General features: G+C 41.9%; 2 protein-coding genes across 4 annotated transcripts; both read left to right on the top strand.

The window, feature by feature from the left end:
• Nucleotides 1–14,203: 14,203 nt before the first annotated feature.
• Nucleotides 14,204–37,005, top strand: spty2d1 (SPT2 chromatin protein domain containing 1). The gene is made up of 6 exons (XM_029668822.2): nucleotides 14,204–14,758; nucleotides 15,294–15,408; nucleotides 15,533–17,203; nucleotides 20,372–20,534; nucleotides 20,888–20,965; nucleotides 35,996–37,005. The coding sequence occupies exons 1-6, from the start codon at nucleotides 14,699–14,701 to the stop codon at nucleotides 36,093–36,095; spliced, it is 2,187 nt and encodes a 728-aa protein (XP_029524682.2). The 5' UTR covers nucleotides 14,204–14,698; the 3' UTR covers nucleotides 36,096–37,005.
• Nucleotides 37,006–37,546: 541 nt separating this feature from the next.
• On the top strand, nucleotides 37,547–56,986 carry uevld (UEV and lactate/malate dehyrogenase domains). Of its 3 annotated transcripts, none has more exons than XM_029668825.2 (12): nucleotides 37,547–37,779; nucleotides 38,092–38,176; nucleotides 38,285–38,350; nucleotides 38,628–38,791; nucleotides 42,181–42,322; nucleotides 48,952–49,046; nucleotides 49,493–49,598; nucleotides 51,747–51,917; nucleotides 52,105–52,269; nucleotides 53,182–53,272; nucleotides 55,454–55,577; nucleotides 56,077–56,241. In XM_029668825.2, exons 1-12 carry the CDS (start codon nucleotides 37,738–37,740, stop codon nucleotides 56,134–56,136), a joined length of 1,311 nt encoding a protein of 436 aa, XP_029524685.1. In that variant the 5' UTR covers nucleotides 37,547–37,737; the 3' UTR covers nucleotides 56,137–56,241. The 3 variants fall into 3 exon arrangements, with proteins under 3 accessions (XP_029524685.1, XP_029524684.1, XP_029524683.1); XM_029668823.2 differs by lacking the exon at nucleotides 56,077–56,241 and adding an exon at nucleotides 56,248–56,986 and having other exon boundaries at nucleotides 37,588–37,779; XM_029668824.2 differs by lacking the exons at nucleotides 38,092–38,176; nucleotides 56,077–56,241 and adding an exon at nucleotides 56,248–56,986 and having other exon boundaries at nucleotides 37,587–37,779.
• The last annotated feature ends 355 nt before the right edge of the window (nucleotides 56,987–57,341 follow it).

Below are 57,341 nucleotides of genomic sequence, written 5' to 3'. Positions count from 1 at the left end.
CCAGGGATTTATGGGGAAAACAGGAGACACCTGGAGGTGGGTGGAGACAATCACCAAGACTGGTGAAACAGATCACGGCGTGACATTCAGTGATTAGTATTCATTAGCCCTACACAAGTCTTATAACCTTAACTGATGCGTACACTGCTGTCTGGGTGCGTCTCGCCACTCATCTTTGCCTTGGCAAATTTTCAGTGTTATCATCAAACCATACTGCAGTTTGGAGCATATTCCACAAGTTTTCAATTCTTTTCGCAAAATTTGTTTGTGGTAGTGATAATGTGTAACAGCCTATAGTTTTCTTGGAATCTGTGTTTTAATTATTGTGATAGGTTCATGTTGATGGTTTGGATTGGATTGGTTGAGGGAACATTGGTTGAGGGAACATTGGTTGAGGGAACATTGGTTGAGGGAACATTGGTTGAGGGAACATTGGTTGAGGGAACATAGGTCTGAGGGAACATACAGTGCATTCGGAAAGTAGGTGGTGCCCCGTTTACTGTAGAATATAGATAAATCCATTGTTTATTTCACAATTAATTCCACAATTAATTAGACATTTTCATAACTTTAGCCCACTCCGCCACAGATGGCCATATTGCCTTTACTGTTACTAGCAAAGTCAAAAATAGCTAGCAATGCTACTGTAGACATTGTCTGTTTTAGCTAGCTAACATTAGCATTGCTAGCTATTATTGACTTTGCTAGTAACAGTAATGGCAACATTGCCATCTACTGTATAGCGGAGTGGCCTAAAGGTATGATCATGTCTATCATTGGGTAATTAATTATGGAATATAAACTATGGATGTATCTATATTCTACAGTAAACGGGGAACCACCTATCACTTAAGGCGATAGGAAACGTTCTTAGCAAGTAGGGATAAACCTTACTTATCACAATTATATAATCTGATTGGTCTGTAGAGTTCTTTTAATGACTAGTCAGATTCAAAATCTCAGAGACAATGATCAAATTTAAGAAAACAAAGATTAATTACAAAAACATGGTGTCGTGACTTGACTTTAACATTCATCTGAAGACTGTTATTTATCTAATTACAGTACCTAACTATGTTACTCAATTCAATTAATCAATTAATCAACAACTAACTCTTTAGTATCTGGGGCACCACGAGAGCGGTTCTTTAATTAAACTATTAAAGGTCTTTACCTATCACATCTATAAACAGTCAACTTATTAATCGTAACCTCGTATCATGTCATCATTCTGAACAGTCGTTCGTGCAAAAACGTGAGCCTTACTTATGATTCAGTATTACTCTAATTGTTTAATTATTTATTTACTAGCTAATTAAATGGGAACACAGGATAAACACACACACTTTGCATCGGTTATCAACTGGAAATCTAATACGCTGAAAACAGTCCCCTAGCGGAATGGCAACAACATTAAGGCTTGTTAAAGAAGAGATGGAGAAAGGGACAGAGACACTTAACATTGTTACATTTAGAAACTACTCTCACTTACAGTAACCATATACGTTGCACACGAACCACTGCCCTCTTTGAGCAAAAAAAATCATGAATGTATTTACATGAAATGCCTGGGTTCGCCATTTATCTCTCTCGGAAGGGGGCTTGGGCATTTTCGTGACACACTTGTAAGGTTCTGATTGTCCAAAATAGTTCCAACAAGTCTTATACTGTTGTCCTTCTTTGTAGTTGTTCGGTATCTGGTGACTTGTCGTGTAGTCCTGAATAGAACTACAGAGTTTATTTTCCTTTCATTCGCTCTTGAAGATGCTTCTAGCCAGCTGTATCGATGGTTTGAGCAGAGTAACAGAATGATTCTACTTAAATTTGCTTTCGAAGATACTTTACTTAGGACAGCTAATATTTTTTTGTTATTTTTATTTAAATGTTTTACTTATATATTTTTTACTTAAGACTTATTTTTCTTAACTGGTTGGTTAAGGGCTTATAAACAATTCACTGTAAAGTCTAAACCTGTTTTATTCAGCGCATGTGACAAATAAAATTTGATTTGATTTTTAACCAGCCATACCAGTGATTGTCCGGGAGGTGAGTTTATCGTCTCTACCTTGTGTTGAGATTCAAAGTTCAAACCACTAAATGTGCAGCTGCATCTTCACACTTTTCTGATCTGGTATGTTAATTTCTTAACTCATCATTTATAAGGTTGTTTTTTATTTATTTTTTATTTTTTATTATTATTTTTATCAGGGGAGAACAGTTTGTTCGAAATGTGCAGTTCTGTCAGGCTGACACGCCCTCTGACCTCACTCTGGGGCGTGACTTGTCATTATCATTTATGTAAAACAATTACCTCTTATAGCTTCTCAAATTTTACAACCCTCTCTTTAACAAAAACAGTTTCATAATTTTTCATGTTACAATTACAAGACATAGTATGGAAACTTTTTATATGTAGTGGGTATACATTCCAAGTTACGGTATTTCCTCAGTGTTCTATAGATTGCCTCTGACCATTCCTCACGTTCTATGATAGAAATATTGTTCCAGGGTCTCCCGAGTGGCGCAACGGTCTAAGGCACTGCATCGCAGTGCTAGCTGTGTCACTACAGATCCTTGTTCAATTCCAGGCTGTGTCGCAGCCGGCCGCAACCGGGAGAACCATGAAGCGTCGCACAATTGGGTTAGGTGAGGGTTTGTTCGGCCGGGATGCCGTTATCCCGTCACGCTCTCTGTGGCGAGCCGGGCGCATGCATGCTGACACAGTCGACAGGTGTACGGTGTTTCCTCCGACATGTTGGTGCGGCTGGCTTCCGGGTTAAGCGGGCATTGTGTCAAGAAGCAGTGTGGCTTGGCGGGGTAGGGTTTTGGAGGACGCAAGGCTCTCGACTGCCTCTCCTGAGTCTGTACAAGAGTTGCAGCGATGGGACAAGACTGTAACTACCAACTGGATACCACGAAATTGGGGAGAAATATATATATTTTTTATAGTAAAAAACAAATAAATAAAATTGTTCAGCTTTTCACTTTTGAACGTGCTAGAGTTTCAGCGGGAAAAGTCTATTGAAACAAAGGACACTCCTTTGGTGAATCTGGGAGAGGGAGAAATGAATCTTCTTCCATTGATTTACAACAGGACGTGAGTTGTTAATCCCCACTAGTTATTTCCTCCCACCCCTCTGTGGGTGAGAGGGGGTCTGAATAAAGTTATTCATTGCAAACCTGATCTGATCTATTTGGATTCTCGTGGACAGTCATGACAGTCCCTTTCTGGTGGGTTCAATCTTTGAAGGATTCTGCAAGTTGCAACCCATCACAAGAATGACCAAGGTATGTCCTGGTTTGTGGATTATTCTAACAGTCCTCTTCTGATAGTTTAACCTGGTAGGATTTCTGCAAGCTGCAGATCCCCACAAGAATGGCCATGGGATGTCCTGGTTGTGGATCGTTGTTCCGTACCCTTCGTTCGGTTGTTCAGGCTGGTGGATTTAGAAAGACGTTAATAGCGCATCACACTCACGCAATACATCATTACGTTTCTTCCCCAATGAGCAGCATTGTTGCCCTAACTGGTGATTGTATGGCAGTATATCTTCCTTAGTGTCAAAGAAAATGAAATAAAAATTAAGAATAAAAACAAACAAAAATATACACAAAATATATATGTCCACAATCTTGGCTAAGTGACTATCATGGCATTTTGTCTAATGTCATATCTAGGGCGATCCTACTTAGCAGTGTGTTGCTTAGGGCACTATCCTACATTGATAACTACATGATAAAGCTACAGCTGTAAGGCACTAGCTTCGGACAGTCGACTGGGATGACCTATGGACCGCTGTGGAGAAACTGGTGACTATAGTAATTGATTTTGCACACATACAATTTGTCACATTTTCATATATTCACAGAATCCATATAGAACGTTAGAGATTTTAGGTGCTCACATCCAACACTCCATGTGCATTTTGTCCCATGATATTCTATGATGGGCAGTGATGGACGGAACCCCAAGACAAGGTTATATCAACACTTATTATCCAAATTTAAGAGTAATACTTATTTCTACCCTCACACAATACCGTATCACATTCACAGAAACATATATAAGGAACACACAGGGGAATGAGACAAACAAGGAAAACCAGTTGGCGCTGTTTTTAGATTTCAAACTCCTGTCTATGTAAACAGGGAAACCCATAACATTGTGCTTCACACAGAACCCACAGTCACCCTGACCCCTCGCCCCTACAGACCGCACAAATCCCCACTGTGATCAATTCAGTGTCAGAACGGCTCTAAGTCGCCAGCAACCGACCAGTGGCAGAGTATCTTTGAGTTCTACAAATTCTCAGATTACTCTCCTCTGAATCGGCCCTGCTTACGTCTCTACGGTGTCCCCTCACACAGGACCACACTCAGAGCCTACATTTTTTAAACTATGTGAGGGATGTGGTAACCAATCGGCTCACTTCCTCTCAGATCTTAGGCGGGTCCATCTGATCTGTTCCCGAAGTGTGTTCTCCCTGAGATCCCAAGTTTGAGGAATCCCTCGTGCACGATTTACCCAGGTCGTCAGGAGAGGTCACCAAGTGAAGACTCACATTCCGTCCTCGTCGCCAAATGTGGTGGTTCATTTCTGTATTCTCAAATTAGGAAAGACAAAGTCAGAGTTATACTTAAACTGAATCTTTATTAGTGAGAGCTCTACAATTACAATGGCTGGCCGACAATCCAACCTCAGATGATTCGTTGAGAGCACCAACACAAAGGATATAAAGATCTTTTATAGCAAAGATACACCTCCTTAGTCTACATGACAAACAATAGATGTGTGGAATATGTTACAAGGTGAGACTTGATAAATGAGAAAGGAGTATCACCCAGCCAGATAGTATTTGCTAAGAAGACTGTTCTTATTGTACAGAGTTTGGCCCCTAAAACAAGGCTCTGATCTCGTCCCTGATTCTTCATAGTATAGAAACACCAACTCATTCTATGGCATAAATCAATTGTCAACTCCAGATACCCCTATCTCAAGTAAAACCCATGTCCTTGACCACACGCCTAGACGTGGATTAGGCAAAGGAGGGGTTGAGGTCAGGAGGTCAGGTCAGTTCCCCCGAAGAGAGAAATAATGGTTTATTATTCTGTTACCCTCTTCCTGTGGAACCATAAGATGTAAGGATTGGAGAGAAGGAGGAGTACCTAAAGTGGAGTATATGTACTTGTGATGGTGGGAACATGTTTTTGTCTGAATACAGCTGTGTCGAACTTTTTGGAAGAATTAAGCTTGGTTAAGCTTCTCTAGTGTCCGTGAGTTATTTACTCTGAAAAATTAGAACCCAACAGGTGCAACATCAGAGAGGATGTACAATGATTCCATACACTACCCCAGACGTCCTGTCTCAGACCTTATCTCCCCAAAGCCGAAGGAGGAATTGATTGGGCACAGACATTGTGGAGACAAGTAATTGGTTCCCCACTAATCACGCCATCCCTTAACATGGTTTGTAATAGGTAAAGATGCATATTCACATATGAAGACAATGTTCCCTCCTGTCCTCTTGTCTTTCTGATATTCTGCATTGCAACAGGGACATGTGATAGACAAGCCTGGCTTCTCCCCTCTCTGGGCCCCGGGTGACTGAGGCCCATATGAGGGAGGAAGTGCAACTGCCAACACCAGAGTCCGATGGGATATATATACTCTAATAACAAGAGTTCAACAGTTTCAATCATATAAGCCTATTAAGCAGATAAGACATCTGAATTATCTATGTTACCGAGCTAATTCTGATTCTCCCGCCACATACATTTGAGAGCCCATTTGTGAAACATAATTGATTATGTGTTGCTTATTACATTTGATAATCCAATTGTGAAACATAATTAATTATTTGTTACCTATTTTCTACTAGTTGCATATAATTATTTTCTATTAGTTGCATATAATGTCCAGGGCATAACCTAGCCTGGTGGAACCAGCCTAATCGCTGGGTTCACCATTCTATTCCAAATTTTATGATATCTGAAATGAAATATAAAGGAGAATGCAGCCATCAGGTTGGTTCCACCAAGCAAATTATAATTGCCATTGATAATGTAATCAGTGCTTTCTCTCTCTCTCTTTGTCTCTTTGTCTCTGTGTGTGTGACAGACCAGTGTCTTTGATGAGGGGCCAGGCGCTGATATCACCTCCATCCTCAACTCTTGCCTGCTCACCAACAGTCGTCGATGGAGAGAACAGAATTAGGTAGGTTTAGTCTGACCTGTTTAAACATCAACATGGTACCTGTTTGTGGGTCAGATATTACCTATCCAAACTGCCATTGGTAATAGAACAGTGACTATGTGTGTGTGTGTTCACAGAAACATGTATGGAGATAGCACATGGAGGCTTGCTAGAAGATGTGATAAAGTCCAGACTGACAGACGGGCATGATACTGATGTCTCTGAATGGACAGACACAACTTTTACTTGTATTGTCTTTTTTTATGATTTGAGTGATATTAGTCAAAATGGGGAGGGAGAACCCCTTTGTATTCTTCACCGGGATCAGGGACCTCCTGTTGTATACGCAACACCCCACAGGAAGGTACGACCACTCTGACATGTTTTCCAAGGTAGCCCCATTACCACCAGACAAAATCCCGACAGACACAGTATCTGTTTTGACTGAGAATGACAATGAAAGATAAAATGTGCACATTGTTACATTAGCAGAACACTGCTTCTTATGGTATTAGGTAAATGATTATTTATTCTGCATGGAGCTGTTAATTCATTTGAAAGTTATCAAAACACTAAGTTTGGAATATAAAAAAAAAACTGCAATTGAATTCTTCTAATATTACTCTGTAGGCTACTGACCTATTCAAAGGTTCCTCCTGCATGTCACCATACATCTGCCTAGTTACTGAACTCAACCTGCGGGTTTGTTTGCTGTGATTGAGTGGGGGGAAATAGCTGCAGCCAAAGTTCTACAGATGGATTTGTAAGGACACACCCAAGAAACACCCACATCAAACCAACCCCGAAGCCAACTCACATTTGGCTTTTGTCATGGGCGCCAGCATTTCTTAAGGAGAAAGCCAAAAACTAGGCCAAATCAGCGCGTGCAGATCTCATTTAAGAGATACAAAATTAGCAGCAACGACCCTGAGAGTGTAAATTTAGTAACTCAATCCCATAATGGTTTGAAACGGACACTAGATTGGGTAGTTTATTAATTTAACTCACATTGGAAACATTTTCAGATGTAAATAGTGTATGTTCTAAACTCTTAAATACTAAACTCTTAACTGATATGTCTTATGTTCAGAACCTTTGATTGTGTATTCATACTCTTCAGTGCAATATGTTCAGCACCAGTCAAAAGTTTGCACACACCTACTCATTCAAGGGTTTTTCTTTATTTTGACTATTTTCTACATTATAGAATAATAGTGAAGACATCAAAACTATGAAATAACACATATGGAATCATGTAGTAACTAAAAAAGTGTCCATTGCTTGTGTTTTTTTGGCACAAGTAAGTCTCTTCTTATTATTGGTGTCCTTTAGTAGTGATTTCTTTGCATCAATTCAACCGTGAAGACCTGATTCACTCAGTCTCCTCTGAACAGTTGGTGTTGAGATGTGTCTGTTACTTGAACTCTGTGAAGCATTTATTTGGGCTGCAATTTCTGAGGCTGGTAACTCTAATGAACGTATCCTCTGCAGCAGAGGTAACTCTGGGTCTTCCATTCCTGTGGCGGTCCTCATGAGAGCCAGTTTCATCATAGCGCTTGATGTTTTTTTTGCGACTGCACTTGAAGAAACTTTCAAAGTTCTTGACATTTTCCCGATTGACTGACCTTCATGTCTTAAAGCAATGATGGACTGTCGTTTCTATTTGCTTATTTGAGCTGTTCTTGCCATAACATGGGCCTGGTCTTTTACCAAATAGGGCTATCTTCTGTATACCACCCCTACCTTGTCACAATACAACTGATTGTCCCAAACGCATTAAGAAGGAAAGAAATTCCACAAATTCACTTTTAACAAGGCACACTTGTTAATTGAAATGCACCTCATGAAGCTCGTTGAGAGAATGCCAATAGTGTGCAAAGCTGTAAAGGCAAAGGGTGGCTACTTTGAAGAATCTCAAATATAAAATATATTTTGATTTGTTTAACACTTTTTTGGTTACTACATGATTCCATATGTATTATTTCAGAGTTTTGATGTCGTCACTATTGTTCTACAATGACATTTAAAAAAAAATAAAGAATAACACTTTTATTTATTTTTTGATTTTGTATTTAACTAGGCAAGTCAGTTAATAAGAACAAATTCTTATTTACAATGACGGCCTACCAAAAGGCCTCCTGTGGGGACGGGGGTTTGGATTAAAAAAATAATAATAATAATACAGGACAAAACATACATCACGACAAGAGAGACAACACAACACTACATGAAGAGAGACCTAAGACAACATCATGACATAGCATCAACACATGACAACACAGCATGGTAGCAACTCAACAGGACAACAACATGGTTGCAACACAACATGGCAGCAGCACAACACGGTAGCAGCATAAAATTTGGTAGAAACATTATTGGGCACAGACAACAGCACAAAGGGCATGAAGGTAGAGACAACAATACATCACGCAAAGCAGCCACAACTGTCAGTAAGAGTGTCCATGATCGAATCTTTGAATGAAGATATTAAGATAAAACTGTCCAGTTTGACAGTTTGCTGCAGCTCGTTCCAGTCGCTAACTGCAGCGAACTGAAAAGACGAGCGACCCAGGGATGTGTGTGCTTTGGGGACCTTTAACAGAATGTGACGGGCAGAACGGGTGTTGTATGTGGAGGATGAGGGCTGCAGTAAATATCTCAGATAGGGGGGAGTGAGGCCTAACAGGGTTTTATAAATAAGCATCAACCAGTGGGTCTTGCGACTGGTATACAGAGATGACCAGTTTACAGAGGAGTATAGAGTGCAGTGATGTGTCCTATAGGAGGAGGAGCATTGGTGGCAAATTTGATGGCCGAATGATAAAGAACATCTAGCCCCTTGAGAGCACCCTTACCTGCTGATCTATAAATTATGTCTCTGTAATCTAGCATGGGTAGGATGGTCATCTGAATCAGGGTTAGTTTGGCAGCTGGGGTGAAAAACGAGCGATTACAGTAGAGGAAACCAAATCTAGATTTAACTTTAGTCTGCAGCTTTGATATGTGCTGAGAGGACAGTGTACAGTCGATCTATACTCCCAAGTACTTGTATGAGGTGACTACCTCAAGCTCTAAACCCTCAGAGGTCGTAATCACACTTGTGGGGAGAGGGGGCATTCTTCTTACCAAAACACATGACCTTTGCTTTGGAGGTGTTCAGAACAAGGTTAAGGGCAGAGAAAGCTTGTTGGACACTAAGGAAGCTTCGTTGTAGAGCATTTAACACAAAATCCAGGGAGGGGACAGCTGAGTATAAGACTCTGCATATAAATGGATGAGAGCACTTCCTACTGCCTGAGCTATGTTGTTGATATAAATTGTGTGGGGCCTACGATTGAGTCTTGGGGTACTTCTTCCATGACAGGAAGTGGCTGAGACAGCAGATGTTCTGACTTTATACACTGCACTCTTTGAGAGAGGTAGTTAGCAAACCAGGCCAAGGACCCCTCAGAGACACCAATACTCCTTACCCGACTCACAATAATGGAATGGTCTACCATAACAAAAGCTTTGGCCAAGTCAATAAAAACAGCAGCACAACATTGCTTAGACTCAAGGGCAAGTCCCTTGAATGAGTACGTGTGTCCAAACTTTTGAATGGTACTATATGTCTAATATGAAAAACGTACTGCATTTACGCTGATTGACCACTCTTTTTAAGGGCAGCAAAATGAGCAGGGGTGCTCCTCTGGGTGTAAACTCTGTGGATTTCCTCCTGAGTAGAATGGAACCCCCTTTTACTGTGACACAACGTACATTCAATTATGTATTGTGCAATATGTGAAGAAAAGAAAACAATTGGATTTAAGCTGATTGGACAATCCATAATGGCCGCCAAACAAGGAGCTACGCTCCTCTGGGTGTAAACTGTGGATTTGGAAACTAGAAGTGGTCCTGTGACATAACATACAGCCAATGATGTAAGGTTCATTAAATGATACGAGTACACATACACAACATGTTGACCATGTAGGCTGAAAATAAATCCATACACTACCGTTCAAAAGTTTGGGGTCACGTAGAAATGTCCTTGTTTTTGAAAGAAAAGCACATTTCTTGTCAATTAAAATAACATAAAATGAATTAGAAATACAGTGTAGACACTGTTAATGCCGTAAATGACTATTGTAGCTGGGAACGGCTGATGTTTAATGGAATATTTACATAGGCATACAGAGGCCCAGCAACCATCACTCCTGTGTTCCAATGGCACGTTGTGTTAGCTAATCCAAGTTTATAATTTTAAAAGGCTATAGTGAAGAGACAATTCCGGGATGCTGGCCTTCTAGGCAGAGTTGCAAAGAAAAAGTAATATCTCGTACTGACCAATAAAAATAAAAGATTAAGATGGGCAAAAGAACACAGACACTGGACAGAGGAACTCTGCCTAGAAGGCCAGCATACCGGAGTTGCCTCTTCACTGTTGACGTTGTTTTGCGGGTACTATTTAATGAAGCTGCCAGTTGAGGACTTGCGAGGCGTCTGTTTTTCAAACTAGACACTCTAATGTACTTGTCTTCTTGCTCAGTTGTGCACCGGGGCCTCTCACTCCTCTTTCTATTCTGGTTAGAGCCAGTTTGTGCTGTTCTGTGAAGGGAGTAGTACACAGCGGTGTACATGATCTACAGTTTCTTGGCAATTTCTCGCATGAAATAGCCTTCATTTCTCAGAACAAGAATAGACATTTACATTTACATTTAAGTCATTTAGCAGACGCTCTTATCCAGAGCGACTTACAAATTGGTGCGTTCACCTTAAGACATCCAGTGGAACAGCCACTTTACAATAGTGCATCTAAATCTTTCAAGGGGGGGTGAGAAGGATTACTTTATCCTATCCTAGGTATTCCTGAAAGAGGTGGGGTTTCAGGTGTCTCCGGAAGGTGGTGATTGACTCCGCTGTCCTGGCGTTGTGAGGGAGTTTGTTCCACCATTGGGGGGCCAGAGCAGCGAACAGTTTTGACTGGGCTGCGCGGGAACTGTACTTCCTCAGTGGTAGGGAGGCGAGCAGGCCAGAGGTGGATGAACGCAGTGCCCTTGTTTGGGTGTAGGGCCTGATCAGAGCCTGGAGGTACTGAGGTGCCGTTCCCCTCACAGCTCCGTAGGCAAGCACCATGGTCTTGTAGCGGATGCGAGCTTCAACTGGAAGCCAGTGGAGAGAGCGGAGGAGCGGGGTGACGTGAGAGAACTTGGGAAGGTTGAACACCAGACGGGCTGCGGCGTTCTGGATGAGTTGTAGGGGTTTAATGGCACAGGCAGGGAGCCCAGCCAACAGCGAGTTGCAGTAATCCAGACGGGAGATGACAAGTGCCTGGATTAGGACCTGCGCTGCTTCCTGTGTGAGGCAGGGTCGTACTCTGCGGATGTTGTAGAGCATGAACCTACAAGAACGGGCCACCGCCTTGATGTTAGTTGAGAACGACAGGGTGTTGTCCAGGATCACGCCAAGGTTCTTAGCGCTCTGGGAGGAGGACACAATGGAGTTGTCAACCGTGATGGCGAGATCATGGAACGGGCAGTCCTTCCCCGGGAGGAAGAGCAGCTCCGTCTTGCCGAGGTTGAGCTTGAGGTGGAGATCCGTCATCCACACTGATATGTCTGCCAGACATGCAGAGATGCGATTCGCCACCTGGTCATCAGAAGGGGGAAAGGAGAAGATTAATTGTGTGTCGTCTGCATAGCAATGATAGGAGAGACCATGTGAGGTTATGACAGAGCCAAGTGACTTGGTGTATAGCGAGAATAGGAGAGGGCCTAGAACAGAGCCCTGGGGGACGCCAGTGGTGAGAGCGCGTGGTGAGGAGACAGATTCTCGCCACGCCACCTGGTAGGAGCGACCTGTCAGGTAGGACGCAATCCAAGCGTGGGCCGCGCCGGAGATGCCCAACTCGGAGAGGGTGGAGAGGAGGATCTGATGGTTCACAGTATATATATATTATATTATATTATTATATTATATTATATATAATAGACTGATGAGTTTCAGAATAAATGCTTTTGTTTCTGGTCATTTTGAGCCTGTAATCGAACCCACAAATGCTGATGCTCCAGATACTCAACTAGTCTAAAGAAGGCCAGTTTTATTGCTTCTTTAATCAGAACAAATCAAATCAAATCAAATGTATGTATATAGCCCTTCGTACATCAGCTGATATCTCAAAGTGCTGTACAGAAACCCAGCCTAAAACCCCAAACAGCAAGCAATGCAGGTGTAGAAGCACGCTAGCTAGAAAAAACTCCCTAGAAAGGCCAAAACCTAGGAAGAAACCTAGAGAGGAACGAGGCTATGTGGGGTGGCCAGTCCTCTTCTGGCTGTGCCGGGTGGAGATTATAACAGAACATGGCCAAGATGTTCAAATGTTCATAAATGACCAGCATGGTCAAATAATAATAATCACAGGCAGAACAGTTGAAACTGGAGCAGCAGCACGGCCAGGTGGATTGGGGACAGCAAGGAGTCATCATGTCAGGTAGTCCTGAGGCATGGTCCTAGGGCTCAGGTCCTCCGAGAGAGAGAATGAAAGAGAGAAAGAGAGAATTAGAGAGAACATACTTAAATTCACACAGGACACCGGATAGGACAGGAGAAGTACTCCAGATATAACAAACTGACCCTAGCCCCCCGACACATAAACTACTGCAGCATAAATACTGGAGGCTGAGACAGGAGGGGTCAGGAGACACTGTGGCCCCATCCGAGGACACCCCCGGACAGGGCCAAACAGGATGGATATAACCCCACCCACTTTGCCAAAGCACAGCCCCCACACCACTAGAGGGATATCTTCAACCACTAACTTACCATCCTGAGACAAGGCCGAGTATAGCCCACAAAGATCTTCGCCACGGCACAACCCAGACAGGAAGATCACATCAGTGACTCAACCCACTCAAGTGACGCACCCCTCATAGGGACGGTATGAAAGAGCCCTAGTAAGCCAGTGACTCAGCCCCTGTAAATAGGGTTAGAGGCAGAGAATCCCAGTGGAAAGAGGGGAACCGGCCAGGCAAAGACAGCAAGGGCGGTTCGTTGCTCCAGAGCCTTTCCGTTCACCTTCACACTCCTGGGCCAGACTAAACTCAATCATATGACCCACTGAAGAGATGAGTCTTCAGTAAAGACTTAAAGGTTGAGACCGAGTTTGCGTCTCTCCCATGGGTAGGCAGACCATTCCATAAAAATGGAGCTCTATAGGAGAAAGCCCTGCCTCCAGCTGTTTGCTTAGAAATTCTAGGGACAATTAGGAGGTCTGCATCTTGTGACCGTAGCGTACGTGTAGGTATGTACGGCAGGAGCAAATCAGAGAGATAGGTAGGAGCAAGCCCATGTAATGCTTTGTAGGTTAGCAGTAAAACCTTGAAATCAGCCCTTGCCTTGACAGGAAGCCAGTGTAGGGAGGCTAGCACTGGAGTAATATGACTAAAGAAATTGGTTCTAGTCAGGATTCTAGCAGCCGTATTTAGCACTAACTGAAGTTTATTTAGTGCTTTATCCGGGTAGCCGGAAAGTAGAGCATTGCAGTAGTCTAACCTAGAAGTGACAACAGTTTTCAGCTGTGCACACATAATTGCAAAAGGGGTTTCTAATGATCAATAAGCCTTTTAAAACGATAAACTTGGATTAGCTAACACAACGTGCCATTGGAACACAGGAGTGATGGTTGTTGATAATGGGCCTCTGTACGCCTATGTAGATATTCCATTAAAAATCAGCCGTTTCCAGCTACAATAGTCATTTACGACATTAACAATATCTACACTGTATTGCTGATCAATTTGATGTTATTTAAATTGACAAAAAATTTGCCTTTCTTTCAAAAACAAGGACATTTCTACGTGACCCCACATTATTGAATGGTAGTGTTTATATATAATAATATCTTAACTAAATACTTTGAACGTATTTGTATGCTAAATCATTTCGCCAAAATTATACAGTTACAAAAATGTACAGGACAGGATTTATTCTGAAGCATCGCAAAAATATGCAACCCGGAAGTAATTAGTTATTCTTGCCTGTTTCACGTTGGTCTACGCAATTAAAATAATCTGTGCTACAATAGCAGCACGAAAATAGACACTTGTTGTCTTTTCTCGTTTTATCTTTTCGTTTGACTTTATTTTCCCTCGCCGTAATTAGTTGTTATCAATTTACTTTAGTGTTTGTAGTTCACATTTGAAATTGATTAGAACGACGTATTCCCAGTGATGGTTTACGTGGCTAGCTAGGCTAACAAGTGAGGCTAGCTAAACTAGAAACGCAAGCTGCCTTGTTTAGCAGGTTGAGATAGGTACTTCGTTTTGCTAAATTCAAATTAGCAAGTGAGTCAACTACATTTTGAACCGTCGTATTTTATGAAGACATGTAACGCCTGGTTATGGTTGACGTTTCTGGAAACAGCTAGCTAGTAGCTAGGTAGCCTGTCATACTTTTCATTCTGGCTGGGAATATTGAGCTGTCCACCCAACCTTAGCTAACCATTCACCACCTGGCAAAAAAATCACCATGGACTTCGAAAATGTCTTGTCGATCGCCTCCCAAAACCAGGGCCTCAGTAGCGTACCGGTGAGAATAAAGCTTTTGTTAACATATTTGTGAAAAATATAACGTTATGTTTACAACCAGTAAATTAGCTAACTAGTCTGCTCAATGTCTGCTAAGTGACATCCACGTTGGCTGTCATTCGTCGAGATTGCTGGCCAGAATAGGTGCTAGCTAGCCATTCGTTTTGAATGTTTTCTAGATTGTTAACCATGTTGGTAGTGCCTAGTGGTGGACCCGGGTTTATAACTTTGGACTTAGCCTTATGGCATAAGTTATGTTACCTATACATAAATCGTTTAAAACTTGGTGGTATGTATTCACATAGGTATCTAGTGACATATTTATGGACATAATTAGCAGCTATTGTAGCCTTGTTTGAGAATATCATGTTTTGCCATGTATAGGCTGTGATAAACAAAAAAAGCATCATTGCCTGCCTTGTGTATCCCAACTCGTTTTTTTAATGAGTAATTTCCCAAACGACTAGTAGGTTACACAACTAACCATCCCATGTTAATCTATATTTATCGATCTTTTCATTTCACATTTTTTGCAGAAGCGGTACAGTTTACAAACTGGACCACCCAAAAAGGACCCTAAAGTGAAAGGTGTCAACTCAGCAGCTGTGCAGGCTTTCCTAAAGAAACAAGAGATGGAGAGTAAAAAGAAAGGTTTGTTTTTAAATCAATGTATCTGTATTTAGTAAAGTAGTTTGAAATTATGTTGCTTGATAATGCCGATGCATATAATATTCTAATGTTGGGTTAATTGAAATGTGTTGTAATGTTTCCACAGAGGCCATGAGTATGAAAAAGAAAGAGGGGCTTCTCGCCAAAAGGGTGGAGCTAAAGTCTGACCGCAAGGCTCGAGCGATGGCATCTCGAACCAAGGACAACTTCAGGGGCTACAACGGCATCCCTGTGGTGGAGGAACCCAAGAAGAGGAGATCAAAGGGGGAGAGGGGCGAAGAGCAGCAGAGGAGTGACACTTACGACGAAGATGATGAGGACACGTACGAATACGCGCAGACTGACTCTGAGCCCGAGTCAGAACCGGACCCGGAACCCCAGATACCCAGACAGGCTGTTCCCAACTCCAAGCCCTCAAAGAGACCCAGCGGACCGCCTAAACCCGCCCCTCTACCCATGAACTTTGCCGAGCTGCTCAAACTGGCCCAGAAGAAGCAGTTTGAGCCAGTGGAGGTGAAAGCCAAGCCGAGCAAGAAGGGAGAGCCGGAGAGGCTGCGGACGGCCGATGAGATACGTGAGCTGGACCTGGAACGCAAGGCTAAGCGGCTTGATAAAGGTAGCAGAGACTCCAGACCCCAGGAGAGAGAACGAGATAGAGATGGGGACAGAGATAGGAACAGAGATGGAAGAGACAAATCCCAGGCCAGCTCAAGCTCCTCAAGGAAAAGCACTTCTGACAGAGATGTAAGGAACGGGAAGCAGCCACACAAGAGCTTGTCGGAGAGGCCCGTCCCCAGTGGGTCGGGGAGGAAGCCAAAGCCCCTGCTGCCATCTTGCTCGTCGAGCGAAAGAAGCCACCATGGTTCTGCCAAGCCGTCTCAGGACAGAGACAGAGACAGAGACCGAGACCGAGATAGAGAAAGGTCCAAAGCAAAACCTTCTCAGAGCTCCTCTTCCAGCTTGTCAGGTGCCTTAAGCAGAAAAGCCCCCACCAAAGGAGCCTCCTCTCAGGTCTCAGCCAAAACCCCCACACCCAGGCCCACTTCAGCAGGCCACAAACCCACTGCCACAAGTGACCTTAACACCCCCAGGAAGGGAAACGCCTCACTAACTCCAGGGCGACCCGGCAGCTCCGGGATGAGACCCAGCACAGCTCTGAGTTCCGTCCAGGCTAGACCACAGGGTTTGGGACAAAGCAGGCCACAGCAAGGGGGCTCTTTGGGGCAGGCTCGAGCCAGCCAGGGCAGCTCAGTGAGGGGAGGACCCACCGGAGGACCCTCCAGGCCCGGAAAGGGAGTACCGGCACGACCTGGTGGTAGCTCCACGGCAAGACCACCGAGTAACGAACAGATGAGACCCACTGCAGTCGGTCCTCTCAGGCCAGGGGGGCCATCTCAGGCCAGGCCGGGTGGAGGTGGTGTCCAAGGTCGCCCTGGTGACGGAGGGGTCAGACCTCCAGGGAACGCACCCAGTCGGCCTGGGGGTGGGGGACCCGTGCCCAGGCGGCCAGCCAGCAGTATGGGCTCCGGGCCTGGGAGACCCAAATGCACTTTGGTGGCCGAGACCATCTCATCCAAGACCTTTGGTGGAGGCAGGGGAGCGCCACCTAGTAGGCCAGGCATGCCACCTAGTAGGCCAGGCATGCCACCTAGTAGGCCAGGCATGCCACCTAGTAGGCCAGGCATGCCACCTAGTAGGCCAGGCATGCCACCTAGTAGGCCAGGCATGCCACCTAGTAGGCCAGGCATGCAGCCCAGCTCAATGATGAGACCTCAAGGTAAGGACCAGAAGGAGAAAATATTACACTTGACATCAAGCTAATCTAAAATATTTATTAAAGGATGTCACTCCATGACAATACAGAATAAACAAGTACTAATATAAAACACATTTGGGGGATAAAAACACGATAATAAAGCTAGGGTCTTGGCGTGCAGTGCTGTGTGGAAGACATGAGCACTGCAAATCTGGGGAATAATGAATAGAGACAAAAACAGGCAAATCCTTGATGAGGACCTGATTCAGTGCAAACAACCATAGGTGCTTCTACAAAGTATTGACTTAAGGGCGTGAATAATGTACATGAGATTTCTGTATTTCATTTTTAATACACTTGCTAAAATTTCTAAAAACATGTTTTCACTTTGTCATTATGGGATATTGTGTGCAGATGGGCGAGAAAATATATTTAAACAATTTTAATTCAGGCAGTATCACAACAAAATGTGGAATAAGTCAACAGGTATGAATACTTTCAGAAGGCACTGTATCGAAATATACTTCACTTGGGGCTGGTTTCCCGAACAGATCAAGCCTAGTCTTGGACTAAAAGGCACTTTCAATTGAGAATCTTCATTGAGCATGCTTTTTAGTCCAGGACTAGGCTTAATCTGTGTCTGGGAAACCAGCCCATAGGATGAGAAATACTTCAAGAATGATGTGCAACATACTGTTGTATATGTAGTCAATTACAATGATCATCTAGAATGGTCAGTAGAGCTTGGATGATCAACTGAAAATGATCAACACCGACTAAACCGACCATTTACATTACATTTAAGTCATTTAGCAGACGCTCTTATCCAGAGCGACTTACAAATTGGTGCTTTCACCTTATGACATCCAGTGGAACAGCCACTTTACAATAGTGCATCTAGGTCTTTTAAGGGGGAGGGGGAGAAGGATTACTTTATCCAGGCCGTTTTACTGAAGTCTTTAAAAAAAAGTAGCTTTTACTTGAATGTGAGGTTTTAGAAGGAAAGAGGACAACGTCTTCTAATATGGGCTGTTGCTAACAGGACAAAAAATATGGGCTATTGCTAACAGGACAATTGATAACATTTTAAAATAGTAGTAGTTTTAATGGTAATTTAAACTCTATGGTAATTTTCCATGAAAGATTGTGGGACTTAAGTGTTTTTGTGGTAGTAGAATAATTTGAAAAAGTTTTACTTAAGCGAAGCAGTTAAACATAGTCAGTAACATTTAGTAAAGTAATTGGTCTGATTACTTTGATAGACTACTATATCAACCTTATTACTTTTGATGAATGGGCAGTTAGATCACACATTTCATCAGAAATAATCACTGACAACTACACTTTTATACACTCTCCTACTAGAATACGACAGTATATGAAAACTGTAATAATGGAGTACACAAGTGAAGTTGTAAATTTAAAGTGTTTTAAAGTATTTTATCACTATGGTTTGAACAATAGCAGGATGTTCTTGAAGTCCTCTCTGATCCTCCTCCAGCCCAGTTGGAAGAAAGACCCACTGGCAGGAGATGGGCACCCCTTCCCTTGGAGCACCTCTGCCCCCAGGGGGTTTAATTTGAATCAACTTTAAGTTATAAACAAAGAAAAGTGAAAGAATTTGGAGGAAATGTTCATGACATGATTTTTGTCTGATATATGTAGTTGGATAGGGATTGTTCTTTGGACCTGTTAGGAAAGAAAAGTGTGTGTGTCAGACCCTATGTTCAAATACTATAATTGTGTGTGAGGGTACATGTAGTGGTATTCCGTAAGAAAAGGGGAGAAAGTCACATTTGAATATTTTCACACATTGGAATACAATAGACAAACAATCAAAACAATGCCTCAAACATTCATATCCTTATGGGAATGTAATTTTTGGATACTCGCCTTTAACCAATAGATTTGTGGACAAAATGGAGCTGCAAATGAGACAATTGTACTTTTTTCTCATGCACAAAACATAAATATTTTAGCTACAGCAGGTTAATTAGCCTAAATTGTATTATTTAGCCCTCATTAGCCCTACCCTTTTGTCCTATAATCAACAACTACTTTAGATTTAGTGTTCATCAGTATCTTTTAGTATCTGTAATGATCCTAGTGTTGTCCATTTAAAAAAAAAATACAAATAAATCTATAAGCTAACTTGGCAAACCATGTCTATGATAGCTAGCTAGCTAACTGGCAAATAAACATTTTTCTACATGCGCAACACACACATCAATATTATGGTCCCTAAACATGTCCACATAACGTTTATCAACGAAGTCAGATGACTGTTTGTGGCACAATAGCAAACCGCCCTCTGCTGGACAGATGTCCCTAACACACAGACAGGGTCATGTGTGTGCCATTTCAGAAGGTTGCAGGAAAATATGAATCACTGATACATTTTGTTCATGTCTTATGATTAACATGGGCAAATTAATAAATGTTCTAAATAAAATATATTTAAGCTATATGAAATTGTTATAAAATGGTCATGCCAAGGATCATTTAGCTTTTTTGATTTTGAATTTTAACAGCACTTAAGGTATAATGAAAATGTATGTGTGTATATATAATATAATATATATTTTTAAGAAACATTGAATTTGACGTTACTGATAAAATCCTTTAGAAACGCATTGAATAACAGATTCACGACATGGAATAACAGTCTCCAAAAAAGCTTTATAGTTTAAAAAGTATAAAATATATCAGTTGTATGATAGCACAGTATTCCAGGCCGGTCTACACTTTTGGAAGTTTGAATGCCTTTCTAGCTTAAACGGCATAAGAAGAGTAGCGTTCCAAAGAATAACTATGTCAGAAGTATGAAAGATTTAGAGTGGGGACGTTTGCTGTCGCAAGTCCCACTAAAAAGTAACTGGTGCTTATACATATTAAAAATGTACCGTTAAATGTATCAGTATGATAATTCAGTAAATGGATTTTGATGTGTACTTTTGTACATATTGCCCAGCTCCAATAGTCAGCCTCCCTTCCCCGTCCTAGACCTCTCTTACACAGGCACATTTTCCAGGGTGTGTTCACTAGGAAGTAAGCGGACCGAAACGGGAAGGGACTACCTGGATTTGTCCAATAAACACTTGTTTTTGTTTTCCGTTGCAAAAGGTGTTGCTATTGTGCAAAATGTTTTACCACTGTGTGCACTAATGAATACACCCCTGTTTTCCCCAGGCCCGATTCGTTCACCAATCACCTCGGCCTACAAGAGGAAGTACGAGGACGAGGAGGACGAGGAGTACGACTCTGAGATGGAGGACTTCATTGACGATGAAGGGGAGGACCAAGACACAGTCTCCAAACACATCAAGGAAATCTTTGGCTACGACCGGACCAAGTAAGGCTCTCACACAGTCTGGTTGTACTAACCTTGTGGGGACACAATTGATTCCCATTAAAAATACTATTTTCCAGAACCCTAACCCCAAAACCTAACCTTTAACACCAGTTCTAACCCTAAACCACCTAGAAGCACATACACCCACACACTGTCAAGGCTTTCTCCAAATAACCCTAGAAATGTAATGGCTGTTTTTGAGGTTGTCTATAGTTATGTCCTCTTGTTTGAAATTCCCAGTTAACTGCATTTCACCAGTGTTTAAGCTTTTTGAAGTCACACAAAACCACTTGGTGTAGCTTGTGGTTTGTTCCATTCCACAAAATGTGTTTTGTGTGCTTTTTCTGCCCTAGATACAAAGAGGAGAGTGACTATGCATTAAAATTCATGGAGAGCAGTTGGAGAGACCAGCAAAAAGAGGAGGCTAGGAGGTAAGCCATTGGTGAGGGGAGATGAGACCACTGGGGTGTTCTAGGACTGGTCCAAAAACAACCCCTAGTCCCTACCCCTTTGGTGTACCCATCAACCTATTGTTTAAATTGATTATGCCCTTTCAAATCTGCTAATATCCCAGGAGAAGGGGCTATGGGTTTGGATCCGGCACTAGAATGTTCTCTTTATGACAATTGACAAACCCACAGAGTGTTAAATTGTGTCCACCTTACTTGAGTATATATTACACACAGTTTCGTCAGCCCGTGATTGTCAAACAAATAACTGTCGGTCTCACGGTAATTTACCGTTAATTAACATAAACACATTTAGCATCTCCTGGCTTCCACAAGCCATTTTAAAATGTTGAATAAATCCATGTAAAATAGCCTACACCTTCACAATAAATCCATTATTTTACACAGGTCTAAAGAAGCATGATATGAAGAAAATGTAGTCTATTTCAGAAGCAAAGCATAACATACTCTGAGTTGTCCTTATGTTAGGTCCTGATCTGGCTATGCCAAATGGCTGTGGGCTATACTAGTTCATTTATCAGATTTGCTTAGAATTCTGTGGCATTATTTTATATTGTTCTGTAGTATTAAGAATTAAATTGAACAAAGCTGAATAAAATAGAAAGGATATTTTCTCAACGATTTGAGGGAGTGCGCACATGCAGCTATTCTGTGTTGAGCGCCGGTTAACAAAGAAATAGGTACCCCGATATGCTTAATTTATAAATTAATGTAACATTCGTTATTTTACAAACGTTGGGCTATATGTTTAGATTTTTCATACATTGTAAGGCTGCATGATGAGGCTCTAATGATGATTTGAAAAAAGTTGCTTGAAAGGCATGAGCTTTGCTTTGTTTTTTTTGCACAGGCTGTACACACTAGAGGTTGACCGATTATGATTTTTCACCGCCGATACCGATTATTGGAGGACCAAAGAGCCGATACATACCGATTGAATCGGCCGATTAAAAAAAAAATATATTTATATATATATATAAAAAAGAAAAAAATATATATATATATATATATTTTTATATATATATATTTTTTTGTAATAATGACAATTACAACAATACTGAATGAACACTTATTTTAACTTAATATAATACATCAATAAAATCAATTTGGCCTCAAATAAATAATGAAACATGTTAAATTTGGTTTAAATAATGCAAAAACAAAATGTTGGAGAAGAAAGTAAAAGTGCAATATGTGCCATGTAAGAAAGCTAACGTTTAAGTTCCTTGCTCAGAACATGCGAACATATGAAAGCTGGTGGTTCCTTTTAAATACCGATTTCCGATCGGCCATTCCGATTAATTGGTCGACCTCTAGTACACACTCCAATAGTCTCTCATTCACGTTGTAGTAGGCTATAAGCGCAAATGTTCTATCAGCGGAAAAGACCATTATCAAAAGTGACCTCTTGTAATGCTTTTATTATAAATGTGCATTTTTATGGTGACAATTATCTTCCCCAAATTTGAAACTCACGCACTGCTTATATATGCCAGTTAGGCTCTACACCCCTTGTGAAGCGGATTAATGTGATTAATTTTAAGACGTTATTTGGCCACTTTAGTTGTGATGCAAACCTTATTAAAACATATAGGCCTATGGGCTAGGCTACATGAGGTGTGCGACTACGATTAGAACAAGTCGCAAAAAAAACACTGTTTCTTACGCTGGGTATCATTCACAAGTGATAATATAGAATTGATAGGCTAATATTTTCACCCATCAGACTATTCTTGAATCTGGTCCTTACATATACGAAATAATGTGACATTTGTTAAGATTTAGAATGGATCATTATTATGCACCTGTATCAAAACAGGGGCAGCGGGAAAAATACATGTCATCTATGCAGGGATCCTGAATGGCGCAGTGGTCTAAGGCACTGCATTGCAGTACTAGAGGTGGCACTACAGACCCGGGTTCAATCCCAGGCTGTATCGCAACCGGCCGTGATCAGGAGTACCAAAGGGCGGTGCACAATTGGTCCAGAGTCATCCGGGTTAGGGGATGGTTTGGCCGGGGTGGGTCGTCATTGTAAATAAGAATTTGTTCTTAACTAAATTGCCTAGTTAAATAAAAATGCACTTAAATAGCGAATGGAGGATGCTTTTCCCCGTGTTTTATTTTCATGCCAGCCAGGTAGGCTACACACCTGTTGTAAATATAAGCAATGTGCTTAATTTTAGGAAAGTTGAGAAATAAATATACTAGGCCTAGCTGATGGGATCCTCCTCTTTATTATTGGCCATCACTTTGTTATCTCCCGCAATTGCAAAGCGTATAGAAATGTTGCGCAACATGAGCTCATGAAGTGTTTATTAGATTTTCGAAAGCATTTGCATTGATGCCAGAGTGATTAGAGGGACAATATAATGCTGAGTACCAGGCAGTTAGCAAGTTTGGTAGGCTACTAATGACCATCGTCAGCATCAGAGCTTGGAGAAGACTAATTACCACGACTAAACAGTCACATGGAATTTGACTGCCTTCATGACTCGTGACCGCTGGTGTGGTGGTAAAGTGGTCACTACAACAGCCCGATTCCCATCCTCTAGATGGTGCTGTTATGCTCCTGAAGTTGCCGGTAATAGGCTACATCAATTTCCAATTTATATGACCATTTCTACTGATCTGCATGCCCATTCTTTTCATATAGAATACGCCAGTATGAGTCATAATGCCCATAAAACCTAGCGGTCAAACAAGGAAATGGTTCCAATCATTTTTCCACCATTCATTTTCCCCGTAGGGAATTATAGAAACACTTAAAATAAGTGCCGTGTTTCGTTTAGGCTTACCCCGGAGTGACGTTTTGATAGCTGTGTCAATCTCTCAAGGACAAGGTGACTTTTATCAATATATTAGTCACCTTGTCCGAGAGAGATTTACATGGTTATCAAAACGTCACGCCAGGGTAAGCCTAAACGAAACACGGCACTTATTTTAAGTGTTTCTATAATTCCCTAGGGGAAAACTGAATGGTGGATAAAAACGATTGGAACCATTTCCTTGTTTGACTACTAGGTATTATGGCACCTCCACTGTGGGGCTCTACGCACATTTTCATGGAACTGTTTCATTTCAATTATAGTAATGTTTTTGCCATGTGGTTAATCTAAAATCTATCTAAATGGAAATCATACAAATCTAAAAGTTCAAATGAATCATAAGCATTTACCTGTACCTGCGATAACATCTTCAAAATGTGTACACAACCAATACAATTTTATTTCGATTTTAATGCAAGAGCGCCCGCCTCTGCACAATAGATACATTGTATAATACACCGTGAGCCATGAGAAGCTAAAGAACTTAGCACAGAACACAGAGATGTAGTGTATTCAGACCTCTTGACTTATTCCACATTTTGTTACGTTACAGCCTTATTCTAAAAAATGTTTTTTAATTCCCCTCATCAATCTTCACACACTACCCCATAATGAGAAAGCAAAAACAAGTTTTTAGACATTTTTGCAAATGTATTAAACATTTTAAACAGTAATATCACATTTACACAAGTATTCAGACCCTTTACTCAGTACTTTGTTGAAGCACCTTTTGGCAGCGATCACAGCCTCAAGTCTTCTTGGGTATGACGCTACAAACTTGGTACACCTGTATTTGGGGTGTTTCTCTCATTGTTCTCTGCAGATCCTCTCAAGATCTGTCAGGTTGGAGGGGATCGTCTCTGCACAGTTATTTTCAGGTCTCTCCAGAGATGTTCGATCAGGTTCAAGTCCAGGCTCTGGCTGAGCCACTTATGGACATTGAGACTTGTCCCGAAGCCACTCAGTTGTCTTGGCTGTGTGCTTAGGGTCATTATTTTGTTGGAAGGGGACCCTTCAACTCAGTCTGAGGTTCTGAGTGCTCTGGAGCAGGTTTTCATCAAGGATTTCTCTGTACTTTGCCCTGTTTATCTTTCCCTGAACCCTGACTAGTATCTCAGTCCCTGCCGCTGAAAAACATCACATCATGATGTAAAACAGTAAAACTCAAAGTAGGCTATTCTGTTCTTCTGAAATAAACTATATTTTCTTCATATCATGCTTGTTTAGACTGGTATAAAATATATAATATATTTATTGTGAAGGTATAGGGTATATTATATGGATTTCAGACTTTTTAAAATGTAGATGTTCCTAAGTCAGTGGCTTGTAGGCTATGTAATGGAAGCCAGGCGATGCTAAATGTGTTTGTTAATTAAGTAATTTACCTTGACAGTTATTTGCTTGACAATCGCTGACTGATGAAATGACGTGACCGCCACAGCCCTAATCTAGACAGGTGTGTGCCTTTCCAAATCATGTCCAATAATTGAATTTACCACAGGTGGACTCCAAGTTGTGGAAACATCTCAAGAATGATCAATGGAAACAGGATGCACCTGAGCTCAGTTTTGAGTCTCATAGCAAAGGGTCTGAATACTTATGTAAATGTAATAGTTTTTTTTTTTTTTGTGATACATTTTCAAAAACTTTTTTCGCTTTGTCATTGAGGTATTGTGTGTAGATTGAGGATTTTTTGGGTGTTTTATACTTTTTAGAATAAGGCTGTAACGTAACAAAATGTTAAAAAGTCACGTGGTCTGAATACTTTCCGAATGCGCTGTAGGCTTATATACCGATGCAAGTAACTTCCCTTGCTAACTAAGTACAAATATCCTACATAAAGCCTACAAACCAAAACATTACAGGTAGCAACTATCCATTTTTTTTAAATCATAGAAATTATGTTGCTTACGGATGGCAGTTCATGTTCTTTCAATCGCATCTCTCTACTCCGCTTATCTGAAACGAACTTGAAACATTGTATCAATGAAGCTCTTGTTAGAGACAGGGCAAACCCGATTTTGATGATATCAGAAATCACCAATCACAGCATTTTTTTTGACTCATTCAGCAGTTTTTAACTGATTACAAAACTATTGGAAATTATTTTTGAAAGTAAAGTTTTATATTCCTAAAACTTAAGTTGAAAAGCATGCTGTCACTGCTTCCAAAAGATATTGATCAATAGCCCTATGCCAAAACACAGCTTTAACTTGTCCAAATCAATAACCAATATGCAGAAACAGTTTGATATATTGAAAACCAATGATCAAATGTGCAATTATAATGTTACTTGTATTTTTTTAATCAAGCACCTTATAAACTGTCACAAGCACATAAATCCTGGTTGTTTTGACAAGTGGCAATGAATCACTTATATTGATTAAATCTGGTTGTACACAACTAAAAAGACATGAAATGGAAGATATGTTTTACCTCACTGGTTAGATGAGAAGCTGCAGAAGACCGTTAGCTACATTTCATAGTATTGTATTTTGATACGGGGGTCGCCGAAAGAGAAACACAACACTGTTTTGTCAATTACTCATATCCTGTTGAAATCAATAGAGCAAGAGGGGGAAAATCCGTTTGCACGTCCTGTTAAAACTAGCACAGTTCGAAAACGACAGAATCTGGGAATAATTTATGTATCACTCGTAGAGGACAACTTGTAGATGACAGCATTTTGATTGAAGTGGATCACCAACGCAGTAAGTTTAACAATACTTTTCTGTTAATCACTCATATCATTACATATTGAAACACATATTGAAATCAATAGAACTGGGACAAAACGTTTGGGTTGAATGCACTGTTTAAACATACATTATACGAAGGTCACACGGAAACTTGGAATAACCTATACATGGTTGATTAAATGAGAATTTGTAGAACGCTTCAATCTATATTTTGGAATGGCGAATGTTGATTTCGGAAGCTGCCATCACGGAAAGGGTTACAAACCACAACGAATCACAACCCACCATAGGATATCAACAGTGACAACGATTGGCTGCTATTTAAGTGATAGTTGACGGTCAAATCTGTGTATTGGTGTGTGGCCAGAGACTTACAGAGAGACCGCCCCGAATTATTCGTGCCATTTGAGAAAATAAATTTACATTTACATTTACATTTAAGTCATTTAGCAGACGCTCTTATCCAGAGCGACTTACAAATTGGTGCGTTCACCTTAAGACATCCAGTGGAACAGCCACTTTACAATAGTGCATCTAAATCTTTTAAGGGGGGTGAGAAGGATTACTTTATCCTATCCTAGGTATTCCTGAAAGAGGTGGGGTTTCAGGTGTCTCCGGAAGGTGGTGATTGACTCCGCTGTCCTGGCGTCGTGAGGGAGTTCGTTCCACCATTGGGGGGCCAGAGCAGCGAACAGTTTTGACTGGGCTGCGCGGGAACTGTACTTCCTCAGTGGTAGGGAGGCGAGCAGGCCAGAGGTGGATGAACGCAGTGCCCTTGTTTGGGTGTAGGGCCTGATCAGAGCCTGGAGGTACTGAGGTGCCGTTCCCCTCACAGCTCCGTAGGCAAGCACCATGGTCTTGTAGCGGATGCGAGCTTCAACTGGAAGCCAGTGGAGAGAGCGGAGGAGCGGGGTGACGTGAGAGAACTTGGGAAGGTTGAACACCAGACGGGCTGCGGCGTTCTGGATGAGTTGTAGGGGTTTAATGGCACAGGCAGGGAGCCCAGCCAACAGCGAGTTGCAGTAATCCAGACGGGAGATGACAAGTGCCTGGATTAGGACCTGCGCTGCTTCCTGTGTGAGGCAGGGTCGTACTCTGCGGATGTTGTAGAGCATGAACCTACAAGAACGGGCCACCGCCTTGATGTTAGTTGAGAACGACAGGGTGTTGTCCAGGATCACGCCAAGGTTCTTAGCGCTCTGGGAGGAGGACACAATGGAGTTGTCAACCGTGATGGCGAGATCATGGAACGGGCAGTCCTTCCCGGGAGGAAGAGCAGCTCCGTCTTGCCGAGGTTCAGCTTGAGGTGGTGATCCGTCATCCACACTGATATGTCTGCCAGACATGCAGAGATGCGATTCGCCACCTGGTCATCAGAAGGGGGAAAGGAGAAGATTAATTGTGTGTCGTCTGCATAGCAATGATAGGAGAGACCATGTGAGGTTATGACAGAGCCAAGTGACTTGGTGTATAGCGAGAATAGGAGAGGGCCTAGAACAGAGCCCTGGGGGACGCCAGTGGTGAGAGCGCGTGGTGAGGAGACAGATTCTCGCCACGCCACCTGGTAGGAGCGACCTGTCAGGTAGGACGCAATCCAAGCGTGGGCCGCGCCGGAGATGCCCAACTCGGAGAGGGTGGAGAGGAGGATCTGATGGTTCACAGTATCGAAGGCAGCCGATAGGTCTAGAAGGATGAGAGCAGAGGAGAGAGAGTTAGCTTTAGAGAAGAGACAGTGTGGAGGGCCTCCACCCCCTCCCCTGAAAAGATTTAGATGCACTACTGTTCCACTGAGGTCATAAGAGCAGTCTCAAATGTTAAATGTAAATGTAAATGTAAAAGAGCTCTCAGTTGAATCTTTGAAACCTGACTGATTTGGATCAAGAAGGTCATTCTGAGAGAGATAGCGGGAGAGCTGGCCAAGGACGGCACGTTCAAGAGTTTTGGAGAGAAAAGAAAGAAGGGATACTGGTCTGTAGTTGTTGACATCGGAGGGATCGAGTGTAGGTTTTTTCAGAAGGGGTGCAACTCTCGCTCTCTTGAAGACAGAAGGGACGTAGCCAGCGGTCAGGGATGAGTTGATGAGCGAGGTGAGGTAAGGTAAATTATAGCTGCGTTCTAACATGCTGACCAAACCGGACACTCGCACCAACGCCTGTGTGTTATTTTGTTCACCCACACCAGAAGCGATCAGGACATTCAGGTTGAAATATCAAAATAAACTCTGAACCAATTATATTAATTTGGGGCCCGGTCAAAAAGCATTAAACATTTGTCAATTTAGCTAGCTTGCTGTTGTTAGCTAATATTTCCTGGTATATTAACATTGGGTTGTTATTTTACCTGAAATGCACAAGGTCCTCTACTCCGACAATTAATACACAGATAAAACAGTAAACCGAATTTGTTTCTCGTCATCTCTCCTACCTTAAGGCTTTTTCTTCTTTGGACTTTATATAATGGTTAGCAACCACATTTTTCAGTGCATTACTACAACTGACTGGACTGTGGACGTCAGTTCATCTTTACAATCACCCACGTGGGTATATGATCCTAAAAACCAATGAGGAGATTTGAGAGGCAGGACTTGCAGAGCGTTGAGCGACACAAATTGAACCAACTTTTATTATAGCACCTGGCCACGCAGATGCTCGCTGTGGCGCTGCAATTGTTGAATAACATACATTCATTTTGCAATGCAAGTGGTGTGGTCAGCATGTAAGTTCTGCGACCCCCAGCGTATATGACAAAATCAACAGTAGATATTGATCTGTTTTATGTAATTAATCTTGTCATCATGTTGACTATAAACTTTTATACTAACATCACCAATCTGAGGTAAAAAAGGTTGTGTAATTCCAAGGGATATAACTATTCACTGATAGGCATCGGTCCCCAGTTCAAATGTTTAAGATATGAGTAGGACCTCAAACCGATCTTAATTTGCAACATTCTATCACTATTCTGGGCCCTCAGAGTTTCCTGCCCTAGTGAGCTCCAGACACACAGCCTTATTTGCGCAAGGGATAAGAAGTAATCGGGTATTTTATGACGTGTGTCCACTGGATCGGAGCTTGTCATTTTCCCTTTCACACCAAGGCTCAGTGGTTAACTCTTTCCATCTCTCTCCCTTTCGTTTTCAAATACAGTGAGGAACTATTGTCATTCTCAGATGTAAAAACACACTTTGTTTACTTGCTGTTTGTTTGAGGTGAAGAAAAACTTACTTTGAGAAGCTCCACAGTTTAGTGGTGGTGGGTTAAGACAATCATAAATACTATCAGAAATCCCCAAAGGACTTGCCTAGTTAAGGTTAATTTTTTTTTTTTTTAAAGACACATTTCTACATTTGCGCACAGGCCAAAGGCCTGCTTCTATTTTTATTTTTTATTTCATCTTTATTTAACCAGGTAGGCTAGTTGAGAACAGGTTCTCATTTGCAACTGCGACCTGGATAAGATAACGCATAGCAGAGTGAACAGACAACACAGAGTTACACATGGAGTAAACAATTAACAAGTCAATAACACAGTAGAGAAAAAAAAGGGGAGTAAATATACAATGTGTGCAAAAGGCATGAGGAGGTAGGCGAATAATTACAATATTGCAGATTAACACTGGAGTGATAAATGATCAGATGATCATGTACAGGTAGAGATTTTTGTGTGCAAAAGAGCAGAAAGGTAAATAAATAAAAACTGTGGGGATGAGGTAGGTGAAAATGGGTGGGCTATTTACCAATAGATTATGTACAGCTGCAGCGATCGGTTAGCTGCTCAGATAGCTGATGTTTGAAGTTGGTGAGGGAGATAAGATTTTTGCAAATCGTTCCAGTCACAGGCAGCAGAGTACTGGAACGAAAGGCGGCCGAATGAGGTGTTGGCTTTGGGGATGCTCAATGAGATACACCTGCTGGAGCGCGTGCTACAGATGGGTGTTGCCATCGTGACCAGTGAGCTGAGATAAGGCGGAGCTTTGCCTAGCATGGCCTTGTAGATGACCTGGAGCCAGTGGGTCTGGCGACGAATATGTAGCGAGGGCCAGCCGACTAGAGCATACAAGTCGCAGTGGTGGGTAGTATAAGGTGCTTTAGTGACAAAACGGATGGCACTGTGATAAACTGCATCCAGTTTGCTGAGAAGAGTGTTGGAAGCCATTTTGTAGATGACATCGCCGAAGTCGAGGATCGGTAGGATAGTCAGTTTTACTAGGGTAAGCTTGGCAGCGTGAGTGAAGGAGGCTTTGTTGCGGAATAGAAAGCCGACTCTTGATTTGAATTTCGATTGGAGATGTTTGATATGGGTCTGGAAGGAGAGTTTGCAGTCTAGCCAGACACCTAGGTACTTATAGGTGTCCACATATTCAAGGTCGGAACCATCCAGTGTGGTGATGCTAGTCGGGCAAGCGGGTGCAGGCAGCGATCGGTTGAAAAGCATGCATTTGGTTTTACTAGCCTTTAAGAGCAGTTGGAGGCCACGGAAGGAGTGTTGTATGGCATTGAAGCTCGATTGGAGGTTAGATAGCACAGTGTCCAATGACGGGCCGAAAGTGTATAGAATGGTGTCGTCTGCGTAGAGGTGGATCAGGGAATCGCCCGCAGCAAGAGCAACATCATTGATATACACAGAGAAAAGAGTCGGCCCGAGAATTGAACCCTGTGGCACCCCCATAGAGACTGCCAGAGGACCGGACAACATGCCCTCCGATTTGACACACTGAACTCTGTCTGCAAAGTAATTGGTGAACCAGGCAAGGCAGTCATCCGAAAAGCGGAGGCTACTGAGTCTGCCGATAAGAATATAGTGATTGACAGAGTCGAAAGCCTTGGCAAGGTCGATGAAGACGGCTGCACAGTACTGTATTTTATCGATGGCGGTTATGATGTCGTTTAGTACCTTGAGTGTGGCTGAGGTGCACCCGTGACCGGCTCGGAAACCAGATTGCATAGCGGAGAAGGTACGGTGGGATTCGAGATGGTCAGTGACCTGTTTGTTGACTTGGCTTTCGAAGACCTTAGATAGGCAGGGCAGAATGGATATAGGTCTGTAACAGTTTGGGTCCAGGGTGTCTCCCCCTTTGAAGAGGGGGATGACTACGGCAGCTTTCCAATCCTTGGGGATCTCAGACGATATGAAAGAGAGGTTGAACAGGCTGGTAATAGGGGTTGCGACAATGGCGGGATAGTTTCAGAAATAGAGGGTCCAGATTGTCAAGCCCAGCTGATTTATACGGGTCCAGGTTTTGCAGCTCTTTCAGAACATCTGCTATCTGGATTTGGGTAAAGGAGAACCTGGAGAGGCTTGGGCGAGGAGCTGCGGGGGGCCGGGCTGTTGGCCGAGGTAGGAGTAGCCAGGCGGAAGGCATGGCCAGCCGTTGAAAATGCTTGTTGAAGTTTTCGATAATCATGGATTTGTCGGTGGTGACCGTGTTCCCTAGCCTCAGTGCAGTGGGCAGCTGGGAGGAGGTGCTCTTGTTCTCCATGGACTTCACAGTGTCCCAGAACTTTTTGGAGTTGGAGCTACAGGATGCAAACTTCTGCCTGAAGAAGCTGGCCTTAGCTTTCCTGACTGACTGCGTGTATTGGTTCCTGACTTCCCTGAACAGTTGCATATCGCGGGGACTGTTCGATGCTATTGCAGTCCGCCACAGGATGTTTTTGTGCTGGTCGAGGGCAGTCAGGTCTGGAGTGAACCAAGGGCTGTATCTGTTCTTAGTTCTGCATTTTTTGAACGGAGCATGCTTATCTAATATGGTGAGGAAGTTACTCTTAAAGAATGACCAGGCATCCTCAACTGACGGGATGAGGTCAATGTCCTTCCAGGATACCCGGGCCAGGTCGATTAGAAAGGCCTGCTCACAGAAGTGTTTTAGGGAGCGTTTGACAGTGATGAGGGGTGGTCGTTTGACTGCGGCACCGTAGCGGATACAGGCAATGAGGCAGTGGTCGCTGAGATCCTGGTTGAAGACAGCGGAGGTGTATTTGGAGGGCCAGTTGGTCAGGATGACGTCTATGAGGGTGCCCTTGCTTACAGAGTTAGGGTTGTACCTGGTGGGTTCCTTGATGATTTGTGTGAGATTGAGGGCATCTAGCTTAGATTGTAGGACTGCCGGGGTGTTAAGCATATCCCAGTTTAGGTCACCTAACAGAACAAACTCAGAAGCTAGATGGGGGCAATCAATTCACAAATGGTGTCAGGGCACAGCTGGGAGCTGAGGGGGGTCGGTAGCAGGCGGCAACAGTGAGAGACTTATTTCTGGAGAGAGTAATTTTCAGAATTAGTAGTTCGAACTGTTTGGGTATGGACCTGGAAAGTATGACATTAGGCTATCTCTGCAGTAGACTGCGACTCCTCCCCCTTTGGCAGTTCTATCTTGACGGAAGATGTTATAGTTGGGTATGGAAATCTCTGAATTTTTGGTGGCCTTCCTGAGCCAGGATTCAGACACGGCAAGGACATCAGGGTTAGCAGAGTGTGCTAAGGCAGTGAGTAAAACAAACTTAGGGAGGAGGCTTCTAATGTTGACATGCATGAAACCAAGGCTTTTTCGATCACAGAAGTCAACAAATGAGGGTGCCTGGGGACATGCAGGGCCCGGGTTTGCCTCCACATCACCCACGGAACAGAGAAGGAGTAGTATGAGGGTGCGGCTAAGGGCTATCAAAACTGGTCGCCTAGAGCGTTGGGGACAGAGAATAAGAGGAGCAGGTTTCTGGGCATGGTAGAATATATTCAGGGCATAATGCACAGACAGGGGTATGGTGGGGTGCGGGTACTGCGGAGGTAAGCCCAGGCACTGGGTGATGATGAGAGGTTTTATCTCTGGACATGCTGGTTGTAATGGGTGAGGTCACCGCATATGTGGGAGGTGGGACAAAGGAGGTATCAGGGTGTGAGGAATAGGACTAGGGGCTCCATTGTGAACTAAAACAATGATAACTAACCTGAGCAATAGTATACAAGGCATATTGACATTTGAGAGAGACATACAGCGATGCATACAGTGAACACAGGTGTTGAATTGGGAAAGCTAGCTAAAACAGTGGGTGAGACAACAGCTAATCAGCTAGCATAACAACAGCAGGTGAGATGGCATTGACTAGGCAACTCGGCCGACAGATAAAACAAACAAGCAGAATGGAGTACCGTGATTAATGGACAGTCCAGCGTGCATCAGCTATGTAGCCAAGTGATCAGAGTCCAGGGGGCAGCGGTGGATGGGGCAGGGGGGCTGGGCTGGCGAGTGTTATCCAGGTTAAGAAAACTAACAATGACTAAATAGCTTGTAGCTAGCTAGCTGGTTAGCTTCTGGAGGTTCTTGAGTGTGTTCTAAAAATAAAGATAATAGCGATTCCGTATCACATTGGGTGAGGCAAGTTTCCGGAAGGTATAAACAATTTTTTTTTTTAAATCGGGAAGAGATAGAGTACATATGGGCCACTGCGTTTTTGGGACGCGGCGGGACGGTTAGCAGGCCTGTGCTAACAAGCTAACAGATTAGCAGGCCGGGGTAAACAAGGTAGTAGTTAGCGGACCTGGGCTAAACAAGCTAGCAGTTAGCGTGCCGAACTAGCAAGCAAGGAGATAGCGAGGGCTAGAGAGTTAGCCTTTGGAGGACGTCGCGATGGGGTGAGTCTGTTTATTCCTCTTCATGCAGTGATATCGATAGACCGGTCGTAGTCAAGGTATTGTAGCCCAGGAGTATGCTAGGAGCTCTGGCCGGGCTAGCTTCAAGCTACGTGGGTGGAAACGCTAGCCAGGAGTAATCAACCAGGGTTGCTGTTTCGCTCGATAGCTAGTTGCGAGGATCCAGCTGAAGAATGTTCTGTTTGTAGTGGGAATCCGGGGGTAAAAAAAAAAAATTAGGTCCGTTATGCTCTGGTTAGTTGATGCTTCAGTTGAGAGGGTCCGGTTCCGAAGTAAATATAACTACTTTAGGAAAGTAGCTACATTGGCGGGTTGCAGAAGAGTATTTGGAAGCTTTAGGTTTAGCAAAATGTTTTTAAGGATATGCGAAGAAAAAAATATCTAAAAAATATCTAAAACGAAAAAGAGACCATATTTACAGAGAGACGATACGACAGGACAACTACTGCTACGCCATCTTGGATATACGCCATCTTGGATATTCTATGCGTAATCAGGTGCTCACCCTCGACATTGACAGGAGTGGTCCAAACAAAACACAATGAATAAATTGACAAAACTCATAAATGGAATGAAATAAACCCAGACTTGTTTCTCACAAGTGTAGTATAGGTTGTGAGCTCCGCAAACAACATGTCCACTCTGACAATCTAAATGGTTACCAACTGTAATAATATATTGAATGCATTAACAGAAATTACCATAACCAAACAAAGAAATGGTGATTAATGGTAAATGTTCTACTGGTAATGGGGAGTTGATAGACACTAACAGTCAAAAGGCAAACAATTCAAAAAATAAAGTTATGAAACAATGAATGGCGGGAGAGAGCACATTCTGGAGAGAGAAACACCTTGTGCATTTTAGCCACACTCCCCTTGTTGCAACATTTTAAATTATACCCAATACAAGTTGTCTTCACGCATATACTGTAGGCCTAAGGAATACTTCACAAATGGTGTCAGGTCCAAAGCAGTAGCCATTATGGAAAACCAATGTAAACTTATTTTCTCATTCTCCATTTTATCAAATTGCTTGGCGTGCCAAGGCGAATCTGGCAGGCGTGCCTTACATTACCGATGGAGTTTGCCGCCTCCGCAGTGTATTAGTCCACTGAGACAGGCGGGAATCAGACAGGCTTCTCATGTGCCATAAAATAAACCATTTGCAACTGCACCATTAAAAAAAATCTGTTGACCATTCAATTAAATGGGGTCAGCCCTATTGTCATTACTACAGTCGTGGTAGAGGGTTCCACAGAGAAATGCCTACAGGTGGAAGTGTTTGTCTATTGCAGGGCTGGCCAACCCAGGTCCTGGAGGGCTGCAAGTGTTTTTAGCCTGATTCAAATAATCCACTAACTGTAGTGTTCCTTTTAGATGTCAACACGTTTTATCAGGTATGTTACAGCTGGGCTGGTTCGAAACCAAAGCCTGCACACACTGTAGCCTTCCAGAACCAAAACTTGCCTCCCTCAGTCCATTGCTTTTTTGCCAGATCATGGATTCAACTCACTCACTCCTGTGTTCTGCCTCTCTGTGTGTGCGCTGTCTCTGCTCTCCTGTGCTATGCCCCCTGTGCCTCACCCTGTCCTGTAAGCCTGAAAATGGCTGTCTTTGAAGATCAGGAAGAGGAGAGACGAGGGGGAGGATCTCAAACAGAATATGGCCAAGAGGAAGAAAACAAATTGAAGCCCTAGAAACAAAATCCCTTGTTCCATCTTTGACGAGAAACAAAGGGAAGCCCACTTAAGCTAGACAGTGGTTGTCTGCATGTGTTAACACGTCTTCTCTGTTTTGTTTTTCTCTCCACTTCTCCCAGTTTACGCCTGGGTATCAAGGAGGATGAGGAAGAGTTGCGCTTGGAGGAGGAAGAGATGAAAAAGAAAATGTCAATGAATGCGAAACGGAAAAAAGTTTGAGGACACTAAGTTTAACACAAACACAATGCAGCCATTTCCTGGAGTGGGGGGGGGGTGAATTTGCCCCTAGATGTTGCTTCTGAGTCAGTTTAGCATTTTCCCCGCTAGTGGTAAGGATTGGGGGAGGGGAAGATGATCCTAAATCTGCACCTAGGGAAAACTTCACCCTGGAGTGGAATGGGGTGGTCAGACCAGTAGCCACTTGCTTCTGTTACATTATTTATTTTTCCCGTTGGAAAGGTGCAGGGTTGCACTATCAAGTCTTTCAGTCTATTCCTAACTGAGCCGCAGAGAGATGATTTAATATAATATCGATTATGACCTATTTTTGAAACCCATAGAAAATGACAGAGTTATCATGTAAAGTGTGATTGCCTTGCCAAGTTGTGAATGGCAATCATGTTGTATTTTTCCCCATACAGAACCAAAAAACCCACTGGTCCATTTTTTAAATGTATTCTTCTTTAATGTAAAGGGGCAGTCAGCAGTTGAAACAATAAAGCGGTGTCCTCACCTCTTGTTTCAGTAAATACTGTGGGATGGGGCTGGAAAAATGTAACCACTCTCAAATTCATAGGCTATGGATGCAAGGGCTGGCCATCCATGATATCAAAATTATAGTTTTAACCATGTTTTGATTCTATATAGTGTTTGTTTACATTTACTTTGTTTCCAAACATTGGAGTAAAACAAGCTTATATTTTGTGTTCTGTGTGGATATGACAGTTTATGACACTAAACTCATGAGGCATATTCCTCAAGAATCAGTGGGTACATATCATTAATTTATAAATCAGAAAATGTATGTAGCAACTGCAGATTGCCCCTTTAATTATGGAGAAAAAGAGACATTGCCAGAGACATTTCATGAAATATGTTGCTATTTTCTTGTTAAAAAGATTTGACATAACTTGTTGGCTGATGGTTTTCATTTGCCTTTGCGGTGTGCCTTTGCTGTTTTTCCCCCCCGTGTTATATTTTAATCCCTAGAACAATATGATCCTATTTGTTAATTTAGCAGCCTGACTGCTAATTTAAATAGAAATGTAACTATAATTTCTCGTCCTTTTATAGGACAAAATAGCATTAATTTCATACTGAAAGCAAATAAAATCTCTCAATGTGGTGGAAAACACTATTGAAAGGAATAGTGAATATTGTATGAATCTTTCACCAATTTGACAATGTTATAGGCAAAATGAGTGTTGTCCATGACCATGCATATATTATTTATATTCAAACACGAGATATTTCTCATTCTGATGATATGAAGATGTAGGTGAGCTGCTCGGAATTATCACAATATCGATTACAAAAAAATAGTCACTTTTAAACATATGCTTCCTCTAATAATAGGTTAACTGAAACGAAGGTATTCATCTTTGATTCTTCACACAAACAGACTGGTTGTAGATTTAAATTACAATGTTGAAAGCTTTGCTTCAGATTACTGTTCTGAAAAATGTAATTAAGGTGCTGAGATAGAACTTCCTTTCGGCTTTCCGTACATGGTAATAACGCCCCTTTTTACAATGCGGAAGTTTGTGTTTTGCTGTCTAGTTATTTAAAGCTAATTTGGGCTGCTTCAGATCACAGAACCGTATTCCTTCACTACACATTATTAATCAACAGATGGTAAACCATGGATTTCAGCCCGGAAGCAATACAGAAGATACTGTCAAGGGTTTGTGTCAAAGTTCTATCCTTCTTTCTATCTTAGTTCGTTTTGTGTGACTAGCTGGCTAGTGTTTGTTTAAATACCCCCTAACGTTACTCATACTATTGTCAATTTGATCAGCTAACTACCGATTAAACCAGCTTTATTGCAGGCTGTTCAGGCCCCTAAAGGAAGTCTGAAGTAAATAAACCACAAGTGACGTTTCCATGAAATTCAGTTGTCTCCATTTCATTGTCATTACTTAACATTGTTCTGTATCTAGCTAGCTAACTAGGCAACTACATCGCAACATGTCATATTTTTTTATTATTATATCAGTACAAGTTTCGTGATGTTGCTATTGAGGAGCTGCAGAAAGTTCACCGGATTCATCCCGCGATGAAACCAGTAGCTGGCACATACAGTACGTTGGCTTCATCCGAATGATCACATAATGGCCCTGTGAAGAGTTTGATTGGACAGACTGTTCCTGTAGCTAGCCATTAAAAAAAAATCGCCCGTTTCTTCTAAGCTTTCAGTGACGGCACCCAAAAAGATCTGCTGAAGTTGATTGGCAACATACCGGTGAAATATGAAGGTGAGTCTTATCTAACATGTTAAAGTGTATGGGCAAAGGCCTAATGAATGCCGTGGGTAAATCGTTAAACCCTAATGCAAAAAGTATCTAGCGTGAACTGCGTTTATTGAGTTTCTCCATCCACTACCCAGGTTCAACACTACCACTGTTATTGTCAACCCAAGTACTAACTGATTGTAGCTGAACAATGCTCAATGCTTATCAAATGTTATCAAAGTTAGATGGCTTTACTGTTAATGTACAGTAAGTTCTGTATTCCATGCTGTATAATTCCCAGGCCGTTCATACAACCTGCCCATCCTGCTGTGGCTGATGGACTCCTTCCCCTTCACCCCCCCTATCTGCTTGCTGAGACCTACCACCAACATGGTCATCAGGGAGGGGAAGCACGTGGACGCCAGAGGACGCATCTACCTCCCCAGCCTCCACAATTGGGACCATGTAAGAAGAGGCTCTACTACACAGATACATCTGTGAGAGTTGATCACTGTTGTTTCTCTTGACGGAAAGGCAATCCATGCTAACCAAGACCTGGGCCCGTATCCACCAAGCATCTCTGAAAAGATCATAGGAATTCTGTTTTAAAACTTGTTCTAAGACAAACTCCCAGCTCAGAGTAGGTTTTAGGATGATAAGACACTGCCCATACAAACTCTGAGCCAGGAGTAAAATAAACTCATAAAAGTTTCTCAGCTGGTAATCACAACAGTTTGAGGGACCGCAAGATATTGAATACACTAATCGCGATGAGGCATTGGCAGCTGTGAATACCATAGCAGGTGTTGCTTCAGACAACCACGGTAAATTACTGTACATCAAATGTTGCAATAAAAATTTGATATAATTTTCGCCTGACTATCACGATCACATTGCCTACTCTTAATTATATAGTATGTTATATGTTGGCATGCATAACCTTTAACCAATTCTGATGGATGTTAAAATAATTTTTACAATAATTGCCATTATTATCAACACACTCTTCACTCCCGTTTTAACAATTCTAAATCGCTTTACAACTGTAGGCATCAAGTCACTTGCCGATAACGTTGCATACAACGTTTGAAAGATCTAATTTTCATCGAACACAATCTATACTGAACCAAAATATAAATGCAACATGTAAAATTTTGGTCCCATGTTTCATGAGCTAAAATAAAATATTGCAGACATTTTCCGTATGCACAAAAAGCTTTTTTAGCTCAAATTTCGTGTGCAAATTTGTTTACATCCCTGTTAGTGAGCATTTCTCCTTTGCCAAGATAATCCATCCACCTGACGGGTGGCATATCAAGAAACTGATTAAACAGCATGATCATTACAAAGGTGCACCTTGTGCTGGTGACACTAAAAGGCCACTCTAAAATGTGCAATTGTGAGGCACAACACAATGCCACAGATGTTAAGTTATGAGGAATGTCCAACAGAGCTGTTGCCAGAGAATTTAATGTTAATTTCTCTACCATAAGCCGCCTCTAATGCTGTTTTAGAGAATTTGGCAGTAATGTCCAACCGGCCTCACAACCGCAGACCACGTGTAATCACACCAGCCCTGGACCTCCACATCTGGCTTCTTCACCTGCAGGATTGTCTGAGACCAGCCAACCGGACAGCTGATGAAACTGAGGAGTATTTTGGTCTGTAATAAAGCCCTTTTGTGAGGAAAAACTCATTCTCATTGGCTGGGCCTGGCGCCCAAATGGATGGTCATAGCTGCGCCCCTGCCCAGTCATGAAAAATCCATACATTAGGGCCTAATAAATTCCATTTCAATTGACTGATTTCCTTATATGAACAGAAACAGTAAACATTTTAATTGTTTCGTTTTTATATTTTTGTTCAGTATAAGTTAACATAAGCCCTAGATGCCTTCAATTGCCCAATTTAGACACATTTGTAGAATGTGATTGTTGCGCTCCAAATGCCTTACTTTAAATAACATGATGTAGGTATTTAGGGCATATCATGTGCATATCATGTGAAATAGGCCTTGTGAAATCATTATCAAAAGCGCAAGAGATACTATTGCATGTACGGTGCATTCGGAAAGTATTCAGACCCCTTCACTTTTGTTACGTTAGCCTTATTCTAAAATGGATTAAATAGTTTCCCCCCTCATCAATCTACAGACAATAACCCATAACGACAAAGCAAAAACAGGTTAAAATGTTTGGCAAATTTATAAAAAATAAAAACACATTTACATACGTATTAAGACCCTTTACTCAGTACTTTGTTGAAGCACCTTTTGCAACAATTACAGCCTGGAGTCTTCTTGGGTATGACGCTACAAAGCTTGGCATACCTGTATTTGGGGAGTTTCACCCATTATTCTCTGCAGATCCTCTCAAGCTCTGTAAGGTTGGATGGGGAGCGTCGCTGCACAGCTATTTTCAAGTCTCTCCAGAGATGTTGGATCGGGTTCAAGTCCGGCGCTGGCTGGGCCGCTCGAGGACATTCAGAGACTTGTCCCAAAGCCACTCCTGTGTTGTCTTGGCTGTGTGCTATTTAGGGTCATGATCCAGTTGGAAGGTGAACCTTCGCCCCAGTCTGAGGTCCTGAGCGCTGTGAAGCAGGTTTTCATTAAGGATCTCTCTGTACTTTGCTCCGTTCATCTTTCCCTCAGTCCTGGCTAGTCTCTCAGTCCCTGCCACTGAAAAATATCCCCACATCATGATGCTGGCACCACCATGCTTCACCGTAGGGATGGTATTGGCCAGGTGATGAGAGGTGCCTGGTTTCCTCTAGACGTGACGCTTGGCATTCAGGACAAAAGTTCAATCTTGGTATCATCAGACTAGAGCATATTGTTTCTCATGGTCAGAGTCCTTTAGGTGCCTTTTTTACTGAGGAGTGGCTTCCGTTTGGCCCCTTTACCATTAAGGCCTGATTGTTGGAGTGCTACAGAGATGGTTGTCCTTCTGGAAGGTTATCCCATCTCCACAGAGGAACTCTGGAGCTCTGTCAGAGTGACCATCGGGTTCTTGGACCAAGGCTCTTGTTTCCCGATTGCTCAGTTTGGCCGGGCGGAAAACACTAGGAAGAGTCTTGTTGGTTCCAAACTTCCATTTAAGAATGATGGAGGCCACTGTGTTCTTGGGGACCTCAAATGTTGCAGAAATGTTTTGGTACCCTTCCCCAGATCTGTGCCTCGACACAATCCTGTCTCGGGGCTCTACATTTCTCTGACATGCACTGTCAGCTGTGGGGACCTTTATATAGACAAGTGTGTGCCTTTCCAAATCATGTCCAATCAATTGAATTTACCACAGGTGGACTCCAATCAAGTTGTAGAAACATCAAGGATGATCAATGGAAAACAGGATGCACCGGAGCTCAATTTCGAGTCTCATTCATAGCAAAGGGTCTGAATACTATATAAATAAGGTATTTCTGTTTTTTATTTGTAATACATTTGCAAAAATGTCTAAACCTGTTTTCACTTCATCATTCTGGGGTTTTGTGTGTAGATTAAGAAAAAAAAATTCAGCAATTTTAGAGTAAGGCTGCAATGTAACAAAATCCTTCTCTACCTTACTGGAGGATAATGTAAAAGGTCTCTGCCCTCTGGGCTTCTTCACCAATGTGTTTTGAGAAAGGAGAGGATGTGAGGAATCAAGAAAAGATGTAGTATGGACAATACATATGGAAGTCACGACGAGTGTGACTTTCATTTTTCAGCTCCACCTCAAATGTAGCAAATTTGTGCGAGTGTCATGTTATTCATTCTTTGATGAAGCATTTTTGATGGAGTAAATTCTCATGTCATTGACTATGACATTGACGCATCCTCTCTCTCCCATTGTTAAGCTGTGTGTCTTCCTCTTCAGCCCAAGTCGTCTGTAGTAGGTCTCCTGGCTGAGATGATCTCCCAGTTTGAGGAGGAGCCTCCGCTGGGCACCAAGTCCACAGGAGACAACAGAGACCCCAATGTGCTGCTGGCCTTCGTTTCCAACCTGAAGATCAATGAAGGTGGGTATATAGACTAGATTTAATTGCCTGGTTTGCCGGACACAGATTAAATGGTTTAAGAGCAGTGGCGAATCCAGCATTTCCAAAATGGGCTAATTCTGCACATATGGTTGGTTTGATGTTGGTATCTTAAGCCTAGTTCTTAGGACACCTCGTGAGCTGTCCTAACCAGTACCTGTTAAACTCTGAGTGGTTGTTTTTGGACCCGGTACCGGGAACTCAAATCTTACTGCTGGCAATATCAAAAGAAAATTAAGCGCATTAAGCCACTTCTTTACAAGGGGTGTAAAGCCTAACTGGCATAATTTTCACTCTTAATCTTTATAATAAAATCATTACATGCATAATCACATTTGCGGTCACTTTTGATGGTGTTTTCCCGCTAATGGAACATTTGCGTATATATCCTACTGCCTTGTACACTTATAATGTAAATAAATAGCCAAATAGTTTATCAATTTTAAACTAAACATTTTGCTCTGCAGCGGGGGGGTTTTATGCTCGTGGTTGTATTCATTTGGATCCTATCACATCCCACAACTGACCCAGACTATGTTTGGAATATTTATTACTTGCACAGAATAGAATAGGTCAACTTTTGTACTATGGGGGATAGTAGATTGACATAGGCTAGTGCTTTTGCAGTTCATTAGGCCTACTCATCTTGTTGGCTGACGAAAAGTAAATGTTCTTCGAATATCTTCAATAATCCCATCGGAATTGGATAAGGATGTGTGCAGTTGGGTCCCCGATGTGTCTGTCTTCGCTTGTAGCCTGTGAGAAAGACCCGATTACGTGATGGAGAGCCATGTGAGTGAGAGGTGCTTCGGAGCAAGCAGCACTCAGGGAGAAGGGCACAACACAGCACTTCGGGCACAATGGCCACTGGCAGCAAAAGCATGGATTTTTTTTAGGGTGCATTATGGCCACAAAGGGGATGCTGCCGTGAAATTTGAGACTGATGAAGTGTATAGCCTGCGCAAAAAACAAAGCAGAACTCTCTTTTCAAATCATCATTAGTCACATCATCAATGTATTAAAAATCAAAACATGTAGCCCAAAGTTTGTAGAATAACTAAAGTTACATTTAACTCTTAAGTATATAGGAGTACCTATTTCTTTGTTAACCGCTCATCACAGCATGTGTGCACTTTTTCAAATCGTTTGGAGAAAATATCCTTTCTATTTTATTCTGCTTTGTTCAATTGTATTCTTAATACTATAAAATAATGCCACGCAATTCTTAGCTAATCTTGTCTGCTACATGAAAACTAGTGTACAGTGGACTGCAGTCAAAATGTCATGACCTTTTGATCACATGATTTTTGTAAAGTTCATGCAGTCGACATGTAGGTAGGTGCAAGTCGGACAATTTTTATCCCCAGAATGCAACACAGTTTTAAGGGAGACTTGACAAAACAATCCGCTCGTATACGCCCATTGAGATTAGCACAATACAAGACTTTGTTCTCACACAGTCACACAGAGTATCTGTGCATGTGCTCGGGTGCACTTCACACAGCTACAACATAATAGCTAGGGGACCAAAACAGATTAAATGTTGCAAAGGTAAAAAGTTTTGATATAGGGATGGTGTCCTGGACACAGATTAAGCCTAGTCTTGGACTAAAAAGCATGCTCAACGGAGAATCTTGATTGAAAGACTACACGACTGTGTCTGTAAAACCAGCCCCTGAAGTTTAGCCTTGCGCTTTAACACTCCTGGTTGTTGTGGAAATTGACCCACTACTACTGTTTACTTTGTGCATATACACCATCTCCCTGAGTCTACCTTTTAAACCTAACCAATGACCAGGCCAATCACCTTATGCCTGCTGCCCACAGTGTCAAGAAGTGACATCCAAAAAACACTAACTATACAGCAACTAAATGGCTCCTAACCTCCCACATATTGGCAACATTTAGTCCAACACCAAAACTAAAACGAAATAATATAGATGTGTTTTTATAAAACCTTTAACTAAATAAACTATTGTAAAGTGGATCTGAAAACTGAAACAAAACTGAATAAAATATTTTAAATAATTTAAATGAAAACTAATAAAAACACAACTATATTAATGTTGCGTTGCACAAGGCCTGCGCTTTTAAAACACTGCTTTCTATGGAAAATATATATTTTCAATCATTTTGGAACAGTAATTGGAGACATATTTTATTTCAAACCTAGACTTAAAAATATCTTATTCCCCAACATGGGGAAAATTAGTGGGACCCCTCCTGAAAAAACAAACATTTCATTTTTTTTTTGGCATGCTCTATTTTGGGCTCTGTAGTAGTCGCATTGTTTCTGAAATGTAGTATACAATATTATCCGTAGTTTACAAAATGCCACCAGAGGGCGTCAGAGTTTAAGTGGTGTCTTATAATAAAAAAGCTAGTGAGTCAGTGGTTCCTGTTACACATGAAATTGCTTTGGAGTTGTTTTGATATTTCCACACTACCGGTCAAAAATTTTAGAACACCTACTCATTTCAAGGGTTTTTCTTTTCTTTTTACTATTTTCTACAATGTAGAATAATAATGAAGACATAAACTATGAAGTAACCAAAAAAGTGTTAAACTAATCAAAATATATTTGAGATTCTTCAAAGTAGCCACCCTTTGCCTTGATGACAGCTTTGCACACTCTTGGTATTTTCTCAACCAGCTTCATGAGGTAGTCACCTGGAATGCATTTCAATTAACAGATGTGCCTTGTTAACTTCTTATGGGCAGGTGGGACAATAGCCATTGTAAATAGTGGTAGGCTGAATATTTTTGGGGGGATGGTTTGTCATCAGGGTTTCGCCTGCCATATCAGTTCTGATATACTCACAGACATAATTTAGAGTGTTTTCTATCCAAATCTACCAATTATATGCATATCCTAGCTTCTGGGTCTGAGTAACAGGCAGTTTACTTTGGGCACACTTTTCATTCGGACGTCAAAATACTGCCCCCTACCCAAGAGAGGTTAAGTTCATTTGTGAAATGTAATTCCTTTAATGCATTTGAACCAGCCGGTTGTTTTGTGACAAGGTAGGGGGGTATACAGAAGAAAATCCTATTTGGTAAAAGACCAAGTCCATATTATGGCAAGAACGTCTCAAATAAGCGAAGAGAAATGACAGCCAATCTGGATAATGTCAAGAACTTTGAACGTTTCTTGAAACACCTAAAACACTGTTGCGAGCGGGCCTGGCCCAGGTATCCTGGTATCCTGGAAGGATATTGACCTCATCCCGTCAGTTGAGGATGCCCGTTTGTTCTTTAAAAGTAATTTCCTCACCATCTTAAATAAGCATGCCCCTTTCAAAAAATGTAGAACTGAGAACAGATATAGTCCTTGGTTCATTCCAGGCCTGACTGCCCTCAACCAGCACAAAAACATCCTGTGGCATATTGCACTAGCATCGAATAGTCCCCGCGATATGCAACTTTTCAGGGAAGTCAGGATCCAATACACAGTCAGTTAGGAAAGCAAAGGCCCGCTTTTTCAAACAGAAATTCTGGGACGCTGTAGCAAATTAACACTGAAGTGATATATGTGCCCGCCCGACTAGCATCACCACTCTGGACGGTTCTGACTAACCCAACTACAAATACCTAGGTGTCTGGCTAGACTGTAAACTCTCCTTCCAGTCTCATATTAAGCATCTCCAATCCAAAATTAAATCTAGAATCGACTTCCTATTTCGCAACAAAGCCTCCTTCACTCACGCTGCCAAACATACCCTCATAAAACTGACTATCCTACCGATCCTCGACTTCGGTGATGTCATTTACAAAATAGCCTCCAACACTCTACTCAGCAAATTGGATGCAGTCTATCACAGTGCCATCCGTTTTTTCACCAAAACCCTATATACCACCCACCACTGCGACCTGATCGCTGCAGCTGTACATAGCCCATCTGTAAAGAGCCCATCCAACTATCTACCTCATACCCATATTGTTTTTGTTGACTTTTTTGCTCTTTTGCACACCAGTTTTCTACTTGCACATCTTCATCTGCACATCTATCACTCCAGTGTTAATTTGCTAAATTGTAATTACTTCGTTACTATGCCTATTTATTGCCTGACCTTCTTACTCCATTTGCACACACTGTGTATAGATTTTTCTATTGTGTTATTGACTGTACTTTTGTTTATCCTATGTGTAACTCTGTTGTTTTTTGTCACACTGCTTTACTTTATCTTGGCCAGGTCGCAGTTGTAAATGAGAACTTGTTCGCAACTGTTCTACCTGGTTAAATAAAGGTGAAATACATTTTTTAAGTGCAGTCGCAAAAACCATCAAGCGCTATGATGGAACTAGCTCTAATGAGGACTGCCACAGGAATGGAAGACCCAGAGTTACCTCTGCTGCAGAGGATAAGTTCTTTTAGAGTTACCAGCCTCAGAAATTGCAGCCCAAATAAATGCTTCACAGAGTTCAAGTAACAGACACATCTCAACATCAACTGTTCAGAGGAGACTGTGAATCAGGCCTTCATGTTCAAATTGCTGCAAAGAAACCACTACTAAAGGACACCAATAATAATAAGAGACTTGCTTGTGCCAAGAAACACGAGCAATGGACATTAGACTGGTGGAAATGTGTCCTTTGGTCTGGAGTCCAACTTGGACATTTTTGGTTCCAACCGCCGTGTCTTTGTGAGACGCGGTGTGGGAGAACGGTTGATCTCCGCATGTGTATTTCCAACCGTAAAGCATGGGTGAGAAGTTATGGTGTGGGGGTGCTTTGCTGGTGACACTGTCTGATTTATTTAGAATTCAAGGCACTCTTAACCAGCATATCTACCACAGCATTCTGGAGCGAAATGCCATCCCATCTGGTTTGCGCTTATTGGGACTATCATTTATTTTTCAACCGGACAATTACCCAACACACCTCCAGGCTGTGTAAGGGCTATTTTACCAAGAATGAGAGTGATGGAGTGCTGCGTCAGATGACCTGGCCTCCACAATCCCCCGACCTCAACCAAATTGAGATGGTTTGGGATGTCGGACCGCAGAGTGAAGGAAAAGCAGCCAACAAGTGCTCAACATATGTGGGAAGTCCTTCAAGACTGTTGGAAAAGCAATCCAGGTGAAGCTGGTTGAGAGAATGTCAAGAGTGTGCAAAGGGTGGCTACTTAGAAGAATCTAAAATAAAAAATATTATTATTATTTAACACTTTTTTGCTTACTTACATGATTCCATGTGTGTTATTTCGTAGTTTTGATGTCTTCACTATTAGTCTACAATGTAGAAAATAGTAAAAAATAAAGAAAAACCCTTGAATGAGTAGGTGTTCTAAAACTTTTGACCGGTAGTGTATATGACCAATCCATAAATAATCTACCTACATGCAACAGTATCTCTTGTGCTTTTGACAATGATTTCACATGAGGCCTACTTCACATGATATGCCTAAATAATTATAACCACTATGGTAATAAATAAACACATTTGTCTTTAGATTATTTAATTAACCGACATGTTATCTCTTTGAGCGCAATATCACATAATAAAATTATCCCTTATTGGGTATGCCTATAAGAATTGGGCCATTTAAGACATCTAGAGCTTCATGTTAGATAAAAATGATTGACCTTTCAAACGTTTTATGCAACATTATCGGGAAGTGACTTGATCGATTTGAGTTGATAAAGTGACGAGTGTGTTTGCTATAACAGTTATATGATCAAAAATCCACATCCGAATTGGTTAAAAAAAGGTTTTGGATGACAACATTAGGCAGAAATTCAGACTTGGCAAAGTGATCGTGTCGTGAAAATTATATATCAAACCTTTTGTCGAAAGCGTGTTTCCTCATCATTATTATTATTATTATTATTATTATTATTCTCCATCATTTGCAACAATGTCAACGAGCTTCACTATCTTTTGCTGTACCTCAAACTGTCATGATAACGAGCTGAGAAACTTTTTATGACTTGATTTTACTCTTTGTCTGAACAGTGTCTTAACCTCATCCTAAAACCTCCTCTGAGCTGCGAGAAAAAACGTTTTGTTGTTTTTTAACAGGATCCCTAGAACCTTTTTCTGAGAAGCTTTGTGAATATGGGCCCTGGGTTTAAAACAACTTTCAATAGAGATTCTCCATTGAGCATGCTTTTCAGACCAGTATTAGGTTTAATCTGTGTCTGGGAAACCAGACTTTCTGGACATATACTGCCAGAATGCCACTTGCTGAATGGTTCATTGGGTTTAAAAAGATAAGGCTATATTTGGGCCCAGAGGATAACACATGACTACTTTATATTACAATTCTTTCCAAAGTGTATTTCTTCATTCAATGAATCCTGTCACCTACAAATTAGCGTTTTGATATTCACCAGAAACCGACAACGCAAACTCCAGATTAAGCTGTGGCTGGGTCTGATAGTTTGCCATCAATAGCCAAGCCAGCTTTCTCTAGTGATGATGTGTTAAATTGCAGAATGTTTAGATTGAAATGTTATAATTTAGAACATATCTGATTTGTCTGTCATGTAGAACTGGGAAAAGCGTAATCTCTGTTTAGTAACTTTCTGTTTGCAGCATTCTGAAAGCTAAACATTTCACCTGACGTTAACACCCCTGGCTCTAACTCAAACCATGTCCTCCTATCACAGGTGGAGTACAGCATCATGATCATTTAATCAACAAAGTCACAGTCATTGGGGGCGGAGACTTGGGAATGGCATCAGTGATGAGCATTTTGGCAAAAGTATGACTGCCTTTTTTTTGCTTTGACACTCAAATGTTAAAACTGGGTCGTGTTCATTAGGACATGCAACAGGAAACCTTTTGTGACGAGAAATTGAAATTTGTGTTTCTTATTGGACAAGTCCATGTAGTACTTATCAGTCTGCACTTTGCCCTCCCTCCAAAAGATTGCACATTTTGTCACAAAGCAGAATCAAAGGCTGATTTTTTTTTAAGTGAAATGTATTTAAACCTACTTGACAAACAATTATAGGTCGCCCTGTTTGTCTTTTTCTTACTTTTGGTGCCATATTAACACGACCCAGGTACATTGATGTAACAAGCCTTTCTTAATCACTGTTGTGTCTAAAGGATGTGTTTTGAGTATTGATCACCATTTCTATCCCATGTATCCTTCATAACAGTGAAGAGTTCACATATTATGTTCTCTCTCTCTTTGCTTTATAGGGTAAAGTGGATAGACTAGTCTTCATTGACGTAGCTGAGAGCTCCACCAAAGGTGGTAGCATGGATCTAGAGATTTTCAACTTACCGAAGGTGGAGGTATCTAAAGGTACATCTCCTATAAACTTATTTAGACACTACTTTTACCCAGTAAAGCAGCAGTGAACTGTAAACTAAGCCTGACCTATTCATCTAAACCTCAGCCTAAGTATATAGTCACTAGTTTGGACCACTGATTTATATCTAGCGTTCCCTTCCCAAAAATTGGCACTGAGCAAATTTCAGGTCTTGTGAGCGGGAACTTAAATATTGCGAGCATTCTGTGCAACTTCCAGCACGCATTAATTATGAACACAGGCTCCACCTGCTTTAAATTAGTTTCACAGTGATCAATAGGCTATTGTTGTTATTTGAGCATAATGTAGTCCTATCAGAGTGGCCTATCAACAAAACCTTATTGAGAAAATGCCATAACATTTCCACATGGATATAGGTGTTGACTTCTATGATATCCCCTACAATAGCCAATGTGTGGTGTTCATTGTAGGCTTGACATAAACCATTTTAGGACTGATGTTTTAATTTTAAAGCTCAAATCACTTTATAAAAATAAGAAATGATTTATAACACAGTTTGCCAAATATGTGACTGAAAATTGTATTGTGTAAAAAAAAAGAAAAAAAAAGTGGTGCGTGCATATGTATTCACCCCCTTTGCTATAATTAAGATCTGGTGCAACCAATTACCTTCAGAAGTCACATAATTATTTAAATAAAGTCCACCTGTGTGCAATCTAAGTGTCACATGATCTGTCACATGATCTCAGTATATATAAACCTGTTCGGAAAGGCCCCAGAGTCTACAACACCACTAAGCAATGGGCTCCATGAAGACCAAGGAGCTCTCCAAACAGGTCAGGAACAAAGTTGTGGACAGATCAGGATTGGGTTATAAAAATATCTGAAACATCCCACAGAGCACCATTTAAATCCATTATTAAAAAATGGAAAGAATATGGCATCACGCCAAATCTGCCAAGAGAGGCCTGCCCACCAAAACTCACGGACCAGGCAAGGAGGGAATTAATCAGAGGCAACAAAGAAACCAAAGATAACCCTGAAGGAGCTGCAAAGCTCCACAGCAGAGTTTGGAGTATCTGTCCATAGGACCACTTAAGCCGTACACTCCACAGAGCTTTACGGAAGAGTGGCCAGAAAAAAGCCAAGAAAAAAATGCCAAAAGGCATGTGGGAGATTCCCCAAACATATGGAAGAAGGTACTCTGGTCAGATGAGACTAAAATTGAACTTTTTGGCCATCAAGGAAAATGTTATGCTATGAAAATGCTATGCAAACCCAACACCTCTCATCACCCCATGAACACCATCCCCACAGTGAAGCTTGGTGGTGGCAGCATCATGCTGTGGGGATGTTTTTCATCAGCAGGGGCTGAGAAACTGGTCAGAATTTAAGGAATGATGGATGGCACTAAGTACAGATACATTATTGAGGGAAACCTGTTTCAGTCTTCCAGAGATTTGAGACTGGGACGGAGGTTCACCTTCCAGCAGGACAATGACCCTAAGCATACTGCTAAAGCAACATTCAAGTGGTTTAAGGAGAAACATGTAGATGTCTTGGAATGGCCTAGTCAAAGCCCAGATGTCAATCCAATTGAGAATCTATGGTATGACGTGAAGATATCTATACACCAGCAGAACCCATCCAACTTGTAGGAGCTGGAGCAGTTTTGCCTTGGATAATGGGCAAAACTCCCAGTGGCTAGATGTGCCAAACTTATAGAGACATACCCCAAGAGACTTGTAGCTGTAATTGCTGCAAAAGGTGGCTCCACAAAGTATTGACTTTTGGGGGGTGAATAGTTATGCACGCTCAGGTGTTCTGTTTTTTATTGTCTAATTTCTTGTTTTTCTTTTTCTTATTTTGCATCTTCAAAGTGGTAGGTTGTGTAAATCAAATGATAAAACCCCCCAAAAATCTATTTTAATTCCAGGTTGTAAGGCAACAAAATAGGAAAAATGCCAAGGGGGGTGAATACTTTCACAAGCCACTGTATGTTGGAGTGTGCAGGTCCTTCTTCAAAAGGGATGTTTATTAAAGGGATGTTTATTAAAGGGATGTTTGTTAAAGGGATGACTATCAACGCGGGGGCTACCACTTTCCCAAAAAACGTGTGTTACAATGGGGCCTTAAGATACTCCACTTTTGTTGAAGAACCGTTTGTTTTCCAATGATAGACCTGTCGGCGTCTGCCGACTCCAGTGTGATCGTGGTGACGGCGAACGCGTGGAGCAACGAGCAGTCATACGTGAGCGTGGTCCAGACCAACGTGGACATGTACCGGGGCATTATCCCAGGCCTGGTCCGCCTTAGCCCCAACGCTGTGCTGCTCATTGCCTCGCAGCCAGGTCCGAACACACACACACACACACACACCTACCAGTCAAAAGCAGCAGAAGTCACTGAACTAGAAGTGTCATAGGAAATACAGAAAAATTGTGATCAAATCTCATATTGGCATTGGTGTATGATTTACTGTCCACAAAAAATATCTGCGAAAATTTCATAAACCCTCTGTTCTAATATCTCTGACAGTGGACATCATGGCCCATGTGGCGTGGAGACAGAGCGGCCTGCCACCATCCAGGGTGATCGGGGCGGGGTGTAACCTGGACTCTGAACGTCTCTGTCACATCCTGGACATCAGTCTCAACACACACAAACAGGCCTGGGTCATAGGAGAACTCTCAGACAACAAGGGTAAGATGGAGACAGGTCTGAAGATTTCTTTCAGTAGTGGTGGCAAAGTTAGCATGGGGGGTGGCTTGGCATGCCCAGAAGGCATGGTTTCCGACCAAATGTTAGAGGCCCTACTCTTGGCCGCAGTGACAACATTTCGTGTTTTTTTAAAGCTAATTTGTACACATTTTGCCAAGGCTTATGCTGTATTCTTATGCTAGATTCTCCCTGACTGTCTAGTTTTATTTTGGTCATTGTTAGTGCTCAAAATGATCTTGTAAAAATATAGATATTTAGCTACATTATCATTTCTACATACTTTGTGGTTTTAGTAATTTCTAACTGCATTATGTCACTTTTTGGACAACCTGACCAAATTCAGACATTTTAGGTGTAGGTCTGTCATTCTCATTGAAAGCAAGTCTAAGAAATTGTAAATCTGTTCTATGTGCGCTATTTCTATGTTTCGTTTTTGCATCTTTTACTTTCGGTTTTGTACGCCAACTATAAACAACTGAAAATATATTTCAGTGGTTTAGATGGTAAAATGATTCTCTACACATTGCTTGTATTGTCACAAACTGAAATTAGGCGAACTATTGGAATTTTAGCTACCAGGAAATTGCTCCTCCATTTCTGCATATTGCACTGAAAACATTTTTCCACCCTGGATCTCCCCAGGAGATTTTTTTGTAATCTTTTTCATGGGATTGGTGGAAACTATTTAGAAGCAGTGGCCTACTGCCGCTAAATGAATATAGGGGAAACATTGCATACCAAACTACCAAGACAGTATCTACTTGCAGTATCTGATGTTGTGGGTGAAGTGAATGTTTGTTATTACTCTCTGTGGAGCACAGGAGCCATTTAATGCAATATCTCTGGATATTAATGGGATTTCTATAACACTCACAATCTGTTTTTGTGTTGCAGTCCCTGTGTTGAGTAACATTTTGATGGGGGCTAGCCACCAACATCCAGAGATCGCACCCAGATCCAAAGCTACCAAACCTCTGTTAGACAGGTAAGTAACAAAAACAACAACGAGGTCTTTATCCCTCAGAGCACTGCCAAGAACTTTCCCCGGAGACTAGGGTGACTATGACCCAAAATGGCATCACACTGACTGAAGGTGTTCCGGATACATGTTGCCCGCAGGCACAGATCTAGGATCAGCTCACCCAATCTTAATATAAAAAAGAAGACGGAACAATGATATAGCGGACCTCGTATCAGTGTCTAGGGCAGAGTGCAACTGTATTCTAATACTGCACATTGTTCCCCTATACAGTACATTTGTAAACTATTCAGATCCGTTGACTTTTTCCACATTTTGTTACGTTACAGCCTTATTATAAAATGGATGAAACATCTTTTTCCCCTCAATCTACACACAGTACCCCATAATGACAAAGCGAAAACAGGTTTTTACATAAGTATTCAGACCCTTTGCTATGAGACTCAAAATTGAGCTCAGTTGCATCCTGTTTCCATTGATCATTCTTGAGATGTTTCTACAACTTGATTGGAGTCCACCTGTAGTAAATTAAATTGATTGGACATGATTTGGAAAGGCACACACCTGTCTATATAAGGTCCCATAGTTGACAGTGCATATTAGAGCAAAAACCAAGCCACGAGGTTGATGGAATTGTCCGTAGAGCTCCGAGACAGGATTGTGTCGAGGCAGAGATCTGGGAAAGGGTACCAAAACAAGAACCCAATGGTAACTCTGATAGATCTCCAGTGTTCCTCTGTGGAGATGGGAGAACCTTCCAGAAGGACAGCCATCTCTGCAGCACTCCACCAATCAGGACTGTATGGTAGTGGCCAGAAGGAAGCCACTCCTCAGTCAACGGCACATGACAGCCCACTTGGAGTTTGGCAAAAGGCACCTAAAGGTCTCAGACCAGGAGAAACAAGATTCTCTGATGAAACCAAGATTTTAAAAAACAGGCATTAAATATCACTTTGGATGGTGTATCAGTACACCCAGTAATTACAGGCGTTCTTCCTAACTCAGTTGCCAGAGAGGAAGGAAACCGCTCAGGGATTTCACCATGAGTCCAATGGTGACTTTAAAACCGTTAGAGTTGAATGGCTGTGATTGGCGAAAACAACTGATGGATCAACAACATTGTAGTTACTCCACAATGCTATCATAATTGATAGTGAAAATAAGGAAGCCTGTACAGAATACAATTTTCCAAAACATGCATTCTGTTTACAACAAGGCACTAAAGTAATACTTCAAAAAATGAGGTAACGCAATTCACGTTTTGTCCTGAATACAAACTGGTATGTTTGAGTCAAATCCAAAACACACACAAATCCAATAAAACACATTACTGAGTACCACTCCATATTTTCAAGCATAGTGGTGGATGCATCATGTTATGGGTATGCTTGTAATCGTTAAGGACTGGGGAGTTTCAGGATAAAAATAAACGTAATAGAGCTAAGCACAGGCAAAATCCTAGAGAAGAACCTGGTTCAGTCTCCTTTCCACCAGCCGTTTTTTCGGGCGGTAGGCGAGTGGTTAGAGCATTGGACTAGTAACCGAAAGGTTGCAAGTTCAAATCCCCGAGCTGACAAGGTACACATCTGTCGTTCTTCCCCTGAACAGGCAGTTAACCCACTGTTCCTAGGCCGTCATTGAAAATAAGAATTTGTTCTTAACTGACTTGCCTAGTTAAATAAAGGTAAAATAAATAAACATTGGGAGATGAATTCACCTTTCAGCAGGACAATAACCTAAAACACAAGGCCATTGGAGTTGCTTAGCAAAAGTGTTGAATGTTCCTCAGTGGCAGAGTTCGTTTTGACTTATATTGGCTTAAATCTATGGCAAGACTTAAATGGCTGTTTTGCAATGATCAACAACCAATTTGAAAATAATGGACAAATGTTGCACTATCCAGGTGTGGAAAGCTCTTAAAGACTTACATCTGTAATCGCTACCAAAGGTGATTCTAACATGTATTGAATCGGGGGGTTGAATACGTATCTAATAGAGATAAGTGTTTTATTTTTCATGATTTAAATTATATGTTAGAATTTCTCTTTCACTTTGACAGAGTATTTTGTGTTGAAAAGAAATTAAATCTATTTTAATCCCACTGTGTATCAACGAAGTGGGAAAAAGTCAAGGGGTGTGAATACTTTCCTACTCTAACCGAATTGACCAGTTTCCTGTTTTGTGCAGGGCGTTTGAGATGCTGAAGGGCCGTGGCCAACGCTCCTGGTCTGTGGGTCTGTCTATCGCTGACATCACCCACAGTATCCTGGTGGACCAGAGGAAGACTCACTCTGTCTCCACACTGGCACAGGTAACACAGCTGCACATGTAGCAGTATTGCTTCCGTCCCTCTCCCCGCCCCGAACCAGGGACCCTCTGCACACACAGACAACAGCCACCCTCGAAGCATCGTTATCCATCGCTTCCCAAATGCCGCGGCCCTTGCAGAGCAAGGGGAACAACTACTTCAAGGTCTCAGAGCGAAACGTCACTGATTGAAACGCGCACCCCGCTAACTAGCTAGCTATTTCACATCAGTTACACACAGACTGACTGAAACGGGGAGGGACTACCTGGGCTTGTCCAATGAGAAAAGCTTATTTTTGCTTTCCATTGCAAAATGTATAAAAAGCGTTTTTTTGTTGTTGCATACAATCTAGATCCCTCGAGAAACCACACTTTACTATATACACCTCAGCTCAAGTCGATGTGTATATAGAGGGTTTTCTGACCAAAATGCACTGCTGTCATGTTTCTCATCTTGTGCATCCTGTACCTGTGTTAAGTTTTGTATCCGTTTCCCTGGGAAGATCTCAATTGCATACTCCTCCTGTCCTTCTTGTCTCCTTCTCAAAACCCATTGGATATGAGAGCCAGAGGTTCGTCCTCGCTGACCTTCTCCTCCAATTGGTTTTGAGAAGGAGGTAAGGAAAGAGAGCAAGAGGAGTATGCTATTGAGTTTCTCCCCGTGTGTGTTTCAGGGCTGGGGTGGTATCGGTGCGGAGGTGTTCCTCAGCCTACCCTGTGTCCTGGGGGTGTCGGGTTCAACCCGTCTAGCCGGCGTGTCCCTGGGACAGGAAGAGGACGCCAGACTGAGGGAGAGCGTCACGTCGCTCTGTGCCCTCCTCTCACAGCTAAGGATATGATGCCCTTGCCCCGGGCAGCACAACACAGCCAATCAATCTGACTGATGAGGCCATCAGCCGATCAGCGTTCTTCAGTCCTGGGCCCTGTTTCCTAAAAGCATCTTAAGGCTAGGTTAATCTTAGAACAATAGGATCCTATGGTTCTAAGCCTTAAGATGCTTTTGGGAAACCAGGTCTTAGACCTGGAAGGCAGGTTTTTGCACCAGCCCTGTACTAATTCATCGGATTCAGCTAATCTACTAATTGTCAAGATTTTGTTTAGTGGAATCTGTTGTTAGAGCTGGGTTGGAACCAAAGCCTGCACACACTGGCATAGATGACGAGAAAGGGTCAAGTTCAAGTGATGAAAGATTTTACTTTTTCGTAGTTTTCCAAAATAAAATGTAATCTGGTTGAATGGTGAAGGTAACCGTTCATTATTTATGAAGAAAATTGTATGCAAAGGAATCAGAAAGATGTCTTTATTATATATTTAACATCTTATTTACAGCACTCCAATGCTATATTTCTGTATGCCAATCATTCCTGGACTTTTTAGAGAAGGAAATAAAAATTAACATCTTAATTGACCAAATATTGACTTGGTGTCATTACTATTACGTTGTTATGCACATTTGTACAGTGCTCTTTGCACTCCACATCCCCTAACCACAGTAAAGGTGTGGCTTGTTGTTGAAATGTATGTGTTTTGGTAGAGGGATAAACCTGGGTCGTGTTCTTTAGGCACCAAACGGAACATGGAGGGACTACCTGGACTTGTCCAATAAGAAACGTTTGACTTTTCCGATGGAAAACCTTTTTTCGATTGTGTGCCATAATGAACATGACCTAAGCTTAATGGCCTTACTTTACTGTCTTATGCTGTTTTTCACTGTGTTAAATGGTTTTATAAAGTGCCTTCTGTTAACTATGCCTTGCTAAACTACCTG

Source organism: Oncorhynchus nerka, linkage group LG9a (genome assembly GCF_034236695.1).
Source record: "Oncorhynchus nerka isolate Pitt River linkage group LG9a, Oner_Uvic_2.0, whole genome shotgun sequence".
NCBI classification, from domain to species: Eukaryota; Metazoa; Chordata; class Actinopteri; order Salmoniformes; family Salmonidae; genus Oncorhynchus; species Oncorhynchus nerka.
Note: the sequence above shows the minus strand (reverse complement) of the source record. Positions and strands in the feature narration are given on the sequence as shown.

What these genes read in the sequence shown, in the direction of transcription:
- spty2d1 (XM_029668822.2), top strand. Translation starts at nt 14,699, where the DNA reads ATGGACTTCGAAAATGTCTTGTCGATCGCCTCCCAAAACCAGGGCCTC. An exon ending in AGGGCCTCAGTAGCGTACCG is followed by an intron (nt 14,759 to 15,293) that starts GTGAGAATAAAG and finishes CATTTTTTGCAG; the next exon opens with AAGCGGTACAGTTTACAAAC. An exon ending in TTTGGCTACGACCGGACCAA is followed by an intron (nt 20,535 to 20,887) that starts GTAAGGCTCTCA and finishes TTTCTGCCCTAG; the next exon opens with ATACAAAGAGGAGAGTGACT.
- uevld (XM_029668823.2), top strand. Translation starts at nt 37,738, where the DNA reads ATGGATTTCAGCCCGGAAGCAATACAGAAGATACTGTCAAGG. An exon ending in GCCTCCACAATTGGGACCAT is followed by an intron (nt 38,792 to 42,180) that starts GTAAGAAGAGGC and finishes CTTCCTCTTCAG; the next exon opens with CCCAAGTCGTCTGTAGTAGG. An exon ending in GAAGGTGGAGGTATCTAAAG is followed by an intron (nt 49,599 to 51,746) that starts GTACATCTCCTA and finishes TTCCAATGATAG; the next exon opens with ACCTGTCGGCGTCTGCCGAC.